The sequence below is a fragment of the Ambystoma mexicanum genome, chromosome 13 (genome assembly GCF_040938575.1).
Source record: "Ambystoma mexicanum isolate Mex_15411 chromosome 13, UKY_AmexF1_1, whole genome shotgun sequence".
Taxonomy (NCBI): domain Eukaryota; kingdom Metazoa; phylum Chordata; class Amphibia; order Caudata; family Ambystomatidae; genus Ambystoma; species Ambystoma mexicanum.
This window is the reverse complement of record NC_090938.1, coordinates 299,587,958-299,660,046: the sequence shown is the minus strand read 5'-3', so window position 1 is coordinate 299,660,046 and position 72,089 is coordinate 299,587,958.

Genomic DNA, 72,089 nt, shown 5'->3' with positions numbered 1-72,089 from the left:
TGACCATAAGCCGTTAAAGTGGCTAATGAACATGAAGGGGGAGAATCCAAAGTTGCTTAGGTGGTCCAAAAGTCTTCAAGGCTTCGACTTCACTATTGAGCATAGACCAGGTGTCCAACATAGCAATGCTGATGGGTTGTCCAGAATGTTTAACTGACCTGAACAAGAAACTCATCCAGGGGTGGATTAGTTCCCCCTGTCCATAGTCTGGGAGGGGCGAGTGTTAGGAAAGATTTTGTAATTGTAGGGAATTTTCCTTCCATGTGGCAACCCCTAAACTTTTTGCTATTGTTTTTAACCTTGTTCTTGACTTTGCCAGTGAAGTACAGCCTTCTGCCGCACTTCTCTGGGCTTTCGCTCCTTTCTTACGGGGAAACTGACATGCCCTTAAGACAGTCAGTACCGGGGAACGTGGTTTCCCGTAGTTTCTTTTATCGTGTCGCAGCTTTAGTGCAACACGACACAAGAGGGCACTGTAAGCTAAGTTACAGCTCTCTTGGGTCTCTAGCCTTCTACAGGCCCTAGATACTCTTTTAGGATGGTATTTGATCGGTGCAAGTCATTCAGGGACTGGAATGGTGGCAGCGATCGTTTTGTTTATTTTGAGCTCCTTTTGGCGTTCTGAGCACTTTTTTGCACTGAACCCAAAATGGTGGCCTGGCTCCCAAAATGGCCAGGCCGCGAGGCTCCTTTGTCCTGTCCACTGTCCGTCTTGCTCCCTTCACCTTCCCCAGGTCCGGCGACCCGGGGCCTTCCTTATTTGGGCATGTACTTTCCCGCGAAACGTGGTTGCTTTCGCGGGCTTCTACATGTCGTTTGCGTGCCTCCAGGGTGTGGGCTGGGATGTCTGGTCCCAATACACATCCTGGGTGCCAGAGAGTCTAGGGTGGTGTGAATGCCTGGGACCACCGTGGTCCGTGATTGGTCCACGTATGGTATGTGTTTTGATGAGCGGATCTCCCATTGGCTCCCCTCCGTTTTGGCGCGAAGGGAACCGTGGATAAGAGGGGGCTGGAAACACCACTACCATGTCGATCTCCTGAGTTCTCACGAACGAAGGAATACAGGAGCCAAGTATCCTGCAACTACGAGGCTGGACCGAGGAATCGCTGGTGACCCGCTGAAGGAATCCTCCTTTGCACTGCTGTCGTCCGGAGAGCCCCTGTCCTCCTTTGATCGAACCAGAAGGCCTGTACTGGTGCTTCGACCTTTGGAATAGCAGGAACAGCTATTCCCGGCATCTTCAACCATCTCCTGCCAAGTAAGCCTTCGGAAGCGTCTCTGGGCCATCCAGTTGACTGACCAGCTTACAAAGGAGTTTGGCTCTGCAACCGCCGCCAGGTTGTGTTGTATTGCGAGTCCTTGTCCCTCTCCCACGCTTCGTACGCTTGGCGTCCCCAGGTCTGAAGGGAGGAGGGTTCATTTGGCTCGAATACACACGGCCGCTCCGTTGTCCTGTGCGGCAACAAAACTGTGCCGGTTTCGTCGATTGGGACGTCTTTTTGCTCTACACGACTACAAAGCGTTCCCTGCTCTTCTGAACCTGCCAGCTGCTGAAACTATCGTGGAGAAGCCTGGGTCTGCTTGCTTCGGGGACCGGTGAGTAGTATATCTAGGATCTGGTCGCCCTCCTGCAGTATCCCATTGCTTTTCCCTGCTGTGTAAAAACAGCACCCTTTTGCCGCGCTCGCGCTCTGCTTCTGCCCGCTGTGGAGGCTGCGCTTGAGTTGCGGAACCTGTTCTTCTTCTGCTGTGCACTAACGTGAACCGCCTGACTTCCTCCGAAGAGCTTCCCCTTGTGTCCGTCGGCACCGGCGTGGCAGGTACTTTGAGCACAAGGCTCCACTCTTCGCAGGGCTCGGACTTCCATCTAGTTAGGTGCCTATGAAGGCGAACTGAGTCGAAAGCATTATCGCACTGCCTGTTTTCCTTCCCTGGCAGGTGGACTACATATTTCGTGCTTTAAACGCTTGCGACTGTGTATTTGTATATATATTGTGTTGATATGGTATGTGTTGGTTTAATATTGTGATATTGTGATTTTCTCGCTACGGTCATTATTTTAAAGGCCTTAAAATAAATGTGTATCTATTTTTGATATAACAACTGTTTGGAGTAGTTTGTCAGCGCTCTTGCTTTGTGTGCTCACTGCGGGCTTTCAGTCACCCTCACCCCTCTTGAGACCTAGTCTTGACCGCCGCGATCGCTACCTTGATTGGTCTGGCTTGTCCAGAGGTTACCCTGTTCCAAGTAATTAGGTTGGCCTTCTGAACTTCTGCGCCACCAGGACAGAGTTCAGAAATCCGTCTTAACAATGTGATATCCAACACCTTCCCATTCCAATCCTGAGACCCTTCCTATAGGATGAGATTTATTATCTCACTCCTTCAAATACCAAACTTGAGTCCCTTCCTAACGGATGAGATCTGATATCTCAGTGCTTCTAATACAAAACCTGAGTCCCTTCCTATAACATGAGATGTGATATCAAACTCCTTCCCATTCCAATCCTGAAACCCTTCCTATAGCATGAGATGTGATATCCAACTCCTTCCCATTCCAATCCTGAGACCCATCCTAAACCATGAGATTTGATATCTCAATGCTTCTCATACCAAACCTGAGACTGTCCTATAACATGAGATGTGATATCTCAATCCTTCTAATAACAAACCTGAGACCCTTCCTATAACATGGGATGTGATGTCCAAGTCCTTCCCATTCCAATCCTGAGACCCTCCCTATAGCATGAGATGTGATATCCAACTCCTTCCCATTCCAATCCTGAGTCCCTTCCGATAGCCTGAGATGTGATATCCAACTCCGTCCCATTCCAATCATGAGGCCCTTCCTATAGCATGAGATGTGATATCTCAATGCTTCTACCAAACCTGAGACCCTTCCTATAGCATGAGATGTGATATCCAACTCCCTACCGTTCCAATCCTGAGACCCTTCCTATAGCATGTGATGTGATATCTCAATGCTTCTACCAAACCTGAGATCCTTCCTATAGCATGAGATGTGATATCCAACTCCTTCCCGTTCCAATCCTGAGACCCTTCCTATAGCATGAGATGTGATATCTCAATGCTTCTACCAAACCTGAGATCCTTCCTATAGCATGTGATGTGATATTCAACTCCTTCCCATTCCAATCCTGAGACCCTTCCGATAGGATGAGATTTATTATCTCACTCCTTCAAATACCAAACTTGAGTCCCTTCCTAAAGGATGAGATCTGATATCTCAGTGCTTCTAATACCAAACCTGAGTCCCTCCCTATAACATGAGATGTGATATCCAACTCCTTCCCATTCCAATCATGAGGCCCTTCCTATAGCATATGTGATATCTCAATGCTTCTAGCAAACCTGAGACCCTTCCTATAGCATGAGATGTGATATCCAACTCCTTCCCAATCCAATCGTGAGACCCTTCCTATAACATGAGATGTGATATCTCAATGCTCTTAATACTAAACCTGCGATCATTCCTATAACATGAGATGTGATATCCAACTCCTTCCCATTCCAATCCTGAGCCCCTTCCATGAGATGTGCTATCTCAATGCTTCTAATACCAAAGTTGGGCCGTTCCTATAGCATGAGATGTGATGTCCAACTCCTTCCCATTCCAATCCTGCGTCACTTCATTTAGCATGAGATTTGATACCAAACCTGAGACACTTCCTATAACATGAGATGTTATATCCAACTCCTTCCGATTCCAATCCAGAGACCCTTCCGATAGCCTGAGATGTGATATCTAACTCCTTCCCATTCCAATCATGAGGCCCTTCCTATAGCATGAGATGTGATATCTCAATGCTTCTATCAAACCTGAGACCCTTCCTATAGCATGAGATGTGATATCCAACTCCTTCCCGTTCCAATCCTGAGACCCTTCCTATAGCATGAGATGTGATATCTCAATGCTTCTACCAAACCTGAGATCCTTCCTATAGCATGAGATGTGATATTCAACTCCTTCCCATTCCAATCCTGAGACCCTTCCGATAGCATGAGATGTGATATCCGACTTCTTCCCATTCCAATCCTGCGTCTCTTCATATAGCATGAGATTTGATATCTCAGTGCTTCTAATACAAAACCTGAGACCCTTCCTATAACATGAGATGTGATATCCAACTCCTTCCCGTTCCAATCCTGAGACCCTTCCTATAGCATGAGATGTGATATCTCAATGCTTCTACCAAACCTGAGATCCTTCCTATAGCATGAGATGTGATATTCAACTCCTTCCCATTCCAATCCTGAGACCCTTCCGATAGGATCAGATTTATTATCTCACTCCTTCAAATACCAAACTTGAGTCCCTTCCTAAAGGATGAGATATGATATCTCAGTGCTTCTAATACCAAACCTGAGTCCCTTCCTATAACATGAGATGTGATATCCAACTCCTTCCCATTCCAATCATGAGGCCCTTCCTATAGCATATGTGATATCTCAATGCTTCTAGCAAACCTGAGACCCTTCCTATAGCATGAGATGTGATATCCAACTCCTTCCCGATCCAATCGTGAGACCCTTCCTATAGCATGAGATGTGATATCTCAATGCTCTTAATACCAAACCTGCGATCATTCCTATAACATGAGATGTGATATCCAACTCCTTCCCATTCCAATCCTGAGCCCCTTCCATGAGATGTGCTATCTCAATGCTTCTAATACCAAAGTTGGACCGTTCCTATAGCATGAGATGTGATATCCAACTCTTTCCCATTCCAATGCTGGGTCCCTTCATTTAGAATGAAATTTGATATCTCAGTGCTTCTAATACCAAACCTGAGACCCTTCCTATAACATGAGATTTTATATCCAACTCCTTCCGATTCCAATCCTGAGACCCTTCCTATAACATGAGATGAGATATCTCAATGTTTCTAATGCCAAACCTGAGTCCCTTCCTATAGCATGAGATGTGATATCCAAATTCTTCCCATTCCAATCCTGCATCTCTTCATAGAGAATGGTATTTGATATCTCAGTGCTTCTAATACAAAACCTAGGACCCTTCCTATAACATGAGATGTGATATCCAACTCCTTCCGATTCCAATCATGAGACCTTTCCTATACCATGAGATGTGATATCTCAATGTTTCTAATACCAGACCTGAGACCCTTCCTATTGCAAGAGATGTGATATCCAAACCCTTCCCAATCCAATCCTGAGACCCTTCCGATAGCATTAGATGTGATATCTCAATGCTTCTAATATCAAACCTGAGACCCTCCCTATAGCATGAGATGTGATATCCAACTCCTTCCCATTCCAATCCTGAGACCCTTCCGATAGCATGAGATGTGATATCCAACTCCTTCGAATTCCAACCTGTGACCCTTCCTATAGCATGAGATGGGATATCCAACTCCTTCCCAATCCAATCCTGAGACCCTTCCGATAGCATGAGATGTGATATCTAATGCTTCTACCAAACCTGAAACCTTCCTATGGCATGAGATGGGATATCAAACTCCTTCCCATTCCAATCCTGAGACCCGTCCTATACCATGAGAATTGATATCTCAATGCTTCCAATACCAAACCTGAGACTGTCCTATAACATGATATGTGATATCTCAATCCTTCTAATAACAAACCTGAGACCCTTCCTATAACATGAGATGTGATGTCTAAGTCCTTCCCATTCCAATCCTGAGACCCTCCCTATAGCATGAGATGTGATATCCAACTCCTTCCCATTCCAATCCTGAATCCCTTCCGATAGCTTGAGATGTGATATCCAACTCCTTCCCATTCCAATCATGAGGCCCTTCCTATAGCATGAGATGTGATATCTCAATGCTTCTACCAAACCTGAGACCCTTCCTATAGCATGAGATGTGATATCCAACTCCTTCCCGTTCCAATCCTGAGACCCTTCCTATAGCATGAGATGTGATATCTCAATGCTCTTAATACCAAACCTTGGATCATTCATATTGCAAGAGATGTGATATCCAAATGCTTCCCATTCCAAACCTGAGACCCTTCCTATAGGATGAGATGTGATATCCAACACCTTCCCATTCCAATCCTGAGACCCTTCCTATAGCATGAGATGATATCCAACTCATTCCCATTCCAATCCTGAGACCCTTCCGATAGGATGAGATTTGTTATCTCACTCCTTCAAATACCAAACTTGAATCCCTTCCTAACGGATGAGATCTGATATCTCAGTGCTTCTAATACAAAACCTGAGTCCCTTCCTATAACATGAGATGTGATATCAAACTCCTTCCCATTCCAATCCTGAAACCCTTCCTATAGCATGAGATGTGATATCCAACTCCTTCCCATTCCAATCCTGAGACCCATCCTATACCATGAGATTTGATATCTCAATCCTTCTAATAACAAACCTGAGACCCTTCCTATAACATGAGATGTGATGTCCAAGTCCTTCCCATTCAAATCCTGAGACCCTCCCTATAGCATGAGATGTGATATCCAACTCCTTCCCATTCCAATCCTGAGTCCCTTCCGATAGCCTGAGATGTGATATCCAACTCCTTCCCATTCCAATCATGAGGCCCTTCCTATAGCATGAGATGTGATATCTCAATGCTTCTACCAAACCTGAGACCCTTCCTATTGCAAGAGATGTGATATCCAAATCCTTCCCATTCCAAACCTGAGTCTCTTCCTATAGCATGAGATGTGATATCCAACTTCTTCCCATTCCAATCCTGCGTCTCTTCATATAGCATGAGATTTGATATCTCAGTGCTTCTAATACAAAACCCGAGACCCTTCCTATAACATGAGATGTGATATTCAACTCCTTCCGATTCCAATCCTGAGACCCTTCCTATACCATGAGATGTGATATCTCAATGTTTCTAATACAAGACCTGAGACCCTTCCTATTGCAAGAGATGTGATATCCAACTCCTTCCCATTCCAACCTGTGACCCTTCCTATAGCATGAGATGGGATATCCAACTCCTTCCCAATCCAATCCTGAGACCCTTCCGATAGCATTAGATGTGATATCTCAATGCTTCTAATATCAAACCTCAGACACTCCCTATAGCATGAGATGTGATATCCAACTCCTTCCCATTCCAATCCTGAGACCCTTCCTATAGCATGAGATGTGATATCCAACTCCTTCGTATTCCAACCTGTGACCCTTCCTATAGCATGAGATGTGATATCCAACTCCTTCCCATTCCAATCCTGAGACCCTTCCTATAGCATGAGATGTGATATCTCAATGCTTCTACCAAACCTGAGATCCTTCCTATAACATGAGATGTGATATCCAACTCCTTCCCATTAAAATCATGAGGCCTTCCTTTAGCATGAGATGTGATATCTCAATGCTCTTAATACCAAACCTGCGATCATTCCTATAACATGACATGTGATATCCAACTCCTTCCCATTCCAATCCTGAGCCCCTTCCATGAGATGTGCTATCTCAATGCTTCTAATACCAAAGTTGGACCGTTCCTATAGCATGAGATGTGATATCCAACTCCTTCCCATTCCAATGCTGGGTCCCTTCATTTAGCATGAAATTTGATATCTCAGTGCTTCTAATACCAAACTTGAGACCCTTCCTATAACATGAGATTTTATATCCAACTCCTTCCGATTCCAATCCTGAGACCCTTCCTATAACACGAGATGAGATATCTCAATGTTTCTAATGCCAAACCTGAGTCCCTTCCTATAGCATGAGATGTGATATCCAAATTCTTCCCATTCCAATCCTGCATCTCTTCATAGAGAATGGTATTTGATATCTCAGTGCTTCTAATACAAAACCTGGGACCCTTCCTATAACATGAGATGTGATATCCAACTCCTTCCGATTCCAATCATGAGACCCTTCCTATACCATGAGATGTGATATCTCAATGCTTCTAATATCAAACCTGAGACCCTCCCTATAGCATGAGATGTGATATCCAACTCCTTCCCATTCCAATCCTGAGACCCTTCCGATAGCATGAGATGTGATATCCAACTCCTTCGAATTCCAACCTGTGACCCTTCCTATAGCATGAGATGGGATATCCAACTCCTTCCCAATCCAATCCTGAGACCCTTCCGATAGCATGAGATGTGATATCTAATGCTTCTACCAAACCTGAAACCTTCCTATGGCATGAGATGGGATATCAAACTCCTTCCCATTCCAATCCTGAGACCCGTCCTATACCATGAGAATTGATATCTCAATGCTTCAATACCAAACCTGAGACTGTCCTATAACATGATATGTGATATCTCAATGCTTCCAATACCAAACCTGAGACCCTTCCTATAACATGAGATGTGATGTCCAAGTCCTTCCCATTCCAATCCTGAGACCCTCCCTATAGCATGAGATGTGATATCCAACTCCTTCCCATTCCAATCCTGAATCCCTTCCGATAGCCTGAGATGTGATATCCAACTCCTTCCCATTCCAATCATGAGGCCCTTCCTATAGCATGAGATGTGATATCTCAATGCTTCTACCAAACCTGAGACCCTTCCTATAGCATGAGATGTGATATCCAACTCCTTCCCGTTCCAATCCTGAGACCCTTCCTATAGCATGAGATGTGATATCTCAATGCTCTTAATACCAAACCTTGGATCATTCCTATTGCAAGAGATGTGATATCCAAATGCTTCCCATTCCAAACCTGAGACCCTTCCTATAGGATGAGATGTGATATCCAACACCTTCCCATTCCAATCCTGAGACCCTTCCTATAGCATGAGATGATATCCAACTCATTCCCATTCCAATCCTGAGACCCTTCCGATAGGATGAGATTTATTATCTCACTCCTTCAAATACCAAACTTGAGTCCCTTCCTAACGGATGAGATCTGATATCTCAGTGCTTCTAATACAAAACCTGAGTCCCTTCCTATAACATGAGATGTGATATCAAACTCCTTCCCATTCCAATCCTGAAACCCTTCCTATAGCATGAGATGTGATATCCAACTCCTTCCCATTCCAATCCTGAGACCCATCCTATACCATGAGATTTGATATCTCAATGCTTCTCATACCAAACCTGAGACTGTCCTATAACATGAGATGTGATATCTCAATCCTTCTAATAACAAACCTGAGACCCTTCCTATAACATGAGATGTGATGTCCAAGTCCTTCCCATTCAAATCCTGAGACCCTCCCTATAGCATGAGATGTGATATTCAACTCCTTCCCATTCCAATCCTGAGTCCCTTCCGATAGCCTGAGATGTGATATCCAACTCCTTCCCATTCCAATCATGAGGCCCTTCCTATAGCATGAGATGTGATATCTCAATGCTTCTACTAAACCTGAGACCCTTCCTATTGCAAGAGATGTGATATCCAAATCCTTCCCATTCCAAACCTGAGTCTCTTCCTATAGCATGAGATGTGATATCCAACTTCTTCCCATTCCAATCCTGCGTCTCTTCATATAGCATGAGATTTGATATCTCAGTGCTTCTAATACAAAACCTGAGACCCTTCCTATAACATGAGATGTGATATCCAACTCCTTCCGATTCCAATCATGAGACCCTTCCTATACCATGAGATGTGATATCTCAATGTTTCTAATACCAGACCTGAGACCCTTCCTATTGCAAGAGATGTGATATCCAAACCCTTCCCATTCCAAACCTGAGACCTTTCCTATTGCATGAGATGTGATATCCAACTCCTTCCCAATCCAATCCTGAGTCCCTTCCGATAGCATTAGATGTGATATCTCAATGCTTCTAATATCAAACCCGAGACCCTCCCTATAGCATGAGATGTGATATCCAACTCCTTGCCATTCCAATCCTGAGACCCTTCCGATAGCATGAGATGTGATATCCAACTCCTTTGAATTCCAACCTGTGACCCTTCCTATAGCATGAGATGGGATATCCAACTCCTTCCGAATCCAATCCTGAGACCCTTCCGATAGCATGAGATGTGATATCTTAATGCTTCTACCAAACCTGAGACCTTCCTATGGCATGAGATGGGATATCAAACTCCTTCCCATTCCAATCCTGAGACCCGTCCTATACCATGAGAATTGATATCTCAATGCTTCCAATACCAAACCTGAGACTGTCCTATAACATGATATGTGATATCTCAATCCTTCTAATAACAAACCTGAGACCCTTCCTATAACATGAGATGTGATGTCCAAGTCCTTCCCATTCCAATCCTGAGACCCTCCCTATAGCATGAGATGTGATATCCAACTCCTTCCCATTCCAATCCTGAATCCCTTCCGATAGCCTGAGATGTGATATCCAACTCCTTCCCATTCCAATCATGAGGCCCTTCCTATAGCATGAGATGTGATATCTCAATGCTTCTACCAAACCTGAGACCCTTCCTATAGCATGAGATGTGATATCCAACTCCTTCCCGTTCCAATCCTGAGACCCTTCCTATAGCATGAGATGTGATATCTCAATGCTCTTAATACCAAACCTTGGATCATTCCTATTGCAAGAGATGTGATATCCAAATGCTTCCCATTCCAAACCTGAGACCCTTCCTATAGGATGAGATGTGATATCCAACACGTTCCCATTCCAATCCTGAGACCCTTCCTATAGCATGAGATGATATCCAACTCATTCCCATTCCAATCCTGAGACCCTTCCGATAGGATGAGATTTATTATCTCACTCCTTCAAATACCAAACTTGAGTCCCTTCCTAACGGATGAGATCTGATATCTCAGTGCTTCTAATACAAAACCTGAGTCCCTTCCTATAACATGAGATGTGATATCAAACTCCTTCCCATTCCAATCCTGAAACCCTTCCTATAGCATGAGATGTGATATCCAACTCCTTCCCATTCCAATCCTGAGACCCATCCTATACCATGAGATTTGATATCTCAATGCTTCTCATACCAAACCTGAGACTGTCCTATAACATGAGATGTGATATCTCAATCCTTCTAATAACAAACCTGAGACCCTTCCTATAACATGAGATGTGATGTCCAAGTCCTTCCCATTCCAATCCTGAGACCCTCCCTATAGCATGAGATGTGATATCCAACTCCTTCCCATTCCAATTATGAGGCCCTTCCTATAGCATGAGATGTGATATCTCAATGCTTCTACCAAACCTGAGACCCTTCCTATAGCATGAGATGTGATATCCAACTCCTTCCCGTTCCAATCCTGAGACCCTTCCTATAGCATGTGATGTGATATCTCAATGCTTCTACCAAACCTGAGATCCTTCCTATAGCATGAGATGTGATATCTCAATGCTTCTACCAAACCTGAGATCCTTCCTATAGCATGTGATGTGATATTCAACTCCTTCCCATTCCAATCCTGAGACCCTTCCGATAGGATGAGATTTATTATCTCACTCCTTCAAATACCAAACTTGAGTCCCTTCCTAAAGGATGAGATCTGATATCTCAGTGCTTCTAATACCAAACCTGAGTCCCTCCCTATAACATGAGATGTGATATCCAACTCCTTCCCATTCCAATCATGAGGCCCTTCCTATAGCATATGTGATATCTCAATGTTTCTAGCAAACCTGAGACCCTTCCTATAGCATGAGATGTGATATCCAACTCCTTCCCAATCCAATCGTGAGACCCTTCCTATAACATGAGATGTGATATCTCAATGCTCTTAATACTAAACCTGCGATCATTCCTATAACATGAGATGTGATATCCAACTCCTTCCCATTCCAATCCTGAGCCCCTTCCATGAGATGTGCTATCTCAATGCTTCTAATACCAAAGTTGGGCCGTTCCTATAGCATGAGATGTGATGTCCAACTCCTTCCCATTCCAATCCTGCGTCACTTCATTTAGCATGAGATTTGATACCAAACCTGAGACACTTCCTATAACATGAGATGTTATATCCAACTCCTTCCGATTCCAATCCAGAGACCCTTCCGATAGCCTGAGATGTGATATCCAACTCCTTCCCATTCCAATCCTGAGACCATTCCTATAGCATGAGATGTGATATCTCAATGCTTCTACCAAACCTGAGATCCTTCCTATAGCATGAGATGTGATATTCAACTCCTTCCCATTCCAATCCTGAGACCCTTCCGATAGCATGAGATGTGATATCCAACTTCTTCCCATTCCAATCCTGCGTCTCTTCATATAGCATGAGATTTGATATCTCAGTGCTTCTAATACAAAACCTGAGACCCTTCCTATAACATGAGATGTGATATCCAACTCCTTCCCGTTCCAATCCTGAGACCCTTCCTATAGCATGAGATGTGATATCTCAATGCTTCTACCAAACCTGAGATCCTTCCTATAGCATGAGATGTGATATTCAACTCCTTCCCATTCCAATCCTGAGACCCTTCAGATAGGATGAGATTTATTATCTCACTCCTTCAAATACCAAACTTGAGTCCCTTCCTAAAGGATGAGATCTGATATCTCAGTGCTTCTAATACCAAACCTGGGTCCCTTCCTATAACATGAGATGTGATATCCAACTCCTTCCCATTCCAATCATGAGGCCCTTCCTATAGCATATGTGATATCTCAATGCTTCTAGCAAACCTGAGACCCTTCCTATAGCATGAGATGTGATATCCAACTCCTTCCCGATCCAATCGTGAGACCCTTCCTATAGCATGAGATGTGATATCTCAATGCTCTTAATACCAAACCTGCGATCATTCCTATAACATGAGATGTGATATCCAACTCCTTCCCATTCCAATCCTGAGCCCCTTCCATGAGATGTGCTATCTCAATGCTTCTAATACCAAAGTTGGACCGTTCCTATAGCATGAGATGTGATATCCAACTCCTTCCCATTCCAATCCTGCGTCCCTTCATTTAGCATGAGATTTGATACCAAACCTGAGACCCTTCCTATAACATGAGATATATCCAACTCCTTCCGATTCCAATCCTGAGACCCTTCCTATACCATGAGATGAGATATCTCAATGTTTCTAATACCAAACCTGAGACCCTTCCTATTGCAAGAGATGTGATATCCAAATCCTTCCCATTCCAAACCTGAGTCCTTTCCTATAGCATGAGATGTGATATCCAACTTCTTCCCATTCCAATCCTGCGTCTCTTCATATAGCATGAGATTTGATATCTCAGTGCTTCTAATACAAAACCTGAGACCCTTCCTATAACATGAGATGTGATATCCAACTCCTTCCGATTCCAATCCTGAGACCCTTCCTATACCATGAGATGTGATATCTCAATGTTTCTAATTCCAGACCTGAGACCCTTCCTATTGCAAGAGATGTGATATCCAAACCCTTCCCATTCCAAACCTAAGACCTTTCCCATTGCATGAGATGTGATATCCAACTCCTTCCCAATCCAATCCTGAGACCCTTCCAATAGCATTAGATGTGATATCTCAATGCTTCTAATATCAAACCTGAGACCCTCCCTATAGCATGAGATGTGATATCCAACTCCTTGCCATTCCAATCCTGAGACCCTTCCGATAGCATGAGATGTGATATCCAACTCCTTCGAATTCCAACCTGTGACCCTTCCTATAGCATGAGATGGGATATCCAACTCCTTCCGAATCCAATCCTGAGACCCTTCCGATAGCATGAGATGTGATATCTTAATGCTTCTACCAAACCTGAGACCTTCCTATGGCATGAGATGTGATATCCAACTCCTTCCCATTCCAATCCTGAGACCTGTCCTATACCATGAGATGTGATATCTCAATACTTCTAATACCAAACCTGAGACTGTCCTATAACATGAGATGTGATATCTCAATGCTTCTAATAACCAACCTGAGACCCTTCCTATAACGAGATGTGATATCCAAATCCTTCCCAATCTAATCCTGAGACCCTTCCGATAGCATGAGATATGATATCTCAATGCTTCTAATACCAAACCACAGACCCGTCCTACAACTTGAGATGTGATATCCAAATCCTTCCCCTTCCAAACCAGAAACCCTTCCTTTAGCATCAGATGTGATATCCAACTCCTTTCCATTCCAATCCTGAGACCCGTCCTATATCATGAGATGTTATATCTCAATGCTTCTAATACCAAACCTGAGACTGTCCTATAACATGAGATGTGATATCTCAATGCTTCTAATAACAAACCTGAGACCCTTCCTATAACTTGAGATGTGATGTCCAAATCCTTCCCATTCCAATCCTGAGACGCTTCCTATAACATGAGATGTGATATCCAACTCCTTCCCAATCCAATCCTGAGACCCTTCCGATAGCATGAGATATGATATCTCAATGCTTCTAATACCAAACCACAGACCCGTCCTATAACTTGAGTTGAGATATCCAAATCCTTCCCCTTCCAAACCTGAGATCTTTCCTTTAGCATGAGATGTGATATCCAACTCCTTCCCATTCCAATCATGAGACCCTTCCTATAGCATGAGATGTGATATCCCAATGCTTCTACCAAACCTGAGACCTTTCCGATAGCATGAAATGTGATATCTAACTCCTTCCCATTCCAATCATTAGGCCCTTCCTATAGCATGAGATGTGATATCTCAATGCTTCTACCAAATCTGAGACCCTTCCTATAGCATGAAATGTTATTTCCAACTCCTTCCCATCCAATCCTGAGACCCTTCCTATAGCATGAGATGTGATATCTTAATGCTATTAATACCAAACCTGAGACCCTCCCTATAGCATGAGATGTGATATCCAACTCCTTCGCATTCCAATCCTGAGACCCTTCCTATAGGATGAGATGTGATATCCAACTCCTTGCCATTCCAATCCTGAGACCCTTCCTATAGCATGAGATGATATCCAACTCCTTCCCATTCCAATCCTGAGACCCTTCCTATAGCATGAGATGTGATATCTCAATGCTTCTTCCAAACCTGAGATCCTTCCTATAGCATGAGATGTGATATTCAACTCCTTCCCATTCCAATCCTGACACCCTTCCGATAGGATGAGATTTATTATCTCACTCCTTCAAATACCAAACTTGAGTCCCTTCCTAAAGGATGAGATCTGATATCTCAGTGCTTCTAATACCAAACCTGAGTCCCTTCCTATAACATGAGATGTGATATCCAACTCCTTCCCATTCCAATCATGAGGCCTTCCTTTAGCATGAGATGTGATATCTCAATGCTCTTAATACCAAACCTGCGATCATTCCTATAACATGAGATTTGATATCCAACTCCTTCCCATTCCAATCCTGAGCCCCTTGCATGAGATGTGCTATCTCAATGCTTCTAATACCAAAGTTGGACCGTTCCTATAGCATGAGATGTGATATCCAACTCCTTCCCATTCCAATCCTGGGTCCCTTTATTTAGCATGAAATTTGATATCTCAGTGCTTCTAATACCAAACCTGAGACCCTTCCTATAACATGAGATGTTATATCCAACTCCTTCCGATTCCAATCCTGAGACCCTTCCTATAACATGAGATGAGATATCTCAATGTTTCTAATACCAAACCTGAGTCCCATCCTATAGCATGAGATGTGATATCCAAATTCTTCCCATTCCAATCCTGCATCTCTTCATAGAGCATGAGATTTGATATCTCAGTGCTTCTAATACAAAACCTGACACCCTTCCTATAACATGAGATGTGATATCCAACTCCTTCCGATTCCAATCATGAGACCCTTCATATACCATGAGATGTGATATCTCAATGTTTCTAATACCAGACCTGAGACCCTTCCTATTGCAAGAGATGTGATATCCAAACCCTTCCCATTCCAAACCTGAGAACTTTCCTATTGCATGGGATGTGATATTCAACTCCTTCCCAATCCAATCCTGAGACCCTTCCGTTAGCATTAGATGTGATATCTCAATGCTTCTAATATCAAACCTGAGACCCTCCCTATAGCATGAGATGTGATATCCAACTCCTTCCCATTCCAATCCTGAGACCCTTCCGATAGCATGAGATGTGATATCCAACTCCTTCGAATTCCAACCTGTGACCCTTCCTATAGCATGAGATGGGATATCCAACTCCTTCCCAATCCAAACCTGAGACCTTCCTATGGCATGAGATGGGATATCAAACTCCTTCCCATTCCAATCCTGAGACCCGTCCTATACCATGAGAATTGATATCTCAATGCTTCCAATACCAAACCTGAGACTGTCCTATAACATGATATGTGATATCTCAATCCTTCTAATAACAAACCTGAGACCCTTCCTATAACATGAGATGTGATGTCCAAGTCCTTCCCATTCCAATCCTGAGACCCTCCCTATAGCATGAGATGTGATATCCAACTCCTTCCCATTCCAATCCTGAATCCCTTCCGATAGCCTGAGATGTTATATCCAACTCCTTCCCATTCCAATCATGAGGCCCTTCCTATAGCATGAGATGTGATATCTGGTTCATAGACATAATTTCGAATACAAAATATTCGAAAGTCAAAAAGTCGAAAAAAAAACGTCGAAAAAAAAACGTCGAATTTTTTTTTAATGACGTTTTTTTTTCGAAATGGTGGGTTCCCCCCCCAACCCCCTTTTTTTTATTTTTACCTTTTTTTTCACAGAAACTAGAGCCCAAAAAAAAATATTGAAAAAAAAAACAATTCGACATTTTTTTTTCGACATTTTTGATTCGACTTTTTTGACTTTCGAAATTATGTTTTCGAAATTATGACTGGACACCGTGATATCTCAATGCTTCTACCAAACCTGTGACCCTTCCTATAGCATGAAATGTGATATCTCAATGCTCTTAATACCAAACCTTGGATCATTCCTATTGCAAGAGATGTGATATCCAAATGCTTCCCATTCCAAACCTGAGACCCTTCATATAGCATGAGATGATATCCAACTCATTCCCATTCCAATCCTGAGACCCTTCCGATAGGATGAGATTTATTATCTCACTCCTTCAAATACCAAACTTGAGTCCCTTCCTAACGGATGAGATCTGATATCTCAGTGCTTCTAATACAAAACCTGAGTCCCTTCCTATAACATGAGATGTGATATCCAACTGCTTCCCATTCCAATCATGAGGCCCTTCCTGTAGCATGAGATGTGATATCTCAATGCTTCTACCAAACCTGAGACCCTTCCTATAGCATGAGATGTGATATCTCAATGCTCTTAATACCAAACCTGGGATCATTCCTATAACATGAGATGTGATATCCAACTCCTTCCCATTCCAAACCTGAGCCCCTTCCATGAGATGTGATATCTCAATGCTTCTAATACCAAAGTTGGACCGTTCCAATACCATGAGATGTAATATCCAACTCCTTCCCACTCCAATCCTGTGTCCCTTCATTTAGCATGAGATTTCATATCTCAGTGTTTCTAATACCAAACCTGAGACCCTTCCTATAACATGAGTTGTTATATCCAACTCCTTCCGATTCCAATCCTGAGACCCTTCCTATACCATGAGATGAGATATCCAACTTCTTCCCATTCCAATCCTGCGTCTCTTCATATAGCATGAAATTTGATATCTCAGTGCTTCTAATACAAAACCTGAGACCCTTCCTATAACATGAGTTGTGATATCCAACTCCTTCCGATTCCAATCCTGAGACCCTTCCTATAGCATGAGATGTGATATCCAACTCCTTCCCGTTCCAATCCTGAGACCCTTCCTATAGCATGAGATGTGATATCTCAATGCTCTTAATACCAAACCTTGGATCATTCCTATTGCAAGAGATGTGATATCCAAATGCTTCCCATTCCAAACCTGAGACCCTTCCTATAGGATGAGATGTGATATCCAACACCTTCCCATTCCAATCCTGAGACCCTTCCTATAGCATGAGAGGTGATATCTCAATGCTTCTACCAAACCTGAGATCCTTCCTATAGCTTGAGATGTGATATTCAACTCATTCCCATTCCAATCCTGAGACCCTTCCGATAGGATGAGATTTGATATCTCAATGCTTCTACCAAACCTGAGACCCTTCCTATAGCATGAGATGTGATATCTCAATGCTCTTAATACCAAACCTGGGATCATTCCTATAACATGAGATGTGATATCCAACTCCTTCCCATCCCAATCCTGAGCACCTTCCATGAGATGTGATATCTCAATGCTACTAATACCAAAGTTGGACCGTTCCTATACCATGAGATGTGATAACCAACTCCTTCCCACTCCAGTCCTGTGTCCCTTCATTTAGCATGAGATTTGAAATCTCAATGCTTCTAATACCAAACCTGAGACCCTTCCTATAACATGAGTTGTTATATCCAACTCCTTCCGATTCAAATCCTGAGACCCTCCCTATAGGATGAGATGTGATATCCAACTCCTTGCCATTCCAATCCTGAGACCCTTCCTATAGCATGAGATGATATCCAACTCCTTCCCATTCCAATCCTGAGCCCCTTCCTGTAGCATGAGATGTGATATTTCAATGTTTCTACCAAACCTGAGACCCTTCCTATAGCATGAGATGTGATATCCAACTCCTTCCCGAACCAATCCTGAGACCCTTCCTATAGCATGAGATGTGATATCTCAATGCTTCTAATACCAAAGTTGGACCGTTCCTATAGCATGAGATGTGATATCCAACTCCTTCCCATTCCAATCCTGCATCCCTTCATTTAGCATGAGATTTGATATCTCAGTGCTTCTAATACCAAACCTGAGACCCTTCCTATATCATGAGATGTTATATCCAACTCCTTCCGATTCCAATCCTGAGACCCTTCCTATACCATGAGATGAGATATCTCAATGTTTCTAATACCAAACTTGAGACCCTTCCTATTGCAAGAGATGTGATATCCAAATCCTTCCCATTCCAAACCCGAGACCGTTCCTATAGCATGAGATGTGATATCCAACTTCTTCCCATTCCAATCCTGCGTCTCTTCATATAGCATGAGATTTGATATCTCAGTGCTTCTAATACAAAACCTGAGACCCTTCCTATAACATGAGATGTGATATACAACTCCTTCCGATTCCAATCCTGAGACCCTTCCTATACCATGAGATGTGATATCTCAATGTTTCTAATTCCAGACCTGAGACCCTTCCTATTGCAAGAGATGTGATATCCAAACCCTTCCCATTCCAAACCTGAGACCTTTCCCATTGCATGAGATGTGATATCCAACTCCTTCCCAATCCAATCCTGGGACCCTTCCGATAGCATTAGATGTGATATCTCAATGCTTCTAATATAAAACCTGAGACCCTCCCTATAGCATGAGAAGTGATATCCAACTCCTTCCCATTCCAATCCTGAGACCCTTCCGATAGCATGAGATGTGATATCCAACTCGTTCGAATTCCAACCTGTGACCCTTCCGATAGCATGAGATGGGATATCCAACTCCTTACCAATCCAATCCTGAGACCCTTCCGATAGCATGAGATATGATATCTCAATGCTTCTAATACCAAACCACAGACCCGTCCTATAACTTGAGATGTGATATCCAAATCCTTCCCCTTCCAAACCTGAGACCCTTCCTTTAGCATCAGATGTGATATCCAACTCCTTTCCATTCCAATCCTGAGACCCGTCCTATATCATGAGATGTTATATCTCGCGCCTTGAAACACTTGTGTATAGGCGCGTTACAAATACCATATCATATCATATCATAATGCTTCTAATACCAAACCTGACACTGTCCTATAACATGAGATGTGATATCTCAATGCTTCTAATAACAAACCTGAGACCCTTCCTATAACTTGAGATGTGATGTCCAAATCCTTCCCATTCCAATCCTGAGACGCTTCCTATAACATGAGATGTGATATCCAACTCCTTCCCAATCCAATCCTGAGACCCTTCCGATAGCATGAGATATGATATCTCAATGCTTCTAATACCAAACCACAGACCCGTCCTATAATTTGAGTTGAGATATCCAAATCCTTCCCCTTCCAAACCTGAGATCTTTCCTTTAGCATGAGATGTGATATCCAACTCCTTCCCATTCCAATCATGAGACCCTTCCTATAGCATGAGATGTGATATCCCAATGCTTCTACCAAACCTGAGACCTTTCCGATAGCATGAGATATGATATCTAACTCCTTCCCATTCCAATCATTAGGCCCTTCCTATAGCATGAGATGTGATATCTCAATGCTTCTACCAAATCTGAGACCCTTCCTATAGCATGAAATGTGATATCCAACTCCTTCCCATCCAATCCTGAGACCGTTCCTATAGCATGAGATGCGATATCTTAATGCTATTAATACCAAACCTGAGACCCTCCCTATAGCATGAGATGTGATATCCAACTCCTTCCCATTCCAATCCTGAGAACCTTCCTATAGGATGAGATGTGATATCCAACTCTTTGCCATTCAAATCCTGAGACCCTTCCTATAGCATGAGATGATATCCAACTCCTTCCCATTCCAATCCTGAGACCCTTCCTATAGCATGAGATGTGATATCTCAATGCTTCTTCCACACCTGAGATCCTTCCTATAGCATGAGATGTGATATTCAACTCCTTCCCATTCCAATCCTGACACCCTTCCGACAGGATGAGATTTATTATCTCACTCCTTCAAATACCAAACTTGAGTCCCTTCCTAAAGGATGAGATCTGATATCTCAGTGCTTCTAATACCAAACCTGAGTCCCTTCCTATAACATGAGATGTGATATCCAACTCCTTCCCATTCCAATCATGAGGCCTTCCTTTAGCATGAGATGTGATATCTCAATGCTCTTAATACCAAACCTACGATCATTCCTATAACATGACATGTGATATCCAACTCCTTCCCATTCCAATCCTGAGCCCCTTCCATGAGATGTGCTATCTCAATGCTTCTAATACCAAAGTTGGACCGTTCCTATAGCATGAGATGTGATATCCAACTCCTTCCCATTCCAATCCTGGGTCCCTTCATTTAGCATGAAATTTGATATCTCAGTGCTTCTAATACCAAACCTGAGACCCTTCCTATAACATGAGATGTTATATCCAACTCCTTCCGATTCCAATCCTGAGACCCTTCCTATAACATGAGATGAGATATCTCAATGTTTCCAATACCAAACCTGAGTCCCTTCCTATAGCATGAGATGTGATATCCAAATTCTTCCCATTCCAATCCTGCATCTCTTCATAGAGCATGAGATTTGATATCTCAGTGCTTCTAATACAAAACCTGAGACCCTTCCTATAACATGAGATGTGATATCCAACTCCTTCCGATTCCAATCATGAGACCCATCCTATACCATGAGATGTGATATCTCAATGTTTCTAATACCAGACCTGAGACCCTTCCTATTGCAAGAGATGTGATATCCAAACCCTTCCCATTCCAAACCTGAGACCTTTCCTATTGCATGAGATGTGATATCCAACTCCTTCCCAATCCAATCCTGAGACCCTTCCGATAGCATTAAATGTGATATCTCAATGCTTCTAATATCAAACCTGAGACCCTCCCTATAGCATGAGATGTGATATCCAACTCCTTCCCATTCCAATCCTGAGACCCTTCTAATAGCATGAGATGTGATATCCAACTCCTTCGAATTCCAACCTGTGACCCTTCCTATAGCATGAGATGGGATATCCAACTCCTTCCCAATCCAATCCTGAGACTCTTCCGATAGCATGAGATGTGATATCTCAATGCTTCCAATACCAAACCTGAGACTGTCCTATAACATGATATGTGATATCTCAATCCTTCTAATAACAAACCTGAGACCCTTCCTATAACATGAGATGTGATGTCCAAGTCCTTCCCATTCCAATCCTGAGACCCTCCCTATAGCATGAGATGTGATATCCAACTCCTTCCCATTCTGTTAGGAAAGATTTCGTAATTGTAAGCAATTTTCCTTCCATGTGGCAACCCCTAAACTTTTTGCTGTTGTTTTTCACCTTGTTCTTGACTTTGCCAGAGAAGTGCAGCCTTCTGCCGCACTCCTCTGGGCTTTCGCTCCTTTTCTTACGGGGAAACTGGCATGCCCTTAAGACAGTCAGTACCGGGCAACGCTGTTTCCCGTAGTTTCTTTTATCATGTCGTGGCTTTAGTGCAACATGACACAAGAGGGCACTGTAAGCTAAGTTACAGCTCTCTTGGGTCTCTAGCCTTCTACAGGCCCTAGATACTCTTTTAGGATGGTATTTGATCGGTGCAAGTCATTCAGGGACTGGAATGGTGGCAGCGATCGTTTTGTTTATTTTGAGCTCCTTTTGGCGTTCTGAGCACGTTTTTCGCACTGAACCCAAAATGGTGGCCTGGCTCCCAAAATGGCCAGACCACGAGGCTCCTTTGTCTTGTCCACTGACGGTCTTGCTCCCTTCACCTTCCCCAGGTCGGGCGACCCGGGGCCTTCCTTATTTGGGCATGTACTTTCCCGCGAAACGTGGTTGCTTTCGTGGGCTTCTACATGTCGTTTGTGTGCCTCCAGGGTGTGGGCTGGGATGTCTGGTCCCAATACACATCCTGGGTGCCAGAGAGTCTAGGGTGGTGTGAATGCCTGGGACCACCGTGGTCCGTGATTGGTCCACGTATGGTATGTGTGTTGATGAGCGGATCTCCCATTGGCTCCCCTCCGTTTTGGCGCGAAGGGAACCGTGGATAAGAGGGAGCTGGAAACACCACTACGATGTCGATCTCCTGAGTTCTCACGAACGAAGGAATACAGGAGCCAAGTATCCTGCAACCACGAGGCTGGACCGAGGAATCGCTGGTGACCCGCTGAAGGAATCCTCCTTTGCACTGCTGTCGTCATGTGAAACCCTTTCCTCCTTTGATCGAACCAGAAGGCCTGTACTGGTGCTTCGACCTTTGGAATAGCAGGAACAGCTATTCCCGGCGACTTCATCATCTCCTGCCAAGTAAGCCTTCGGAAGTGTCTCTGGGCCATCCAATTGACTGACCAGCTTACAAGGGAGTCCTGCTCTGTAACCGCCGCCAGGCTGTGTTGTATTCCAAGTCCTTGTCACTCTCCCACGCTTCGTACACTTGGCGTTCCCAAGTCTGAAGGGAGGAGTGTACATTTGGCTCGAATACACACGGCCGCTCCGTTGTCCTGCTGCGGCAACAAACTGTGCTGGTTTCGTCGATTGGGACGTCTTTTTGCTCTACACGACTACGAGGCGTTCCCTGCTCTTCTGAACCTGCCAGCTGCTGAAACTAACGTGGAGAAGCCTGGGTCTGCTTGCTTCGGGGACCGGTGAGTAGTTTAGCTAGGATCTGGTCGCCCTCCTGCAGTATCCCATTGCTTTTCCCTGCTGTGTAAAAACAGCACCCTTTTGGCCGTACTCGCGCTCTGCTTCTGCCCGCTGTGGAGGCTGCGCTTGAGTTGCGGAACCTGTTCCCCTTCTGCTGTGCACTAACCCGAACTGCCTGACTTCCTCCGAAGAGCTTCTCCTTTTGCCCGTTGGCACCGGCGTGGCAGGTACTTTGAGCACAAGGCTCCACTCTTCGCAGGGCTCGGACTTCCATCTAGTTAGGTGCCTCTGAAGGCGAACTGAGTCTAAAGCGTTATCGCACTGCCTGTTTTCCTTCCCTTTCAGGTGGACTACACATTTCGTGCTTATAACGCTAGCGACTGTTGTATTTGTATATATATTGTGTTGATATGGTATGTGTTGGTTTAATATTGTGATATTGTGATTTTCTCGCTACGGTCATTGTTTTAAAGGCCTTAAAATAAATGTGTATCTATTTTTGATATAACAACTGTTTGGAGTAGTTTGTAAGCGCTCTTGCTTTGTGTGCTCATTGCAGGCTTTCAGTCACCCTCACCCCTCTTGAGACCTAGTCTTGACCGCCGCGATCGCTACCTTGATTGGTCTGGCTTGTCCAGAGGTTACCCTGTTCTAAGTAATTAGGTTGGCCTTCTGAACTTCTGCGCCACCAGGACAGAGTTCAGAAATCCGTCTTAACAAATTGGTGTACAGCGGTGGGATACGACTGAAGGTATCCAGTGTTGCGCTCGAACTAAGGCATTTCATGTTATTCCAACCAGTACACGTAGTGAATTGTTGTAGTATAACTTTAAAAAGGCTATAGTCCTATCAAACAGTATGGAAACAAATACCTTGTTAACTTTAAATGCTTCCAAATCAGAAACGCTGAAAAAGATGTGTGCGGAGAGAGGTGTTTCCTCTCAAGGCACAAAATTGGAAATGATCCAGAAAATCGTGGCGTGGCAAGGAGCGCAGCTTGACGCTATAACTTCTGAGGACAGTGCAGAAGGTGGTGGGGCTGCTCTCACTGGTAGAACCGACGGTTCTGCCGCTGCACTGATCCATCGCGACCACGAGGACAGGGAGGATGTGATGTCTAATGTTTCCTCTGCTAGTGTTGATGGGGAGGCTATGCTTGAATTCAAGAAGCAAGAGCTGCGGTTTAGGCAGCAGGAGCTTGAATTCAGCATAGCCAAACTAAAAATCGAACAGGCAGAAAAACAGAAAGACAGGGATCACCAGTTGGAACTGGCCAAGCTTCAGGTTGCAAATGTGTCCAAGGGTCCTGGACATGGGTCTGGGGCTTCCTCTCATCCACGGTTTCCGAAAGATCTGCTCAGTGTGTATGAAGAAAGGAATGACATTATGGACTGGCTGAATGCGTTTGAGTATGCATGCGAAGTTCAAGAAGTTGACAATGCTGATAAGATTGCGAGGTTGCTCAGTAGACTGCCCCATTCTGGCTGTAGTGCCATCATGGGAATGTTGAAGGCTGAGCGAGCTGATTTCGCAATGTTAAAGCAAACTCTCATTTTAAAGTTTGGGAAGACTCCGGCCCAATATTTAAAGCGTTTTTGAGAGTATAAGAAAAAGGAAGGTGGTACTTGGGTATCTTATGTCGCTGATTCTTTGAAAAACTTAACTGGCTGGGTCGAAGGTTATAAGGTTTCTACCTTCGAAGGCATGATAAATCTTGTCATGCTGGAACATATTTTTGCTTCTTCTTCCCCGGAGCTTAAGCAGCATTTGGCGGATTCGAAGGAGATAGATCCTAAGAAGCTGGCCATTGCAGCAGACTTATGAGTGTCCCATAAGGACAAAACTCATCCTGGTAAGCAGGAGGAAGGGAAAAAGTCCAAAGATATGGAGGGTGGGGAATATGCTAAATCTTCTTCCCATAAGGGCCACAAAAAGAAAAACAAGGGTAAGACACAAGAGAACTCACAGGGCAGTGGAGGTCCGACTCCGAAACAGAACTCTGGTTACAATAAGCCTCACTACGTAAACAGACCCACTGGGGCTTGTTTTTCTTGTGGAGCAACTGACCACGTGAAGGGGGATCCACATTGTAAGGTTAGACCTTTGGGGGTCCACTCCGCTAATCTGGCCTTCTCCTCCTACGAGGAAGAAGAGATTACAGGAGCATCCTTCTCCTCAGACTCATTTCCCAGCGGAATAGAGGCTGAGGTAGTTTTAGTGTCCCTGGGTTCCTGGGAGCCTAAAGTCGCAGAGGCTTATGCTAGGATTCCGGATAATACCAAGCACTACTTTAAAGACAGTGTGCTGATCAATGGAGTGGATACTCCAGCTCTTAGGGATAGTGGGTGCAGTCGCACTGTAGTGGATTCTACCTTGGTAGACTCAGAGGAAGTTGCCTGAGCTACTCTGATGCCCACTAAGTTGGCTGACGGCCCCCTCCGTATGTTTCCAGTAATACCTGTAAATCTTACTTTAAATGGTACAGCAGTCAGGATTCCAGTGAGCATTCAGAGAAACGTCCCGGGAAAGGTCTTGTTGGGTAATGATCTCAGAGCTTTAGGGCTCGTAGGAGACACTGCCGAAAGACCCTACACACGGTCTCAAGCACGGGCAGCATTGGCCAAGTCCAATACGCCGCCCAAGCCGAAGGGGAAACCCAAGGCGAAAGGAGTCTACAAGTCAAAACGAGGGAAAGAGAATATTCCCCCGAGCTCGCCTACCACTGCGGTGGAGGAAGTTGGTCAATCGCCCGGGCCTGACGAGGAGGTGGCGATGCCTGAAGTATTCGACCCCAACGATCATCCTGAACTAAAAGACTTGTTAGTTGAAGGAGGTCCTGATAGGGACGAATTCAGTAAAGGCCAACGTGAGTGCCCCTCTCTGGAAGGCCTAAGGAGACAGGCCTGCTCCCAGCTTGAGGGTGAACCTCCTGGGAAGCATAGGATTTATTGGGAAGGTGGACTCCTGTATAGTGAGCCCACAGAGTCTACAGAAGGAGACCATAGGAGGTTGGTGGTTCCCCTTGCTGTTAGGCCCTTCCTCCTGCAGTTGGCGCATGAAGTTCCCCTTGCTGGTCACCTTGGTATGAAGAGGACCAAGCAAAGGTTATCCATGCACTTCTACTGGCCCAAGATGGGGGTGCAAGTAGAAAGTCACTGCAGGAGTTGTGCCTCCTGCCAGTTGTCTGGTAAGGTTGGCACGACAATCCAAGCTCCGTTGGTACCGCTCCCAGTTGTGGGGGTACCATTTGAAAGGGTAGGGATCGACATCGTTGGTCCCCTTGACCCGCAAACATCCTCGGGCAATAGGTTTATCCTGGTGCTGGTCGACCATGCAACCAGGTATCCTGAGGCCATCCCATTGAAAACTGTAACTGCCAAGTCAGTTGCAAAAGATTTACTCGGCATATTTACTAGGGTTGGCTTCCCTAAAGAAGTTGTGTCGGATCGTGGCAGCAACTTTATGTCAAAGTATATGCAGGCTATGTGGAAAGAATGTGGGGTCACCTACAAGTTCTCTTCTGCATACCACCCCCAGACCAATGGTCTGGTGGAACGTTTCAACAGAACGTTAAAGAGCATGATTGGGGCTCTGGAGGAGCCTCAGAGAAGAAAATGGGATCTTCTGTTACCATGCTTACTGTTTGCCTACCGAGAGGTACCACAGGAGGGTGTTGGCTTCAGCCCCTTCGAACTTCTGTTCGGTCATCCCGTACGGGGACCCTTAGCCATCGTCAAAGAGGGATGGGAGATGCCCACTCCCCCTGTTACTACCAATGTAGTTGATTATGTGCTAGGGCTCAGAAAACGGATGGTACTTCTGATGGGCTTGGCTAGTGATAAATTGAAGGCAGGGCAAGCGCTGGTGAAACATTGGTACGACCAGAAAGCTTCCCTCATCAACTTTACACCTGGTCAGCAAGTCCTGATCATGAATCCCATAAGGCCTCGAGCTTTACAGGACAAATGGTCAGGCCCTTACACAGTGGTGGAGCCCCTGGGTGAGGTTAACCATTTAGTGGACCTTGGAAGGCCTGGACAGGCTCCAAAAGTGTTTCACGTGAATAGGCTGAAGGCTTTCGTCCCAAGAGTCGAAATCGCAGCACTGCTACTGGCTTCACATGTTGAGGAAGAGGAGTCTGAACCTCTCCCCGACCTGTTCCAAAGCGGTCCTTCAGATAGCTCCTTTGAGGGTGTCCGAGTGGCCCCTCACCTGACTTCTGATCAGCAGGCTGAGGTGAAAAGTTTGCTTAGGCACTTTTCCCCCCTGTTTTCACAGTCCCCTGGTTTGACACCTTGGTGCAAACATAACATTGACACAGGAGACAGTGTACCTACCAAAAGTAGGGGATACAGGATGTCAGACAAAGTACGGTCTTATATTAAGACCGAGGTCAACAAGATGTTAGATCTTGGGGTGATTGAACCCTCTAGTAGTCCTTGGTCCAGCCCAGTGGTGTTGGTTCCAAAAGCAGGCACTTCTGAATTGAGGTTCTGCGTGGATTACAGGGCTCTGAATGCTGTCACCAAGACAGATGCACACCCCTTGCCTCGAACAGATGAGCTGGTGGATACTTTGGGTGCCTCAAGTACCTCAGCACGTTTGACCTCACTGCTGGCTATTGGCAAATAGCTTTAGCAGAACATGCCAAGGAGAAGACAGCATTTTCTACTCCAGACGGCCTTTACCAATTCCGGGTAATGCCGTTCGGGTTGAAGAATGCACCTGCCACTTTCCAGAGGCTTGTGAATCATGTGTTGAATGGGTTGGACGAATTCTGCCTTGCATATCTGGACGATATAGCAGTTTTCAGTGCCACCTGGGAAGACCATGTGAAACACCTCGGGATTGTGCTCCAGGCTCTTCAGAAAGCCCACTTGACCATAAAGGCTAGTAAATGCCAGATTGGACAAGGCTCAGTGGTTTACCTTGGACATGAAGTAGGTGGAGGGAGGATACAGCCTCTACCCAGTAAAGTACAAGCAGTACAAGACTGGCCTACCCCCACTACGCAAACCCAAGTGAGAGCCTTCTTAGGACTCACGGGGTATTACCGCAATTTTGTGGCAGACTATGGCACCATAGCTGCTCCTCTGACTGCCCTCACAACTCCGAAGAAACCCAAGAAGGTAACTTGGACCGACGAGTGTGAGAAGGCCTTCAATGGCTTAAAAGACTCCTTGTGCCAGGCCCCTGTCCTTAGGGCCCCGGATTATCAAAGACCTTTTATCGTGCAGACGGATGCCTCTGACACTGGGATAGGAGCTGTACTATCACAAGTAGATGAGAAGGGTAAGGAACACCCTATCGGTTTTATTAGTCGCCAGTTTAAGGACAGAGAGCTCAGATGGTCCACGGTAGAGAAAGAATGTTTCTCTGTTGTGTGGGCCCTAAGGAAGCTGAGGCCCTACCTCTATGGGACCCACTTCACTGTGCAAACTGACCATAAGCCGTTAAAGTGGCTAATGAACATGAAGGGGGAGAATCCAAAGTTGCTTAGGTGGTCCATAAGTCTACAAGGCTTCGACTTCACTATTGAGCATAGGCCAGGTGTCCAACATAGCAATGCTGATGGGTGGTCCAGAATGTTTAACCGACCTGAACAAGAGACTCATCCAGGGGTGGATTAGAAGCATTGAGATATCACATCTAATGCCATCGGAAGGGTCTCAGGATTGGATTGGGAAGGAGTTGGATATCACATCTCATGCAATGGGAAAGGTCTTAGGTTTGGAATGGGAAGGGTTTGGATATCACATCTCTTGCAATAGGAAGGGTCTCAGGTCTGGAATTAGAAACATTGAGATATCACATCTCATGGTATAGGAAGGGTCTCAGGATTGGAATCGGAAGGATTGGAATCTCATGCTAAAGGAAGGGTCTCAGGTTTGGAAGGGGAAGGATTTGGATATCATATCTCATGTTATAGGACGGGTCCCAGGTTTGGCATTAGAAGCAATGAGATATCACATCTCATGCTATAGGAAGGGTTTCAGAATTGGAATGGGAAGGAGTTGGATATCCCATCTCATGTTATAGGACGGGGCTCAGGTTTGGTATTAGAATCATTGAGATATCACATTGCATGCTGTAGGAAGGGTCTAAGGATTGGAATGGGAAGGACTTGGATATCACATCTCATGCTATAGGTAGGCTCTCAGGTTTGGAAAGGGAAGGAGTTGGATATCACATTTCATGTTAGAGGAAGGATCTCAGGTTTGGTATTAGAGGCATTGAGATATCACATCTCATGCTATAGGAAGGGTCTCAGGATTGGAATGGGAAGGAGTTGGATATCACATCTCATGCTATAGGAAGGGTCTCAGGTTTGGTATAAGCATTGAGATATCATATTGCATGCTGTAGGAAGGGTCTAAGGATTGGAATGGGTAGGACTTGGATATCACATCTCATACTATAGGTAGGCTCTCAGGTTTTGAAAGGGAAGGAGTTGGATATCACATCTCATGTTATAGGAAGGATATCAGGTTTGGTATTAGAAGCATTGAGATATCACATCTCATGCTATAGGAAGGGTCTCAGGATTGGAATGGGACGGAGAAGTATATGACATCTCATGCCATAGGAAGGGTCTCAGGTTTGGTATAAGCATTGAGATATCACATCTCTGCTATCGGAAGGATCTCGGGATTGGAATGGGAAGGAGTTGGATATCCCATTTCATGCTATAGGAAGGGTCTCAGGTTTGGTATTAGAAGCATTGAGATATCAGATCTCATGCTATCAGAAGGGTCTCAGGCTTGGAATGGGAAGGAGTTGGATATCACATCTCATGCTAAAGGAAGGGACTCAGGTGTGGTATTACAAGCATTGTGATATTACATTTCATGCTATAGGAAGGGTCTCAGGATTGGATTTGGAAGGAGTCGGATATCACATCTCATGCTATAGGAAGGGTCTCAGGTTTGGAATGGGAAGGATTTGTATATCACATCTCTTGCTATAGGAAGGGCATCAGGTTTGGTATGAGAAACATTGAGATATCACATCTCATGGTATAGGAGGGATCTCAGGATTGGAATGGGAAGGAGTTGGATATCCCATCTCATGTTATAGGAAGGATATCAGGTTTGGTATTAGAAGCATTGAGATATCACATCTCATGCTATATGAAGGGTCTCAGGATTGGAATGGGAAGGAGTTGGATATCACATCTCATGCTATAGGAATGGTCTCAGGTTTGGTAGAAGCATCGAGATATCACATTTCATGCTATAGGAAGGGTCTCAGGATTGGAATGGGAAGGAGTAGTATATGACATCTCATGTCATAGGAAGGGTCTCAGGTTTGGTATAAGCATTGATATGTCACATCTCTGCTATCGGAAGGGTCTCGAGATTGGAATGGGAAGGAGTTGGATATCCTATCTCATGTTATAGGAAGGGTCTCAGGTTTGGTATTAGAAGCATTGAGATATCACATCTCATGTTATAGGAAGGGTCTCAGGATTGGAATGGGAAGGACTTGGATATCACATCTCATGCTATAGGGAGGGTCTCGGGTTTCATATTAGAAGCATTGAGATATCGCATCTCATGCTATCGGAAGGGTCTCTGGATTGGAATGGGAAGGAGTTGGATATCACATCTCATGCTAAAGGAAGGGTCTCAGGCTTGGAAGGGGAAGGATTATGATATTACATCTCATGTTATAGTATGGGTCTCAGGTTTAGTATTAGAAGCATTGAGATATCACATCTTATGGTATAGGAAGGGTCTCAGGATTGGATTGGGAAGGAGTTGGATATCCCATCTCATGCTATAGGAAGGGTCTCAGGTTTGGTATTAGAAGCATTGAGATATCACATCTCATGCTATAGGAAGGGTCTCATGTTTGGTATTAGAAGCATTGAGATATCAAGTCTCATGGTATAGGAAGTGTCTCAGAATTGGAATGGAAGGAGTTGGATATCACATCTCAAGCTATAGGAAGGGTCTCAGGATTGGAATGGGAAGGAGTTTGATATCACATCTCATGCCATAGTATGGGTCTCAGGTTTGGTAAAAGCATTGAGATATCACATCTCATGCTAACGGAAGGGTCTCAGGATTGGATTGGGAAGGAGTTGGATATCCCATCTCATGCTATAGGAAGGGTCTCAGGTTTGGTATTAGAAGCATTGAGATATCACATCTCATGCTATAGGAAGGGTCTCAGGTTTGGTATTAGAAGCATTGAGATATCAAGTCTCATGGTATAGGAAGGGTCTCAGCATTGGAATGGGAAGGACTTGGATATCACATCTCATGCTATAGGAAGGCTCTCAGGTTTGGAAAGGGAAGGAGTTGGATATCACATTTCATGTTAGAGGAAGGATCTCAGGTTTGGTATTAGAGGCATTGAGATATCACATCTCATGCTATCGGAAGGATCTCAGGATTGGAATTGGAAGGAGTTGGATATCACATCTCATGCTATAGGGAGGGTCTCAGGTTTGGAAGGGGATTTGGATATCACATCTCATGTTATAGGAAGGATCTCAGGTTTGGTATTAGAAGAATTGAGATATCACATCTCATGCTATCGGATGGGTCTCAGGATTGGAATGGGAAGGAGTTGGATATCACATCTCATGCTATAGGAAGGGTCTCAGGTTTGGAACTGGAAGGAGTTGGATATCACATCTCATGTTATAGGAAGCGTCTCAGGTTTGGTATAAGCATTGAGATATCACATCTCTGCTATCGGAAGTGTCTCAGGATTGGAATGGGAAGGAGTTGGATATCCCATCTCATGTTATAGGACGCGTCTCAGATTTGGTATTAGAATCATTGAGATATCACATTGCATGCTGTAGGAAGGGTCTAAGGATTGGAATGGGAAGGACTTGGATATCACATCTCATGTTATAGGAAGGGTCTCAGGATTGGAATGGGAAGGACTTGGATATCACATCTCATGCTATAGGAAGGCTCTCAGGTTTGGAAAGGGAAGGAGTTGGATATCACATTTCATGTTAGAGGAAGGCTCTCAGGTTTGGTATTAGAGGCATTGAGATATCACATCTCATGCTATGAAAGGGTCTCAGGATTGGAATGGGAAGGAGTTGGATATCACATCTCAAGCTATAGGAAGGGTCTCAGGATTGGAATGGGAAGGAGTTTGTTATCACATCTCATGCCATAGTATGGGTCGCAGGTTTGGTAGAAGCATTGGGATATCACATCTCATGCTATCGGAAGGGTATCAGGATTGGATTTGGAAGGAATTGGATATCCCATCTCATGCTATAGGAAGGGTCTCAGGTTGGAATGGGAAGGAGTTGGATATTACATCTCATGTTATAGGAAGGGTCTCAGGATTGGAATGGGAAGGACTTGGATATCACATCTCATGCTATAGGAGGGCTCTCAGGTTTGAAAAGGGAAGGAGTTGGATATCACATTTCATGTTAGAGGTAGGATCTCAGGTTTGGTATTAGAGGCATTGAGATATCAGATCTCATGCTATCAGAAGGGTCTCAGGCTTGGAATGGGAAGGAGTTGGATATCACATCTCATGCTAAAGGGAGGGTCTCAGGTTTGGAAGGGGAAGGATTTGGATATCTCATCTCATGTTATAGGAAGGGTCTCAGGATTGTAATGGGAAGGATTTGGATATCACATCTCTTGCTATAGGAAGGGTCTCAGGTTTTTTATTAGAAACATTGAGATATCACATCTCATGCTATGGGAAGGGTTTCAGGATTGGAATGGGAAGGATTTGGATATCACATCTCATGCTAAAGGAAGGGTCTCAGGATTGGAATGGGAAGGATTTGGATATCACATCTCTTGCTATAGGATGGGTCTCAGGTTTTTTTATTAGAAACATTGAGATATCACATCTCATGCTATAGGAAGGGTTTCAGGAATGGAATGGGAAGGATTCGGATATCACATCTCATGCTAAAGGAAGGGTCTCAGGTTTGGAAGTGGAAGAATTTGGATATCATATCTCATGTTATAGGACGGGTCCGAGGTTTGGTATTAGAAGCATTGAGATATCACATCTCATGGTATAGGAAGGGTCTTAGGATTGGAATGGGAAGGAGTTGGATATCACATCTCATCCAATAGGAAGGGTCTCAGGTTTGGAATGGGAAGGATTTGGATAACACATCTCTTGCTATAGGAAGGGTCTCAGGTTTTTCATTAGAAACATTGAGATATCACATCTCATGCTATAGGAAGGGTTTCAGAATTTGAATGGGAAGGAGTTGGATATCACATCTCATGTTATAGAAAGGGTCTCAGGATTGGAATGGGAAGGATTTGGAAATCGCATCTCTTACTATAGGTCGGGTCTCAGGTTTTTTATTAGAAACATTGAGATATCACATCTCATGCTATAGGAAGGGTTTCAGGATTGGAATGGGAAGGATTTGGATATCACATCTCATGCTAAAGGAAGGGTCTCAGTTTTGGAAGGGGAAGGATTTGGATATCATATCTCATGTTATAGGACGGGTCCCAGGTTTGGTATTAGAAGCAATGAGATATCACATCTCATGCTATAGGAAGGGTTTCAGAATTGGAATGGGAAGGAGTTGGATATCACATCTCATGTTATAGAATGGGTCTCAGGATTGGAATGGGAAGGATTTGGATATCACATCTCTTGCTATAGGAAGGGTCTCATGTTTTTTTATTAGAAACATTGAGATATCACATCTCATGCTATAGGACGGGTTTCAGGATTGGAATGGGAAGGATTTGGATATCACATCTCATGCTAAAGGAAGGGTCTCAGGTTTGGAAGGGGATTTGGATATCACATCTCATGTTATAGGAAGCGTCTCAGGTTTGGTATAAGCATTGATATATCACATCTCAAGCTATCAGAAGGGTCTCAGGATTGGAATGGGAAGGAGTTGGATATCACATCTCATGCTATAGGAAGGGTCTCAGGTTTGGAACTGGAAGGAGTTGGATATCACATCTCATGCTATAGGGAGGGTCTCAGGTTTGGAAGGGGATTTGGATATCACATCTCATGTTATAGGAAGCGTCTCAGGTTTGGTATAAGCATTGATATATCACATCTCTGCTATCGGAAGTGTCTCAGGATTGGAATGGGAAGGAGTTGGATATCCCATCTCATGTTATAGGACGGGTCTCAGGTTTGGTATTAGAATCATTGAGATATCACATTGCATGCTGTAGGAAGGGTCTAAGGATTGGAATGGGAAGGACTTGGATATAACATCTCATGCTAAAGGAAGGGTCTCAGGATTGGAATGGGAAGGATTTGGATATCACATCTCTTGCTATAGGATGGGTCTCAGGTTTTTTTGTTAGAAACATTGAATATCACATCTCATGCTATAGGAAGGGTTTCAGGAATGGAATGGGAAGGATTCGGATATCACATCTCATGCTAAAGGAAGGGTCTCAGGTTTGGAAGGGGAAGAATTTGGATATAATATCTCATGTTATAGGACGGGTCCGAGGTTTGGTATTAGAAGCATTGAGATATCACATCTCATGGTATAGGAAGGGTCTTAGGATTGGAATGGGAAGGAGTTGGATATCACATCTCATCCAATAGGAAGGGTCTCAGGTTTGGAATGGGAAGGATTTGGATAACACATCTCTTGCTATAGGAAGGGTCTCAGGTTTTTCATTAGAAACATTGAGATATCACATCTCATGCTATAGGAAGGGTTTCAGAATTGGAATGGGAAGGAGTTGGATATCACATCTCATGTTATAGAAAGGGTCTCAGGATTGGAATGGGAAGGATTTGGAAATCGCATCTCTTGCTATAGGACGGGTCTCAGGTTTTTTATTACAAACATTGAGATATCACATCTCATGCTATAGGAAGGGTTTCAGGATTGGAATGGGAAGGATTTGGATATCACATCTCATGCTAAAGGAAGGGTTTCAGAATTGGAATGGGAAGGAGTTGGATATCACATCTCATGTTTTAGAATGGGTCTCAGGATTGGAATGGGAAGGATTTGGATATCACATCTCTTGCTATAGGTAGGGTCTCAGGTTTTTTATTAGAAACATTGAGATATCACATCTCATGCTATAGGAAGGGTTTCAGGATTGGAATGGGAAGGATTTGGATATCACATCTCATGCTATAGGAAGGATCTCAGGATTGGAATGGGAAGGATTTGGATATCACATCTCTTGCTATAGGAAGGGTCTCAGGTTTTTTATTAGAAACATTGAGATATCACATCTCATGCTGTAGGAAGGGTTTCAGAATTGGAATGGGAAGGAGTTGGATATCACATCTCATGTTATAGAAAGGGTCTCAGGATTGGAATGGGAGGGATTTGGATATCACATCTCTTGCTATAGGAAGGGTCTCATGTTTTTTTATTAGAAACATTGAGATATCACATCTCATGCTATAGGACGGGTTTCAGGATTGGAATGGGAAGGATTTGGATATCACATCTCATGCTAAAGGAAGGGTCTCAGGTTTGGAAGGGGATTTGGATATCACATCTCATGTTATAGGAAGCGTCTCAGGTTTGGTATAAGCATTGATATATCACATCTCATGCTATCGGAAGGGTCTCAGGATTGGAATGGGAAGGAGTTGGATATCACATCTCATGCTATAGGAAGGGTCTCAGGTTTGGAAGTGGAAGGAGTTGGATATCACATCTCATGCTATAGGGAGGGTCTCAGGTTTGGAAGGGGATTTGGATATCACATCTCATGTTATAGGAAGCGTCTCAGGTTTGGTATAAGCATTGATATATCACATCTCTGCTATCGGAAGTGTCTCAGGATTGGAATGGGAAGGAGTTGGATATCCCATCTCATGTTATAGGACGGGTCTCAGGTTTGGTATTAGAATCATTGAGATATCACATTGCATGCTGTAGGAAGGGTCTAAGGATTGGAATGGGAAGGACTTGGATATCACATCTCATGCTATAGGTAGGCTCTCAGGTTTGGAAAGGGAAGGAGTTGGATATCACATTTCATGTTAGAGGAAGGATCTCAGGTTTGGTATTAGAGGCACTGAGATATCACATCTCATGCTATAGGAAGGGTCTCAGGATTGGAATGGGAAGGAGTTGGATATCACATCTCAAGCTATAGGAAGGGTCTCAGGATTGGAATGGGAAGGAGTTTGATATCACATCTCATGCCAAAGTATGGGTCTCAGGTTTGGTAGAAGCATTGGGATTTCACATCTCATGCTATCGGAAGGGTATCAGGATTGGATTTGGAAGGAGTTGGATATCCCATCTCATGCTATAGGAAGGGTCTCAGGTTGGAATGAGAAGGAGTTGGATATCACATCTCATGTTATAGGAAGGGTCTCAGGATTGGAATGGGAAGGATTTGGATATCACAGCTCATGCTATAGGAAGGCTCTCAGGTTTGGAAAGGGAAGGAGTTGGATATCACATTTCATGTTAGAGGTAGGATCTCAGGTTTGGTATTAAAGGCATTAAGATATCACATCTCATGCTATCAGAAGGGTCTCAGGCTTGGAATGGGAAGGAGTTGGATATCACATCTCATGCTAAAGGGAGGGTCTCAGGTTTGGAAGGGGAAGGAATTGGATATCACATTTCATGTTATAGGAAGGGTCTCAGGATTGGAATGGGAAGGATTTGGATATCACATCTCATGCTAAAGGAAGGGTCTCAGGTTTGGAAGGGGAAGGATTTGGATATCATATCTCATGTTATAGGACGGGTCCCAGGTTTGGTATTAGAAGCATTGAGATATCACATCTCATGGTATAGGAAGGGTCTCAGGATTGGAATGGGAAGGAGTTGGATACCACATCTCATGCTAAAGGGAGGGTCTCAGGTTTGGAAGGGGAAGGATTTGGATATCACATCTCATGTTATAGGAAGGGTCTCAGGATTGGAATGGGAAGGATTTGGATATCACATCTCTTGCTATAGGAAGGGTCTCAGGTTTTTTATTAAAAACATTGAGATATCACATCTCATGCTATAGGAAGGGTTTCAGGATTGGAATGGGAAGGATTTGGATATCACATCTCATGCTAAAGGAAGGGTCTCAGGTTTGGAAGGGGAAGGATTTGGATATCATATCTCATGTTATAGGACGGGTCCGAGGTTTGGTATTAGAAGCATTGAGATATCACATCTCATGATATAGGAAGGGTCTCAGGATTGGAATGGGAAGGAGTTGGATATCACATCTCATCCAATAGGAAGGGTCTCAGGTTTGGAATGGGAAAGAATTGGATATCACATCTCATGTTATAGGAAGGATCTCAGGATTGGAATGGGAAGGATTTGGATATCACATCTCTTGCTATAGGAAGGGTCTCAGGTTTTTTATTAGAAACATTGAGATATCACATCTCATGCTATAGGAAGGGTTACAGGATTGGAATGGGAAGGAGTTGGATATCACATCTCATGTTATAGAAAGGGTCTCAGGATTGGAATGGGAAGGATTTGGATATCACATCTCTTGCTATAGGATGGGTCTCAGGTCTTTTATTAGAAACATTGAGATATCACATCTCATGCTATAGGAAGGGTTTCAGGATTGGAATGGGAAGGATTTGGATATCACATCTCATGCTAAAGGAAGGGTCTCAGGTTTGGAAGGGGAAGGATTTGGATATCATATCTCATGTTATAGGACGGGTCCCAGGTTTGGTATTAGAAGCATTGAGATATCACATCTCATGGTATAGGAAGGGTCTCAGGATTGGAATGGGAAGGAGTTTGATATCACATCTCATGCCATAGTATGGGTCTCAGGTTTGGTAGAAGCATTGGGATATCACATCTCATGCTATCGGAAGGGTATCAGGATTGGATTTGGAAGGAGTTGGATATCCCATCTCATGCTATAGGAAGGGTCTCAGGTTGGAATGGGAAGGAGTTGGATATCACATCTCATGTTATAGGAAGGGTCTCAGGATTGGAATGGGAAGGACTTGGATATCACATCTCATGCTATAGGAAGGCTCTCAGGTTTGGAAAGGGAAGGAGATGGATATCACATTTCATGTTAGAGGTAGGGTCTCAGGTTTGGTATTAAAGGCATTGAGATATCACATCTCGTGCTATCAGAAGGGTCTCAGGCTTGGAATGGGAAGGAGTTGGATATCACATCTCATGCTAAAGGGAGGGTCTCAGGTTTGGAAGGGGAAGGATTTGGATATCACATCTCATGTTATAGGAAGGGTCTCAGGATTGGAATGGGAAGGATTTGGATATCACATCTCTTGCTATAGGAAGGGTCTCAGGTTTTTTATTAGAAACATTGAGATATCACATCTCATGCTATAGGAAGGGTTTCAGGATTGGAATGGGAAGGATTTGGATATCACATCTCATGCTAAAGGAAGGGTCTCAGGATTGGAATGGGAAGGATTTGGATATCACATCTCTTGCTATAGGATGGGTCTTAGGTTTTTTATTAGAAACATTGAGATATCACATCTCATGCTATAGGAAGGGTTTCAGGATTGGAATGCGAAGGATTTGGATATCACATCTCATGCTAAAGGAAGGGTCTCAGGTTTGGAAGGGGAAGGATTTTGATATCATATCTCATGTTATAGGACGGGTCCGAGGTTTGGTATTAGAAGCATTGAGATAACACATCTCATGGTATAGGAAGGGTCTCAGGATTGGAATGGGAAGGAGTTGGATATCACATCTCATCCAATAGGAAGGGTCTCAGGTTTGGAATGGGAAGGAATTGGATATCACATCTCATGTTATAGGAAGATCTCAGGATTGGCAGGATTGGAATGGGAGGGATTTGGATATCACATCTCTTGCTATAGGAAGGGTCTCAGGTTTTTTATTAGAAACATTGAGATATCACATCTCATGCTATAGGAAGGGTTTCAGAATTGGAATGGGAAGGAGTTGGATATCACATCTCATGTTATAGAAAGGGTCTCAGGATTGGAATGGGAAGGATTTGGATATCACATCTCTTGCTATAGGAAGGGTCTCAGGTTTTTTTTATGAGATATCACATCTCATGCTATAGGAAGGGTTTCAGGATTGGAATGGGAAGGATTTGGATATCACATCTCATGCTAAAGGAAGGGTCTCAGGTTTGGAAGGGGAAGGATTTGGATATCATATCTCATGTTATAGGACGGGTCCCAGGTTTGGTATTAGAAGCATTGAGATATCACATCTCATGGTATAGGAAGGGTCTCAGGATTGGAATGGGAAGGAGTTGGATATCACATCTCATGCTAAAGGGAGGGTCTCAGGTTTGGAAGGGGAAGGATTTGGATATCACATCTCATGTTATAGGAAGGGTCTCAGGATTGGAATGGGAAGGATTTGGATATCACATCTCTTGCTATATTAAGGGTCTCAGGTTTTTTATTAAAAACATTGAGATATCACATCTCATGCTATAGGAAGGGTTTCAGGATTGGAATGGGAAGGATTTGGATATCACATCTCTTGCTATAGGATGGGTCTCAGGTTTTTTATTAGAAACATTGAGATATCACATCTCATGCTATAGGAAGGGTTTCAGGATTGGAATGGGAAGGATTTGGATATCACATCTCATGCTAAAGGAAGGGTCTCAGGTTTGGAAGGGGAAGGATTTGGATATCATATCTCATGATATAGGACGGGTCCGAGGTTTGGTATTAGAAGCATTGAGAAATCACATCTCATGATATAGGAAGGGTCTCAGGATTGGAATGGGAAGGAGTTGGATATCACATCTCATCCAATAGGAAGGGTCTCAGGTTTGGAATGGGAAGGAATTGGATATCACATCTCATGTTATAGGAAGGATCTCAGGATTGGAATGGGAAGGATTTGGATATCACATCTCTTGCTATAGGAAGGGTCTCAGGTTTTTTATTAGAAACATTGAGATATCACATCTCATGCTATAGGAAGGGTTTCAGGATTGGAATGGGAAGGAGTTGGATATCACATCTCATGTTATAGAAAGGGTCTCAGGATTGGAATGGGAAGGATTTGGATATCACATCTCTTGCTATAGGATGGGTCTCAGGTCTTTTATTAGAAACATTGAGATATCACATCTCATGCTATAGGAAGGGTTTCAGGATTGGAATGGGAAGGAAATGGATATCACATCTCATGCTAAAGGAAGGGTCTCAGGTTTGGAAGGGGAAGGATTTGGATATCATATCTCATGTTATAGGACGGGTCCCAGGTTTGGTATTAGAAGCATTGAGATATCACATCTCATGGTATAGGAAGGGTCTCAGGATTGGAATGGGAAGGAGTTGGATATCACATCTCATCCAATAGGAAGGGTCTCAGGTTTGGAATGGGAAGGAATTGGATATCACATCTCATGTTATAGGAAGGATCTCAGGATTGGAATGGGAAGGATTTGGATATCACATCTCTTGCTATAGGAAGGGTCTCAGGTTTTTTATTAGAAACATTGAGATATAACATCTCATGCTATAGGAAGGGTTTCAGAATTGGAATGGGAAGGAGTTGGATATCACATCTCATGTTATAGAAAGGGTCTCAGGATTGGAATGGGAAGGATTTGGATATCACATCTCTTGCTATAGGAAGGGTCTCAGGTTGTTTTATTAGAAACATTGAGATATCACATCTCATGCTATAGGAAGGGTTTCAGGATTGGAATGGGAAGGATTTGGATATCACATCTCATGCTAAAGGAAGGGTCTCAGGTTTGGAAGGGGAAGGATTTGGATATCATATCTCATGTTATAGGACGGGTCCCAGGTTTGGTATTAGAAGCATTGAGATATCACATCTCATGGTATAGGAAGGGTCTCAGGATTGGAATGGGAAGGAGTTGGATATCCCTTCTCATGCTATAGGAAGGGTCTCAGGTTGGAATGGGAAGGAGTTGGATATCACATCTCATGTTATATGAAGGGTCTCAGGATTCAAATGGGAAGGATTTGGATATCACATCTCTTGCTATAGGAAGGGTCTCAGGTTTTTTATTAGAAACATTGATATATCACATCTCATGCTATAGGAAGGGTTTCAGGATTGGAATGGGAAGGATTTGGATATCACATCCCATGCTAAAGGAAGGGTCTCAGGTTTGGAAGGGGAAGGATTTGGATATCATATCTCATGTTATAGGACGGGTCCCAGGTTTGGTATTAGAAGCATTGAGATATCACATCTCATGGTATAGGAAGGGTCTCAGGATTGGAATGGGAAGGATTTGGATATCACATCCCATGCTAAAGGAAGGGTCTCAGGTTTGGAAGGGGAAGGATTTGGATATCATATCTCATGTTATAGGACGGGTCTCAGGTTTTTTATTAGAAACATTGAGATATCACATCTCATGCTATAGGAAGGGTCTCAGGATTGGAATGGGAAGGAGTTGGATATCACATTTCATGCTATAGTAAGGGTCTCAGGTTTGGTATAAGCATTGAGATATCACATCTCATGCTATAGGAAGGGTCTCAGGATTGGAATGGGAAGGAGTTGGATATCACATCTCAAGCTATAGGATGGGTCTCAGGATTGGAATGGGAAGGAGTTTGATATCACATCTCATGCCATAGTATGGGTCTCAGGTTTGGTAGAAGCATTGGGATATCACATCTCATGCTATCGGAAGGGTATCAGGATTGGATTTGGAAGGAGTTGGATATCCCATCTCATGTTATAGGAAGGGTCTCAGGTTGGAATGGGAAGGAGTTGGATATCACATCTCAAGATATAGGAAGGGTCTCAGGTTTGGTATTAGAAGCATTGAGATATCAAGTCTCATGGTATAGGAAGGGTCTCAGAATTGGAATGGGAAGGAGTTGGGTATCACATCTCAAGCTATAGGAAGGGTCTCAGGATTGGAATGGGAAGGAGTTGTATATATCATCTCATGCCATAGGAAAGGTCTCAGGTTTGGTATAAGCATTGAGATATCACATCTCTGCTATCGTAAGGGTCTCAGGATTGGAATGGGAAGGAGTTGGATATCCCATCTCATGTTATAGGAAGGGTCTCAGGTTTGTAATGGGAAGGACCTGGATATCCCATCTCATGTTATTGGACGGGTCTCAGGTGTGGTATTAGAAGCATTGAGAAATAACATCGCATGCTGTAGGAAGGGTCTCAGGTTTGGAATGGGAAGGAATTGGATATCACATCTCATGTCATAGGAAGGATCTCAGGTTTGCTATTAGAAGCATTGAGATATCACATCTCATGCTATAGGAATGGTCTCAGGATTGGAATGAGAAGGAGTTGGATATTACATTCTTGCTATAGGATGGGTCTCAGGTTTGGAATGGGAAGGAGTTGGATATCACATATGCTATAGGAAGGGCCTCAGGTTTGGAAAGGGAAGGAGTTGGATATCACATCTCATGCTTTAAGAAGGGTCTCAGTTTTGGTATTATAAGCATTGAGATATCACATCTCATGCTATAGGAAGGGTCTCAGGTTTGGTATTACAAGCATTGTGATATTACATCTGATGCTATAGGAATGGTCTCAGGATTGGATTGGGAAGGAGTCGGATATCACAGCTCATGCTATAGGAAGGGTCTCAGGTTTGGAATGGGAAGGATTTGTATATCACATCTCTTGCTATAGGAAGGGCCTCAGGTTTGGTATGAGAAACATTGAGATATCACATCTCATGGTATAGGAAGGATCTCAGGATTGGAATAGGAAGGAGTTGGATATCACATCTCATGTTATAGGAAGGATATCAGGTTTGGTATTAGAAACATTGAGATATCACATCTCATGCTATAGGAAGGGTCTCAGGATTGGAATGGGAAGGAGAAGTATATGACATCTCATGCCATAGGAAGGGTCTCAGGTTTATTATAAGCATTGAGATATCACATCTCTGCTATCGGAAGGGTCTCGGGATTGGAATGGGAAGGAGTTGGATATCCCATCTCATGCTATAGGAAGGGTCTCAGGTTTGGTATTAGAAGCATTGAGATGTCACGTCTCATGCTATAGGAAGGGTCTCAGGATTGGAATAGGAAGGAGTTGGATATCACATCTCATGCTATAGGAAGGGTCTCAGGTTTGGAATGGGAAGGATTTGTATATCACATCTCTTGCTATAGGAAGGGTCTCAGGTTTGGTAGAAGCATTGAGATATCACATCTCATGCTATAGGAAGGGTCTCAGGATTGGAATGGGAAGGAGTAGTATATGACATCTCATGTCATAGGAAGGGTCTCAGGTTTGGTATAAGCATTGATATATCACATCTCCGCTATCGGAAGGGTCTTGGGATTGGAATGGGAAGGAGTTGGATATCCTATCTCATGTTATAGGAAGGGTCTCAGGTTTGGTATTAGAAGCATTGAGATATCACATCTCATGTTATAGGAAGGGTCTCAGGATTGGAATGGGAAGGACTTGGATATCGCATCTCATGCTATAGGGAGGGTCTCAAGGTTCATTTAGAAGCTTTGAGATATCACATCTCATGCTATCGGAAGGGTCTCAGGATTGAAATGGGAAGAAGTTGGATATCACATCTCATGCTAAAGGAAGGGTCTCAGGCTTGGAATGGGAAGGATTAGGATATTACATCTCATGTTATAGGACAGGTCTTAGGTTTAGTATTAGAAGCATTGAGATATCACATCTCATGGTATAGGAAGGGTCTCAGGATTGGATTGGGAAGGAGTTGGATATCCCATCTCATTCTATAGGAAGGGTCTCAGGTTTGGTATTAGAAGCATTGAGATATCACATCTCATGCTATAGGAAGGGTCTCAGGTTTCGTATTAGAAGCATTGAGATATCAAGTCTCATGGTATAGGAAGGGTCTCAGAATTGGAATGGGAAGGAGTTGGATATCACATCTCATGCCATAATATGGGTCTCAGGTTTGGTAGAAGCATTGAGATATCACATCTCATGCTATCGGAAGGGTCTCAGGATTGGATTTGGATGGAGTTGGATATCCCATCTCATGCTATAGGAAGGGTCTCAGGTTGGAATGGAAAGGAGTTGGATATCACATCTCATGTTATAGGAAGGGTCTCAGGATTGGAATGGGAAGGACTTGGATATCACATCTCATGCTATAGGAAGGCTCTCAGGTTCGGAAAGGGAAGGAGTTGGATATCACATTTCATGTTAGAGGAAGGATCTCAGGTTTGGTATTAGAGGCATTGAGATATCACATCTCATGCTATCGGAAGGGTCTCAGGATTGGAATGGGAAGGAGTTGGATATCACATCTCATGCTATAGGAAGGGTCTCAGGTTTGGAACTGGAAGGAGTTGGATATCACATCTCATGCTATAGGGAGGGTCTCAGGATTGGAATGGGAAGGACTTGGATATCACATCTCATGCTATAGGGAGGGTCTCAGGTTTCATATTAGAAGCATTGAGATATCACATCTCATGCTATCGGAAGGGTCTCAGGATTGGAATGGGAAGGAGTTGGATATCACATCTCATGCTAAAGGAAGGGTCTCAGGCTTGGAAGGGGAAGGATTAGGATATTACATCTCATGTTATAGGACGGGTCTCAGGTTTAGTATTAGAAGCATTGAGATATCACATCTCATGGTATAGGAAGGGTCTCAGGATTGGATTGGGAAGGTGTTGGATATCCCATCTCATTCTATAGGAAGGGTCTCAGGTTTGGTATTAGAAGCATTGAGATATCACATCTCATGCTATATGAAGGGTCTCAGGTTTCGTGTTAGAAGCATTGAGATATCAAGTCTCATGGTATAGGAAGGGTCTCAGAATTAGAATGGGAAGGAGTTGGATATCACATCTCAAGCTATAGGAAGGGTCTCAGGATTGGAATGGGAAGGAGTTTGATATCACATCACATGCCATAGTATGGGTCTCAGGTTTGGTAGAAGCATTGAGATATCACATCTCATGCTATCGGAAGGGTCTCAGGATTGGATTTGGATGGAGTTGGATATCCCATCTCATGCTATAGGAAGGGTCTCAGGTTGGAATGGGAAGGAGTTGGATATCACATTATATGTTATATGAAGGGTCTCCGGATTGGAATGGGAAGGACTTGGATATCACATCTCATGCTATAGGAAGGCTCTCAGGTTTGGAAAGGGAAGGAGTTGGATATCACATTTCATGTTAGAGGAAGTATCTCAGGTTTGGTATTAGAGGCATTGAGATATCGCATCTCATGCTATCGGAAGGGTCTCAGGATTGGAATGGGAAGGAGTTGGATATCACATCTCATGCTATAGGAAGGGTCTCAGGTTTGGAACTGGAAGGAGTTGGATATCACATCTCATGCTATAGGGAGGGTCTCAGGTTTGGAAGGGGATTTGGATATCACATCTCATGTTATAGGAAGGATCTCAGGTTTGGTATTAGAAGCATTGAGATATCACATCTCATGCTATCGGATGGGTCTCAGGATTGGAATGGGAAGGAGTTGGATATCACATCTCATGCTATAGGAAGGGTCTCAGGTTTGGAACTGGAAGGAGTTGGATATCACATCTCATGTTATAGGAAGCGTCTCAGGTTTGGTATAAGCATTGATATATCACATCTCTGCTATCGGAAGTTTCTCAGGATTGGAATGGGAAGGAGTTGGATATCCCATCTCATGTTATAGGACGGGTCTCAGGTTTGGTATTAGAATCATTGAGATATCACATTGCATGCTGTAGGAAGGGCCTAGGGATTGGAATGGGATGGACTTGGATATCACATCTCATGCTATAGGTAGGCTCTCAGGTTTGGAAAGGGAAGGAGTTGGATATCACATTTCATGTTAGAGGAAGGATCTCAGGTTTGGTATTAGAGGCACTGAGATATCACATCTCATGCTATAGGAAGGGTCTCAGGATTGGAATGGGAAGGAGTTGGATATCACATCTCAAGCTATAGGGAGGGTCTCAGGATTGGAATGGGAAGGAGTTTGATATCACATCTCATGCCATAGTATGGGTCTCAGGTTTGGTAGAAGCATTGGGATATCACATCTCATGCTATCGGAAGGGTATCAGGATTGGATTTGGAAGTAGTTGGATATCCCATCTCATGCTATAGGAAGGGTCTCAGGTTGGAATGGGAAGGAGTTGGATATCACATCTCATGTTATAGGAAGGGTCTCCGGATTGGAATGGGAAGGACTTGGATATCACATCTCATGCTATAGGAAGGCTCTCAGGTTTGGAAAGGGAAGGAGTTGGATATCACATTTCATGTTAGAGGTAGGATCTCAGGTTTGGTATTAGAGGCATTGAGATACCACATCTCATGCTATCAGAAGGGTCTCAGGCTTGGAATGGGAAGGAGTTGGATATCACATCTCATGCTAAAGGGAGGGTCTCAGGTTTGGAAGGGGAAGGATTTGGATATCACATCTCATGTTATAGGAAGGGTCTCAGGATTGGAATGGGAAGGATTTGGATATCACATCTCTTGCTATAGGAAGGGTCTCAGGTTTTTTATTAGAAACATTGAGATATCACATCTCATGCTATAGGAAGGGTTTCAGGATTGGAATGGGAAGGATTTGGATATCACATCTCATGTTATAGAAAGGGTCTCAGGATTGGAATGGGAAGGATTTGGATATCACATCTCTTGCTATAGGATGGGTCTCAGGTTTTTTATTAGAAGCATTGAGATATCACATCTCATGGTATAGGAAGGGTCTCAGGATTGGAATGGGAAGGATTTGGATATCACATCTCATGCTAAAGGTAGGGTCTCAGGTTTGGAAGGGGAAGGATTTGGATATCATATCTCATGTTATAGGACGGGTCCGAGGTTTGGTATTAGAAGCATTGAGATATCACATCTCATGGTATAGGAAGGGTCTCAGGATTGGAATGGGAAGGAGTTGGATATCACATATCCAATAGGAAGGGTCTCAGGTTTGGAATGGGAAGGAATTGGATATCACATCTCATGTTATAGGAAGGATCTCAGGATTGGCAGGATTGGAATGGGAAGGATTTGGATATCACATCTCTTGCTATAGGGAGGGTTTCAGAATTGGAATGGGAAGGAGTTGGATATCTCATCTAATGTTATAGAAAGGGTCTCAGGATTGGAATGGGAAGGATTTGGATATCACATCTCTTACTATAGGAAGGGTCTCAGGTTTTTTATTAGAAACATTGAGATATCACATCTCATGCTATAGGAAGGGTTTCAGAATTGGAATGGGAAGGAGTTGGATATCTCATCTAATGTTATAGAAAGGGTCTCAGGATTGGAATGGGAAGGATTTGGATATCACATCTCTTACCATAGGAAGGGTCTCAGGTTTTTTTCTTAGAAACATTGAGATATCACATCTCATGCTATAGGAAGGGTTTCAGGATTGGAATGGGAAGGATTTGGATATCACATCTCATGCTAAAGGAAGGGTCTCAGGTTTGGAAGGGCAAGGATTTGGATATCATATCTCATGTTATAGGACGGGTCCCAGGTTTGGTATTAGAAGCATTGAGATATCACAGCTCATGGTATAGGAAGGGTCTCAGGATTGGAATGGGAAGGAGTTGGATATCACATCTCATGCTAAAGGGAGGGTCTCAGGTTTGGAAGGGGAAGGATTTGGATATCACATCTCATGCTATAGGAAGGGTTTCAGGATTGGAATGGGAAGGAATTGGATATCACATCTCATGTTACAGAAAGGGTCTCAGGTTTTTTATTAGAAACATTGAGATATCACATCTCATGCTATAGGAAGGGTTTCAGGATTGGAATGGGAAGGATTTGGATATCACATCTCATGCTAAAGGAAGGGTCTCAGGTTTGGAAGGGGAAGGATTTGGATATCATATCTCATGTTATAGGACGGGTCCGAGGTTTTGTATTAGAAGCATTGAGATATCACATCTCATGATATAGGAAGGGTCTCAGGATTGGAATGAGAAGGAGTTGGATATCACATCTCATCCAATAGGAAGGGTCTCAGGTTTGGAATGGGAAGGAATTGGATATCACATCTCATGTTATAGGAAGGATCTCAGGATTCGAATGGGAAGGATTTGGATATCACATCTCTTGCTATAGGAAGGGTCTCAGGTTTTTTATTAGAAACATTGAGATATCACATCTCATGCTATAGGAAGGGTTTCAGGATTGGAATGGGAAGGAGTTGGATATCACATCTCATGTTATAGAAAGGGTCTCAGGATTGGAATGGGAAGGATTTGGATATCACATCTCTTGCTATAGCATGGGTCTCATGTCTTTTATTAGAAACATTGAGATATCACATCTCATGCTATAGGAAGGGTTTCAGGATTGGAATGGGAAGGATTTGGATATCACATCTCATGCTAAAGGAAGGGTCTCAGGTTTGGAAGGGGATTGATTTGGATATCATATCTCATGTTATAGGATGGGTCCCAGGTTTGGTATTAGAAGCATTGAGATATCACATCTCATGGTATAGGAAGGGTCTCAGGATTGGAATGGGAAGGAGTTGGATATCACATCTCATCCAATAGGAAGGGTCTCAGGTTTGGAATGGGAAGGAATTGGATATCACATCTCATGTTATAGGAAGAATCTCAGGATTGGAATGGGAAGGATTTGGATATCACATCTCTTGCTATAGGAAGGGTCTCAGGTTTTTTATTAGAAACATTGAGATATCACATCTCATGCTATAGGAAGGGTTTCAGAATTGGAATGGGAAGGAGTTGGATATCACATCTCATGTTATAGAAAGGGTTTCAGGATTGGAATGGGAAGGATTTGGATATCACATCTCTTGCTATAGGAAGGGTCTCAGGTTGTTTTATTAGAAACATTGAGATATCACATCTCATGCTATAGGAAGGGTTTCAGGATTGGAATGGGAAGGATTTGGATATCACATCTCATGCTAAAGGAAGGGTCTCAGGTTTGGAAGGGGAAGGATTTGGATATCATATCTCATGTTATAAGACGGGTCCCAGGTTTGGTATTAGAAGCATTGAGATATCACATCTCATGGTATAGGAAGGGTCTCAGGATTGGAATGGGAAGGAGTTGGATATCCCTTCTCATGCTATAGGAAGGTTCTCAGGTTGGAATGGGAAGGAGTTGGATATCACATCTCATGTTATAGGAAGGGTCTCAGGATTCAAATGGGAAGGATTTGGATATCACATCTCTTGCTATAGGAAGGGTCTCAGGTTTTTTATTAGAAACATTGAGATATCACATCTCATGCTATAGGAAGGGTTTCAGGATTGGAATGGGAAGGATTTAGATATCACATCTCATGCTAAAGGAAGGGTCTCAGGTTTGGAAGGGGAAGGATTTGGATATCTTATCTCATGTTATAGGACGCGTCCCAGGTTTGGTATTAGAAGCATTGAGATATCACATCTCATGGTATAGGAAGGGTCTCAGGATTGGAATGGGAAGGAGTTGGATATCACATCTCATCCAATAGGAAGGGTCTCAGGTTTGGAATTGGAAGGAATTGGATATCACATCTCATGTTATAGGAAGGAACTCAGGATTGGAATGGGAAGGATTTGGATATCACATCTCTTGCTATAGGAAGGGTCTCAGGTTTTTTATTAGAAACATTGAGATATCACATCTCATGCTATAGGAAGGGTCTCAGGATTGGAATGGGAAGGAGTTGGATATCACATCTCATGCTATAGGAAGGGTCTCAGGTTTGGTATAAGCATTGAGATATCACATCTCATGCTATAGGAAGGGTCTCAGGATTGGAATGGGAAGGAGTTGGATATCACATCTCAAGCTATAGGAAGGGTATCAGGATTGGAATGGGAAGGAGTTTGATATCACATCTCATGCCATAGTATGGGTCTCAGGTTTGGTAGAAGCGTTGGGATATCACATCTCATGCTATCGGAAGGGTATCAGGATTGGATTTGGAAGGAGTTGGATATCCCATCTCATGCTATAGGAAGGGTCTCAGGTTGGAATGGGAAGGAGTTGGATATCACATCTCAAGCTATAGGAAGGGTCTCAGGTTTGGTATTAGAAGCATTGAGATATCAAGTCTCATGGTATAGGAAGGGTCTCAGAATTGGAATGGGAAGGAGTTGGGTATCACATCTCAAGCTATAGGAAGGGTCTCAGGATTGGAATGGGAAGGAGTTGTATATGTCATCTCATGCCATAGGAAAGGTCTCAGGTTTGGTATAAGAATTGAGATATCACATTTCTGCTATCGTAAGGGTCTCAGGATTGGAATGGGAAGGAGTTGGATATCCCATCTCATGTTATATGAAGGGTCTCAGGTTTGTAATGGGAAGGACCTGGATATCCCATCTCATGTTATTGGACGGGTCTCAGGTGTGGTATTAGAAGCATTGAGAAATCACATCGCATGCTGTAGGAAGGGTCTCAGGTTTGGAATGGGAAGGAATTGGATATCACATCTCATGTCATAGGAAGGATCTCAGGTTTGCTATTAGAAGCATTGAGATATCACATCTCATGCTATAGGAATGTTCTCAGGATTGGAATGAGAAGGAGTTGGATATTACATTCTTGCTATAGGATGGGTCTCAGGTTTGGAATGGGAAGGAGTTGGATATCACATATGCTATAGGAAGGGCCTCAGGTTTGGAAAGGGAAGGAGTTGGATATCGCATCTCATGCTTTAAGAAGGGTCTCAGTTTTGGTATTATAAGCATTGAGATATCACATCTCATGCTATAGGAAGGGTCTCAGGTTTGGTATTACAAGCATTGTGATATTACATCTCATCCTATAGGAATGGTCTCAGGATTCGATTGGGAAGGAGTCGGATATCACAGCTCATGCTATAGGAAGGGTCTCAGGTTTGGAATGGGAAGGATTTGTATATCAAATCTCTTGCTATAGGAAGGGCCTCAGGGTTGGTATGAGAAACATTGAGATATCACATCTCATGGTATAGGAAGGATCTCAGGATTGGAATAGGAAGGAGTTGGATATCACATCTCATGTTATAGGAAGGATATCAGGTTTGATATTAGAAGCATTGAGATATCACGTCTCATGCTATAGGAAGGGTCTCAGGATTGGAATGGGAAGGAGAAGTATATGACATCTCATGCCATAGGAAGGGTCTCAGGTTTGGTATAAGCATTGAGATATCACATCTCTGCTATCGGAAGGGTTTCAGGATTGGAATGGGAAGGATTTGGATATCACATCTCATGCTAAAGGAAGGGTCTCAGGTTTGGAAGGGGATTGATTTGGATATCATATCTCATGTTATAGGATGGGTCCCAGGTTTGGTATTAGAAGCATTGAGATATCACATCTCATGGTATAGGAAGGGTCTCAGGATTGGAATGGGAAGGAGTTGGATATCACATCTCATCCAATAGGAAGGGTCTCAGGTTTGGAATGGGAAGGAATTGGATATCACATCTCATGTTATAGGAAGGATCTCAGGATTGGAATGGGAAGGATTTGGATATCACATCTCTTGCTATAGGAAGGGTCTCAGGTTTTTTATTAGAAACATTGAGATATCACATCTCATGCTATAGGAAGGGTTTCAGAATTGGAATGGGAAGGAGTTGGATATCACATCTCATGTTATAGAAAGGGTTTCAGGATTGGAATGGGAAGGATTTGGATATCACATCTCTTGCTATAGGAAGGGTCTCAGGTTGTTTTGTTAGAAACATTGAGATATCACATCTCATGCTATAGGAAGGGTTTCAGGATTGGAATGGGAAGGATTTGGATATCACATCTCATGCTAAAGGAAGGGTCTCAGGTTTGGAAGGGGAAGGATTTGGATATCATATCTCATGTTATAAGACGGGTCCCAGGTTTGGTATTAGAAGCATTGAGATATCACATCTCATGGTATAGGAAGGGTCTCAGGATTGGAATGGGAAGGAGTTGGATATCCCTTCTCATGCTATAGGAAGGTTCTCAGGTTGGAATGGGAAGGAGTTGGATATCACATCTCATGTTATAGGAAGGGTCTCAGGATTCAAATGGGAAGGATTTGGATATCACATCTCTTGCTATAGGAAGGGTCTCAGGTTTTTTATTAGAAACATTGAGATATCACATCTCATGCTATAGGAAGGGTTTCAGGATTGGAATGGGAAGGATTTGGATATCACATCTCATGCTAAAGGAAGGGTCTCAGGTTTGGAAGGGGAAGGATTTGGATATCTTATCTCATGTTATAGGACGCGTCCCAGGTTTGGTATTAGAAGCATTGAGATATCACATCTCATGGTATAGGAAGGGTCTCAGGATTGGAATGGGAAGGAGTTGGATATCACATCTCATCCAATAGGAAGGGTCTCAGGTTTGGAATTGGAAGGAATTGGATATCACATCTCATGTTATAGGAAGGAACTCAGGATTGGAATGGGAAGGATTTGGATATCACATCTCTTGCTATAGGAAGGGTCTCAGGTTTTTTATTAGAAACATTGAGATATCACATCTCATGCTATAGGAAGGGTCTCAGGATTGGAATGGGAAGGAGTTGGATATCACATCTAATGCTATAGGAAGGGTCTCAGGTTTGGTATAAGCATTGAGATATCACATCTCATGCTATAGGAAGGGTCTCAGGATTGGAATGGGAAGGAGTTGGATATCACATCTCAAGCTATAGGAAGGGTATCAGGATTGGAATGGGAAGGAGTTTGATATCACATCTCATGCCATAGTATGGGTCTCAGGTTTGGTAGAAGCATTGGGATATCACATCTCATGCTATCGGAAGGGTATCAGGATTGGATTTGGAAGGAGTTGGATATACCATCTCATGCTATAGGAAGGGTCTCAGGTTGGAATGGGAAGGAGTTGGATATCACATCTCAAGCTATAGGAAGGGTCTCAGGTTTGGTATTAGAAGCATTGAGATATCAAGTCTCATGGTATAGGAAGGGTCTCAGAATTGGAATGGGAAGGAGTTGGGTATCACATCTCAAGCTATAGGAAGGGTCTCAGGATTGGAATGGGAAGGAGTTGTATATGTCATCTCATGCCATAGGAAAGGTCTCAGGTTTGGTATAAGCATTGAGATATCACATTTCTGCTATCGTAAGGGTCTCAGGATTGGAATGGGAAGGAGTTGGATATCCCATCTCATGTTATAGGAAGGGTCTCAGGTTTGTAATGGGAAGGACCTGGATATCCCATCTCATGTTATTGGACGGGTCTCAGGTGTGCTATTAGAAGCATTGAGAAATCACATCGCATGCTGTAGGAAGGGTCTCAGGTTTGGAATGGGAAGGAATTGGATATCACATCTCATGTCATAGGAAGGATCTCAGGTTTGCTATTAGAAGCATTGAGATATCACATCTCATGCTATAGGAATGGTCTCAGGATTGGAATGAGAAGGAGTTGGATATTACATTCTTGCTATAGGATGGGTCTCAGGTTTGGAATGGGAAGGAGTTGGATATCACATATGCTATAGGAAGGGCCTCAGGTTTGGAAAGGGAAGGAGTTGGATATCGCATCTCATGCTTTAAGAAGGGTCTCAGTTTTGGTATTATAAGCATTGAGATATCACATCTCATGCTATAGGAAGGGTCTCAGGTTTGGTATTACAAGCATTGTGATATTACATCTCATGCTATAGGAATGGTCTCAGGATTCGATTGGGAAGGAGTCGGATATCACAGCTCATGCTATAGGAAGGGTCTCAGGTTTGGAATGGGAAGGATTTGTATATCAAATCTCTTGCTATAGGAAGGGCCTCAGGGTTGGTATGAGAAACATTGAGATATCACATCTCATGGTATAGGAAGGATCTCAGGATTGGAATAGGAAGGAGTTGGATATCACATCTCATGTTATAGGAAGGATATCAGGTTTGATATTAGAAGCATTGAGATATCACGTCTCATGCTATAGGAAGGGTCTCAGGATTGGAATGGGAAGGAGAAGTATATGACATCTCATGCCATAGGAAGGGTCTCAGGTTTGGTATAAGCATTGAGATATCACATCTCTGCTATCGGAAGGGTCTCGGGATTGGAATGGGAAGGAGTTGCATATCCCATCTCATGCTATAGGGAGGGTCTCAGGTTTCATATTAGAAGCATTGAGATATCACATCTCATGCTATCGGAAGGGTCTCAGGATTGGAATGGGAAGAGGTTGGATATCACATCTCATGCTAAAGGAAGGGTTTCAGGCTTGGAAGGGGAAGGATTAGGACATTACATCTCATGTTATAGGACGGGTCTCAGGTTTACTATTAGAAGCATTGAGATATCACATCTCATGGTATAGGAAGGGTCTCAGGATTGGATTGGGAAGGAGTTGGATATCCCATCTCATGCTATAGGAAGGGTCTCAGGTTTGGTATTAGAAGCATTGAGGTATGACATCTCATGCTATAGGAAGGGTCTCAGGTTTCGTATTAGAAGCATTGAGATATCAAGTCTCATGGTATAGGAAGGGTCTCAGGATTGGAATGGGAAGAAGTTGGATATCACAACTCATGCTTAAGGAAGGGTCTCAGGCTTGGAAGGGGAAGGATTAGGACATTACATCTCATGTTATAGGACGGGTCTCAGGTTTAGTATTAGAAGCATTGAGATATCACATCTCATGGTATAGGAAGGGTCTCAGGATTGGATTGGGAAGGAGTTGGATATCCCATCTCATGCTATAGGAAGGGTCTCAGGTTTGGTATTAGAAGCATTGAGATATGACATCTCATGCTATAGGAAGGGTCTCAGGTTTCGTATTAGAAGCATTGAGATATCAAGTGTCATGGTATAGGAAGGGTCTCAGAATTGGAATGGGAAGGAGTTGGATATCACATCTCAAGCTATAGGAAGGGTCTCAGGATTGGAATGGGAAGGAGTTTGATATCACATCTCATGTTATAGGACGGGTCTCAGGTTTGGTATTAGAATCATTGAGATATCACATTGCATGCTGTAGGAAGGGTCTAAGGATTGGAATGGGAAGGACTTGGATATCACATCTCATTCTACAGGTAGGCTCTCAGGTTTGGAAAGGGAAGGAGTTGGATATCACATTTCATGTTAGAGGAAGGATCTCAGGTTTGGTATTAGAGGCATTGAGATATCACATCTCATGCTATAGGAAGGGTCTCAGGATTGGAATGGGAAGGAGTTGGATATCACATCTCATGCTATAGGAAGGGTCTCAGGTTTGGTATAAGCATTGAGATATCATATTGCATGCTGTAGGAAGGGTCTAAGGATTGGAATGGGAAGGACTTGGATATCACATCTCATGCTATAGGTAGGCTCTCAGGTTTAGAAAGGGAAGGAGTTGGATATCATATTTCATGTTAGAGGAAGGATCTCAGGTTTGGTATTAGAGGCATTGAGATATCACATCTCATGCTATAGGAAGGGTCTCAGGATTGGAATGGGAAGGAGTTGGATATCACATCTCATGCTATAGGAAGGGTCTCAGGTTTGGTATAAGCATTGAGATATCACATCTCATGCTATAGGAAGGGTCTCAGGATTGGAATGGGAAGGATTTGGATATCACATCTCATGCTAAAGGATGGGTCTCAGGTTTTTTATTAGAAACATTGAGATATCACATCTCATGCCATAGGAAGGGTTTCAGGATTGGAATGGGAAGGATTTGGATATCACATCTCTTGCTATAGGAAGGGTCTCAGGTTTGGAATGGGAAGGATTTGTATATCACATCTCTTGCTATAGGAAGGGTCTCAGGTTTGGTAGAAGCATTGAGATATCACATCTCATGCTATAGGAAGGGTCTCAGGATTGGAATGGGAAGGAGTAGTATATGACATCTCATGTCATAGGAAGGGTCTCAGGTTTGGTATAAGCATTGATATATCACATCTCTGCTATCGGAAGGGTCTCGGGATTGGAATGGGAAGGAGTTGGATATCCTATCTCATGTTATAGGAAGGGTCTCAGGTTTGGTATTAGAAACATTGAGATATCACATCTCATGTTATAGGAAGGGTCTCAGGATTGGAATGGGAAGGACTTGGATATCACATCTGATGCTATAGGGAGGGTCTCAGGTTTCATATTAGAAGCATTGAGATATCACATCTCATGCTATCGGAAGGGTCTCAGGATTGGAATGGGAAGAAGTTGGATATCACATCTCATGCTAAAGGAAGGGTCTCAGGCTTGGAAGGGGAAGGATTAGGACATTACATCTCATGTTATAGGACGGGTCTCAGGTTTAGTATTAGAAGCATTGAGATATCACATCTCATGGTATAGGAAGGGTCTCAGGATTGGATTGGGAAGGAGTTGGATATCCCATCTCATGCTATAGGAAGGGTCTCAGGTTTGGTATTAGAAGCATTGAGATATCACATCTCATGCTATAGGAAGGGTCTCAGGTTTCGTATTAGAAGCATTGAGATATCAAGTCTCATGGTATAGGAAGGGTCTCAGAATTGGAATGGGAAGGAGTTGGATATCACATCTCAAGCTATAGGAAGGGTCTCAGGATTGGAATGGGAAGGAGTTTGATATCACATCTCATGCCATAATATGGGTCTCAGGTTTAGTAGAAGCATTGAGATATCACATCTCATGCTATCTGAAGGGTCTCAGGATTGGATTTGGATGGAGTTGGATATCCCATCTCATGCTATAGGAAGGGTCTCAGGTTGGAATGGGAAGGAGTTGGATATCACATCTCATGTTATAGGAAGGGTCTCAGGATTGGAATGGGAAGGACTTGGATATCACATCTCATGCTATAGGAAGGCTCTGAGGTTTGGAAAGGGAAGGAGTTGGATATCACATTTCATGTTAGAGGAAGGATCTCAGGTTTGGTATTAGAGGCATTGAGATATCACATCTCATGCTATCGGAAGGGTCTCAAGATTGGAATGGGAAGGAGTTGGATATCACATCTCATGCTATAGGAAGGCTCTCAGGTTTGGAAAGGGAAGGAGTTGGATATCACATTTCATGTTAGATGAAGGATCTCAGGTTTGGTATTAGAGGCATTGAGATATCACATCTCATGCTATCGGAAGGGTCTCAGGTTTGGAACTGGAAGGAGTTGGATATCACATCTCATGCTATAGGGAGGGTCTCAGGTTTGGAAGGGGATTTGGATATCACATCTCATGTTATAGGAAGGATCTCAGGTTTGGTATTAGAAGCATTGAGATATCACATCTCATGCTATAGGAAGAGTCTCAGGATTGGAATGGGAAGGAGTTGGATATCACGTCTCATGTTATAGGAAAGGTCTCAGGTTTGGTAGTAGAAACATTGAGATATCAAATCTCATGCTATAGGAAGGGACGCAGGATTGGAATGGGACGGAGTTTTATATCACATTTCATGCTATAGGAAGGATCCAGGTTTGGTATTAGAAGCATTGAGATATCACATCTCATGCTATACGAAGGGTCTCAGATTTTGAATGGGAAGGAGTTGGATATCCCATCTCATGTTATAGGACGGGTCTCAGGTTTGGTATTAGAAGCATTGAGATATGACATTGCATGCTGTAGGAAGGGTCTCAGGTTTGGAATGGGAAGGAATTGGATATCACATCTCATGCTATAGGAAGGGTCTCAGGTTTCGTATTAGAAGCATTGAGATATCAAGTCTCATGGTATAGGAAGGGTCTCAGAATTGGAATGGGAAGGAGTTGGATATCACATCTCAAGCTATAGGAAGGGTCTCAGGATTGGAATGGGAAGGAGTTTGATATCACATCTCATGTCATAGTATGGGTCTCAGGTTTGGTAGAAGCATTGAGATATCACATCTCATGCTATCGGAACGGTCTCAGGATAGGATGAGTTGGATATCCCATCTCATGCTATAGGAAGGGTCTCAGGTTGGAATGGGAAGGAGTTGGATATCACATCTCATGTTATAGGAAGTGTCTCAGGATTGGAATGGGAATGAATTGGATATCACATCTCATGCTATAGGAAGGCTCTCAGGTTTGGAATGTTAAGGAGTTGGATATCACATTTCATGTTAGAGGAAGGATCTCAGGTTTGGTATTAGAGGCATTGAGGTATCACATCTCATGCTATTGGAAGGGTCTCAGGATCGGAATGGAAAGGAGTTGGATATCACATCTCATGCTATAGGAAGGGTCTCAGGTTTGGAACTGGAAGGAGTTGGATATCACATCTCATGCTATAGGGAGGGTCTCAGGTTTGGAAGGTGATTTGGATATCACATCTCATGTTATAGGAAGGATCTCAGGTTTGGTATTAGAAGCATTGAGATATCACATCTCATGCTATCGGATGGGTCTCAGGATTGGAATGGGAAGAAGTTGGATATCACATCTCATGCTATAGGAAGGTTCTCAGGTTTGGAACTGGAAAGAGTTGGATATCACATCTCATGTTATAGGAAGCGTCTCAGGTTTGGTATAAGCATTGATATTTCATATGTCTGCTATTGGAAGTGACTCAGGATTGGAATGGGAAGGAGTTGGATATCACATCTCTTGCTATAGGTAGGCTCTCAGGTTTGGAAAGGGAAGGAGTTGGATATCACATTTCATGTTAGAGGAAGGATCTCAGGTTTGGTATTAGAGGCATTGAGATATCACATCTCATGCTATAGGAAGGGTCTCAGGATTGGAAAGGGAAGGAGTTGGATATCACATCTCATGCTATAGGAAGGGTCTCAGGTTTGGTATAAGCATTGAGATATCACATCGCATGCTGTAGGAAGGGTCTAAGGATTGGAATGGGAAGGACTTGGATATCACATCTCATGCTATAGGTAGGCTCTCAGGTTTGGAAAGGGAAGGAGTTGGATATCACATTTCATGTTAGAGGAAGGATCTCAGGTTTGGTATTAGAGGCATTGAGATATCACATCTCATGCTATAGGATGGTCTCAGGATTGGAATGGGAAGGAGTTGGATATCACATCTCATGCTATAGGAAGGGTCTCAGGTTTGGTATGAAAAACATTGAGATATCACATCTCATGGTATAGGAAGGATCTCAGGATTGGAATAGGAAGGAGTTGGATATCACATCTCATGTTATAGGAAGGATATCAGGTTTGGTATTAGAAGCATTGAGATATCACATCTCATGCTATAGGAAGGGTCTCAGGATTGGAATGGGAACGAGTTGGATATCACATCTCATGCTATAGGAAGGCTCTCAGGTTTGGAATGTTAAGGAGTTGGATATCACATTTCATGTTAGAGGAAGGATCTCAGGTTTGGTATTAGAGGCATTGAGGTATCACATCTCATGCTATTGGAAGGGTCTCAGGATCGGAATGGAAAGGAGTTGGATATCACATCTCATGCTATAGGAAGGGTCTCAGGTTTGGAACTGGAAGGAGTTGGATATCACATCTCATGCTATAGGGAGGGTCTCAGGTTTGGAAGGTGATTTGGATATCACATCTCATGTTATAGGAAGGATCTCAGGTTTGGTATTAGAAGCATTGAGATATCACATCTCATGCTATCGGATGGGTCTCAGGATTGGAATGGGAAGAAGTTGGATATCACATCTCATGCTATAGGAAGGTTCTCAGGTTTGGAACTGGAAAGAGTTGGATATTACATCTCATGTTATAGGAAGCGTCTCAGGTTTGGTATAAGCATTGATATATCATATGTCTGCTATTGGAAGTGACTCAGGATTGGAATGGGAAGGAGTTGGATATCACATCTCTTGCTATAGGTAGGCTCTCAGGTTTGGAAAGGGAAGGAGTTGGATATCACATTTCATGTTAGAGGAAGGATCTCAGGTTTGGTATTAGAGGCATTGAGATATCACATCTCATGCTATAGGAAGGGTCTCAGGATTGGAAAGGGAAGGAGTTGGATATCACATCTCATGCTATAGGAAGGGTCTCAGGTTTGGTATAAGCATTGAGATATCACATTGCATGCTGTAGGAAGGGTCTAAGGATTGGAATGGGAAGGACTTGGATATCACATCTCATGCTATAGGTAGGCTCTCAGATTTGGAAAGGGAAGGAGTTGGATATCACATTTCATGTTAGAGGAAGGATCTCAGGTTTGGTATTAGAGGCATTGAGATATCACATCTCATGCTATAGGATGGTCTCAGGATTGGAATGGGAAGGAGTTGGATATCACATCTCATGCTATAGGAAGGGTCTCAGGTTTGGTATGAAAAACATTGAGATATCACATCTCATGGTATAGGAAGGATCTCAGGATTGGAATAGGAAGGAGTTGGATATCACATCTCATGTTATAGGAAGGATATCAGGTTTGGTATTAGAAGCATTGAGATATCACATCTCATGCTATAGGAAGGGTCTCAGGATTGGAATGGGAAGGAGTTGGATATCACATCTCATGCTATAGGAAGGGTCTCAGGTTTGGTAGAAGCATTGAGATATCACATCTCATGCTATAGGAAGGGTCTCGGGATTGTAATGGGAAGGAGAAGTATATGACATCTCATGCCATAGGAAGGGTCTCAGGTTTGGTATAAGCATTGAGATATCACATCTCTGCTATCGGAAGGGTCTCGGGATTGGAATGGGAAGGAGTTGGATATCCCATCTCATGCTATAGGGAGGGTCTCAGGTTTCATATTAGAAGCATTGAGATATCACATCTCATGCTATAGGAAGGGTCTCAGGATTGGATTGGGAAGGAGTTGGATATCCCATCTCATGCTATAGGAAGGGTCTCAGGTTTGGTATTAGAAGCATTGAGATATCACATCTCATGCTATAGGAAGGGTCTCAGGTTTCGTATTAGAAGCATTGAGATATCACATCTCATGGTATAGGAAGGGTCTCAGAATTGGAATGGGAAGGAGTTGGATATCACATCTCAAGCTATAGGAAGGGTCTCAGGATTGGAATGGGAAGGAGTTTGATATCACATCTCATGCCATAATATGGGTCTCAGGTTTGGTAGAAGCATTGAGATATCACATCTCATGCTATCGGAAGGGTCTCAGGATTGGATTTGGATGGAGTTGGATATCCCATCTCATGCTATAGGAAGGGTCTCAGGTTGGAATGGGAAGGAGTTGGATATAACATCTCATGTTATAGGAAGGGTCTCAGGATTGGAATGGGAAGGACTTGGATATCACATATCATGCTATAGGAAGGCTCTCAGGTTTGGAAAGGGAAGGAGTTGGATATCACATTTCATGTTAGAGGAAGGATCTCAGGTTTGGTATTAGAGGCATTGAGATATCACATCTCATGCTATCGGAAGGGTCTCAGGATTGGAATGGGAAGGAGTTGGATATCACATCTCATGCTATAGGAAGGGTCTCAGGTTTGGAACTGGAAGGAGTTGGATATCACATCTCATGCTATAGGGAGGGTCTCAGGTTTGGAAGGGGATTTGGATATCACATCTCATGTTATAGGAAGAATCTCAGGTTTGGTATTAGAAGCATTGAGATATCACATCTCATGCTATCGGATGGGTCTCAGGATTGGAACGGGAAGGAGTTGGATATCACATCTCATGCTATAGGAAGGGTCTTAGGTTTGGAACTGAAAGGAGTTGGATATCACATCTCATGTTATAGGAAGCGTCTCAGGTTTGGTATAAGCATTGAGATATCACATCTCTGCTATCGGAAGTGTCTCAGGATTGGAATGGGAAGGAGTTGGATATCCCATCTCATGTTATAGGACGGGTCTCAGGTTTGGTATTAGAATCATTGAGATATCATATTGCATGCTGTAGGAAGGGTCTAAGGATTGGAATGGGACGGACTTGGATATCACATCTCATGCTATAGGTAGGCTCTCAGGTTTGGAAAGGGAAGGAGTTGGATATCACATTTCATGTTAGAGGAAGGATCTCAGGTTTGGTATTAGAGGCATTGAGATATCACATCTAATGCTATAGGAAGGGTCTCAGGATTGGAATGGGAAGGAGTTGGATATCACATCTCATGCTATAGGAAGGGTCTCAGGTTTGGTATAAGCATTGAGATATAATATTGCATGCTGTAGGAAGGGTCTAAGGATTGGAATGGGAAGGACTTGGATATCACATCTCATACTATAGGTAGGCTCTCTCAGGTTTGGAAAGGGAAGGAGTTGGATATCACATTTCATCTTAGAGGAAGGATCTCAGGTTTGGCATTAGAGGCATTGAGATATCACATCTCATGCTATAGGAAGGGTCTCAGGATTGGAATGGGAAGGAGTTGGATATCACATCTCATGCTATAGGAAGGGCCTCAGGTTTGGTATAAGCATTGAGATATCACATCTCATGCTATAGGAAGGATCTCAGGATTGGAATGGGAAGGATTTGGATATCACATCTCTTGCTATAGGAAGGGTCTCAGGTTTTTTATTAGAAACATTGAGATATCACATCTCATGCTACAGGAAGGGTTTCAGGATTGGAATGGGAAGGATTTGGATATCACATCTCATGCTAAAGGAAGGGTCTCAGGTTTGGAAGGGGAAGGATTTGGATATCATATCTCATGTTATAGGACGGGTCCCAGGTTTGGTATTAGAAGCATTGAGATATCACATCTCATGGTATAGGAAGGGTCTCAGGATTGGAATGGGAAGGAGTTGGATATCCCTTCTCATGCTATAGGAAGGGTCTCAGGTTGGAATGGGAAGGAGTTGGATATCACATCTCATGTTATAGGAAGGGTCTCAGGATTCAAATGGGAAGGATTTAGATATCACATCTCTTGCTATAGGAAGGGTCTCAGGTTTTTTATTAGAAACATTGAGATATCACATCTCATGCTATAGGAAGGGTTTCAGGATTGGAATGGGAAGGATTTGGATATCACATCTCATGCTAAAGGAATGGTCTCAGGTTTGGAAGGGGAAGGATTTGGATATCTTATCTCATGTTATAGGACGGGTCCCAGGTTTGGTATTAGAAGCATTGAGATATCACATCTCATGGTATAGGAAGGGTCTCAGGATTGGAATGGGAAGGAGTTGGATATCACATCTCATCCAATAGGAAGGGTCTCAGGTTTGGAATTGGAAGGAATTGGATATCACATCTCTTGTTATAGGAAGGGTCTCAGGTTTTTTATTAGAAACATTGAGATATCACATCTCATGCTATAGGAAGGGTCTCATGATTGGAATGGGAAGGAGTTGGATATCACATCTCAAGCTATAGGAAGGGTCTCAGGATTGGAATGGGAAGGAGTTTGATATCACATCTCATGCCATAGTATGGTTCTCAGGTTTGGTAGAAGCATTGGGATATCACATCTCATGCTATCGGAAGGGTATCAGGATTGGATTTGGAAGGAGTTGGATATCCCATCTCATGCTATAGGAAGGGTCTCAGGTTGGAATGGGAAGGAGTTGGATATCACATCTCAAGCTATAGGAAGGGTCTCAGGTTTGGTATTAGAATCATTGAGATATCAAGTCTCATGGTATAGGAAGGGTCTCAGAATTGGAATGGGAAGGAGTTGGGTATCACATCTCAAGCTATAGGAAGGGTCTCAGGTTTGGTATTAGAAGCATTGAGATATCAAGTCTCATGGTATAGGAAGGGTCTCAGGATTGGAATGGGAAGGAGTTGTATATGTCATCTCATGTTATAGGAAGGGTCTCAGGTTTGTAATGGGAAGGAATTGGATATCACATCTCATGTCATAGGAAGGATCTCAGGTTTGCTATTAGAAGCATTGAGATATCACATCTCATGCTATAGGAATGGTCTCAGGATTGGAATGAGAAGGAGTTGATATTACATGCTTGCTATAGGATGGGTCTCAGGTTTGGAATGGGAAGGTGTTGGATATCACATATGCTATAGGAAGGGCCTCAGGTTTGGAAAGGGAAGGAGTTGGATATCACATCTCATGCTTTAAGAAGGGTCTCAGTTTTGGTATTACAAGCATTGTGATATTACATCTCATGCTATAGGAATGGTCTCAGGATTCGATTGGGAAGGAGTCAGATATCACAGCTCATGCTATAGGAAGGGTCTCAGGTTTGGAATGGGAAGGATTTGTATATCACATCTTTTGCTATAGGAAGGGCCTCAGGTTTGGTATGAGAAACATTGATATATCACATCTCATGGTATAGGAAGGATCTCAGGATTGGAATAGGAAGGAGTTGGATATCACATCTCATGTTATAGGAAGGGCCTCAGGTTTGGTATGAGAAACATTGAGATATCACATCTCATGGTATAGGAAGGATCTCAGGATTGGAATAGGAAGGAGTTGGATATCACATCTCATGTTATAGGAAGGATATCAGGTTTGGTATTAGAAGCATTGAGATATCACATCTCATGCTATAGGAAGGGTCTCAGGATTGGAATGGGAAGGAGAAGTATATGACATCTCATGCCATAGGAAGGGTCTCAGGTTTGGTATAAGCATTGAGATATCACATCTCTGCTATCGGATGGGTCTCGGGATTGGAATGGGAAGGAGTTGGATATCCCATCTCATGCTATAGGAAGGGTCTCAGGTTTGGTATTAGAAGCATTGAGATGTCACGTCTCATGCTATAGGAAGGGTCTCAGGATTGGAATAGGAAGCAATTGGATATCACATCTCATGCTATAGGAAGGGTCTCAGGTTTGGATTGGGAAGGAGTCGGATATCACATCTCATGCTATAGGAAGGGTCTCACGTTTGGTATAAGCATTGAGATATCACATCTCATGCTATAGGAATTGTCTCAGGATTGGAATGGGAAGGATTTGGATATCACATCTCATGCTAAAGGATGGGTCTCAGGTTTTTTATTAGAAACATTGAGATATCACATCTCATGCCATAGGAAGGGTTTCAGGATTGGAATGGGAAGGATTTGGATATCACATCTCTTGCTATAGGAAGGGTCTCAGGTTTGGAATGGGAAGGATTTGTATATCACATCTCTTGCTATAGGAAGGGTCTCAGGTTTGGTAGAAGCATTGAGATATCACATCTCATGCTATAGGAAGGGTCTCAGGATTGGAATGGGAAGGAGTAGTATATGACATCTCATGTTATAGGAAGGGTCTCAGGTTTGGTATAAGCATTGATATATCACATCTCTGCTATCGGAAGGGTCTCGGGATTGGAATGGGAAGGAGTTGGATATCCCATCTCATGATATCTCAATGCTTCTAATACCAAACCGGATATCCTTCCTATAACATGAGATGTGATATCCAACTCCTTCCTATTCCAATCCTGAGACCCTTCCTATACCATGAGATGTGATATGTCAATGTTTCTCATACCAAACCTGAGGCCCTTCCTATAGCAAGAGATGTGGTATACAAATCCTTCCCATTCCAAACCTGAAACCCTTCCTATAGCGTGAGCTGTGATATCCGACTCCTTCCCAATCCAATCCTGAGACCCTTCCTATAGCATGAGATGTAATATCTCAATGCTTCTAATACCAAAACTGAGACCCTTCTTAAAGCATGAGATGTGATATCCAACTCCTTCCCGTTCCAAACCTGAGTCCCTTCCTATAGCATATGTGATATCCAACTCCTTCCCATTCCAAACCTGAGACCCATCCTATAGCAAGAATGTAATATCCAACTCCTTCTCATTCCAATCCTGAGATCCTTCCTATGACATGAGATTTGATATCCAATTCCTTCCCATTCCAAACCTGAGACCCTTCCTACAGCATGCAATGTGATATCTCAATGTTTCTAATACCACACCTGAGACCCGTCCAATAACATGAGATGGGATATCCAAGTCCTTCCCATTCCAATCCTGAGACCCCTCCTATAGCTGAAATCTTCAATGCATTATCAGCTTTCCTTACTGTTCTGGAACGTGTATTTGCCATCTGTTAATCCAGTCACCATGTGTGCCTTCTAGTTTACAAGCTGCACTCCCCTGGTGATCTCGTTCTCTCCAAAGTAGGCTAATCCAGTTGGTCCTCCTCAGAGGTGTTCTTCCTTTCTATTCCTGTTCCCTGCAGTTTCGCGTTGCAAGTGCTTGCTTCCCAGCTCTGGTTTAGACGATATGATATCCAAATCCTTCCCCTTCCAAACCTGAGACCCTTCATTTAGCATGAGATGTGATATCCAAATGCTTCCCATTCCAATCCTAAAACCCTTCCTATAGCATGAGATGTAATATCTCAATGTTTCTAATAAAACAACCTGAGACCCTTCCTATAGCAAGAGATGTGATATCCAAATCCTTCCCATTCCAATCCTGAAACCCTTTCTATAACATGAGATGTGATATCCAACTCCTCCCCATTCCAATTCTGAAACCCTTCCTATAGCATGAGATGTGATATCTCAATGTTTCTAATAAAAAACCTGAGACCCTTCCTATAGCAAGAGATGTGATATCCAAATCCTTCCCATTCCAATCCTGAGATCCTTCCTATAGCATGAGATGTGATATCTCAATGCTTATACCAAACCTGAGACCCTTCCTATAGCATGAGATGTGATATCCAACTCCTTCCCATTCCAATCCTGAGACCCTTCCTATAGCATGAGATGTGATATCTCAATGCCTCTAATACCAAACCTGAGATCCTTCCTCTAACATGAAATGTGATATCCAACTCCTTCCCTTTCCAAACCTGAGAGCCTACCTATAGTATGAGATGTGATATCCAAGTCCTTCCCATTCCAATCCTTAGACCCTTCCTACAGCATGCAATATGATATCTCAATGCTTATACCAAACCTGAGACGCTTCCTATAGCATGAGATGTGATATCCAACTCCTTCCCATTCCAATCCTGAGACCCTTCCTATGGCAAAGGATGTGATATCTCAATGCCTCTAATACCAAACCTGAGATCCTTCCTCTAACATGAAATGTGATATCCAACTCCTTCCCTTTCCAAACCTGAGAGCCTACCTATAGCATGAGATGTGATATCCAAGTCCTTCCCATTCCAATCCTTAGACCCTTCCTACAGCATGCAATGTGATATCTCAATGATTCTAATACCAAACCTGAGACCCGTCCTATAACATGAGATGGGATATCCAACTCCTTCCCATTTCAATCCTGAGACACTTCCGATAGCAGAGATGTGATATCTCAATGCTTATACCAAACCTGAGACGCTTCCTATAACATGAGATGTGATATCCAGCTCCTTCCAGTTCCAAACCTAAGACCCTTCCTATAGCATGAGATGTGATATCCAACTCCTTCCCGTTCCAATCCTGAGACCCATCCGATAGCATGAGATGTGATATCTCAATGCTTCTAATACCAAACCTGAGATCCTTCCTATAACATGAGATGTGATATCCAAATCCCCTTCCAAACCAGAGACCCTCCCTATAGCATGAGATGTGATATCCAACTCCTTCCAGTTCCAAACCTGAGACCCTTCCTATAGCATGAGATGTGATATCCAACTCCTTCCCATTCCAATCCTGAGACCCTTCCGATAGCATGAGATGTGATATCTCAATGCCTCTAATACCAAACCTGAGATCCTTCCTCTAACATGAAATGTGATATCCAACTTCTTCCCTTTCCAAACCTGAGAGCCTTCCTATAGCATGAGATGTGATATCCAAGTCCTTCCCATTCCAATCCTGAGACCCTTCCTATAACATGAGATGTGATATCCAACTCCTTCCCATTCCAACCTGAGACCCTTCCTATAGCATGAGATGGGATATCCAACTCCATCCAAATCCAATCCTGAGACCCTTCCGATAGCATGAGATGTGATATCTCAATGCTTCTACCAAACCTGAGACCCATATTATGGCATGAGATGTGATATCAAACTCCTTCTCATTCCAATCCTGAGACCCTTCCTATAGCTTGAGATGTGATATCCAACTCCTTCCCATTCCAATTCTGAGACCCTTCCTATACCACGAGACTTGATATCTCAATGCTTCTAATACGAATCCTGAGACCCTTCCTGTAGCATGAGATGTGATATCTCAATGCTTCTAATACCAAACCTGAGACCCTTCCTATAGCATGAGATGGGATATCCAACTCCTTCCCAATCCAATCCTGAGACCCTTCCTATACCATGAGATGTGATATCTCAATGCTTCTAATACTAAACCTGAGACCTGTCCTATAACATGAGATGTAATGTCCTAATCCTTCCCCTTCCAAGCCTGAGACCCTTCCTTTAGCATGAGATGTGATATCCAACTTCTTCCCATTCCAATCCTGAGACCCTTCCGATAGCATGAGATGTGATATCTCAATGCTTCTAATATGAAACCTGAGACCCTCCCTATAGCATGAGATGGGATATCCAACTCCTTCCCATTCCAATCCCGAGACCCTTCCGATAGCAGAGATGTGAAATCTCAATGCTTATACCAAACCTGAGACCCTTCCTATGGCATGAGATGTCATATACTTCTCCTTCCCATTACAATCCCGAGACCCTTCCTATAGCATGAGATGTGATATCTCAATGCTTCTACCAAACCTGAGACCCTTCCTATAGCATGAGATGTGATATCCAAATCCTTCCCATTCCAATCCTGAGACCCTTCCTATAGCATGAGATGTGATATCTCAATGCTTCTAATACCAAACCTGATATCCTTCCTATAACATGAGATGTGATATCCAACTCCTTCCTATTCCAATCCTGAGATCCTTCCTATACCATGAGATGTGATATCTCAATGTTTTTCATACCAAACCTGAGGCCCTTCCTATAGCAAGAGATGTGATATACAAATCCTTCCCATTCCAAACCTGAGACCCTTCCTATAGCATGAGATGTGATATCTCAATGCTTCTAATAGCAAACCTGAGATCCTTCCTATGACATGAGATGTGATATCCAATTCCTTCCCATTCCAAACCTGAGACCCTTCCTACAGCATGCGATGTGATATCCCAATGCTTCTAATACCACACCTGAGACCCGTCCAATAACATGATATGGGATATCCAAGTCCTTCCGATTCCAATCCTGAGACCCTTCCTATAGCATGAGAGTTGGTATCTCAATGCTTCTAATACCAAACCTGAGACCCATCCTATAACATGAGATGGGATATCCAACTCTTTCCCATTCCAATCCTGAGACCCTTCCGATAGCAGAGATAGGATATCTCAATGCTTATACTAAACCTGAAACCTTTCATATGGCATGAGATGTCATATACAACTCCTTCCCATTCCAATCCTGAGACCCTTCCTATAGCTTGAGATGTGATACCCAACTCCTTCCCATTCCAATTCTGAGACCCTTTTTATACCATGAGACTTGATATCTCAATGCTTCTAATACCAAACCTGAGACCCTTCCTATAGCTTGAGATGTGATATCCAACTCCTTCCCATTCCAACCTGAGACCCTTCCTATAGCATGAGATGTGATATCTCAATGTTTCTAATAAAAAACCTGAGACCCTTCCTAAAGCAAGAGATGTGATATCCAAATCCTTCCCATTCCAATCCTGAGATCCTTCCTATAACATGAGATGGGATATCCAACTCCTTCCCACTCCAATACTGAGACCCTTCCTATAGCTTGAGATGTGATATCCAACTCCTTCCCATTCCAATCCTGAGACCGTTCCTATAGCATGAGATGTGATATGTTAATGCTTATACCAAACCTGAGACCCTTCCTATAGCATGAGATGTGATATCCAACTCCTTCCCATTCCAATCCTGAGACCCTTCCTATAGCATGAGATGTGATATTTCAATGCCTCTAATACCAAACCTGAGATCCTTCCTCTAACATGAAATGTGATATCCAACTCCTTCCCTTTCCAAACCTGAGAGCCTACCTATAGCATGAGATGTGATATCCAAGTCCTTCCCATTCCAATCCTTAGACCCTTCCTACAGCATGTGATGTGATATCTCAATGCTTATACCAATCCTGAGACCCTTCCTATAGCATGAGATGTGATATCCAACTCCTTCCCATTCCAATCCTGAGACCCTTCCTATAGAATGAGATGTGATATCTCAATGCCTCTAATACCAAACCTGAGATCCTTCCTCTAACATGAAATGTGATATCCAACTCCTTCCCTTTCCAAACCTGAGAGCCTACCTATAGCATGAGATGTGATATCCAACTCCTTCCCATTCCAATCCTGAGACACTTCCAATAGCAGACATATGATATCTCAATGCTTATACCAAACCTGAGACGCTTCCTATAACATGAGATGTGATATCCAACTTCTTCCCATTCCAACCCTGAGACCCATCGATAGCATGAGATGTGATATCTCAATGCTTCTAATACCAAACCTGAGATCCTTCCTATAACATGAGATGTGATATCCAAATCACCTTCCAAACCTGAGACCCTCCCTATAGCATGAGATGTTATATCCAACTCCTTCCAGTTCCAAACCTGAGACCCTTCCTATAGCATGAGATGTGATACCCAAGTCCTTCCCATTCCAATCCTGCGTCCCTTCCTATAGCATGAGATTTGATATCTCAATGTTTCTACTACCAAACCTGAGACCTTTCCTATAACATGAGACGTGATATCCAACTCCTTCCCATTCCAATCCTGAGACTCTTCCTATAGCATGAGATGTGATATCTCAATGCTTCTACCAAACCTGAGACCCTTCCTATAGCATGAGATGTGATATCCAACTCCTTCCCATTCCAATCCTCAGACACTTTCTATAGCATGAGATGTGATATCTCAATGCTTCTAATACCAAACCTGAGACCCTTCCTATGGCATGAGATTTGATATCACACTCCTTCCCATTCCAATCCTGAGACCCTTCCTATAGCATGAGATATGATATCCAACTCCTCCCCATTCCAATCCGGAAACCCTTCCTATACCATGAGGTGTGAAATCTCAATGCTTCTAATACCAAACCTGAGACCCGTCCTATAACATGAGATGTGATATCCAAATCCTTCCCCTTCCAAAACTGAGACCCTTCCTTTAGCATGAGATGTGATATCCAGCTCCTTCCCATTCCAATCCTGAGACCCTTCCGATAGCATGAGATGTGATATCTCAATGCTTCTAATATCAAAACTGAGACCCTCCTTATAGCATGAGATGTGATATCTAAGTCCTTCCCATTCCAATCCTGAGATCCTTCTGATAGCAGAGATGTGATATCTCAATGCTTATACGAAACCTGAGACCCTTCCTATGGCATGAGTTGTGATATACAAATCCTTCCCATTCCAAACCAGAGACCCTTCCTATAGCGTGAGCTGTGATATCACAATGCTTGTAATACCAAACCTGAGACCCTTCCTATAGCATGAGATGTGATATCTCAATGCTTCTAATACCAAAACTGAGACCCGTCTTAAAGCATGAGATGTGATATCCAACTCCTTCTCATTCCAAACCTGAGGCCCTTCCTATAGCATATGTGATATCCAACTCCTTCCCATTCCAAACCTGAGACCCATCCTATAGCAAGAATGTAATATCCAACTCCTTCTCATTCCAATCCTGAGACCATTCCTATAGCATGAGATGTGATATCTCAATGCTTCTAATAGCAAACCTGAGATCCTTCCTATGACATGAGATGTGATATCCAATTCCTTTCCATTCCAAACCTGAGACCCTTCCTACAGCATGCGATGTGAATATCTCAATGCTTCTAATACCACACCTGAGACCCATCCAATAACATGAGATGGGATATCCAGGTCCTTCCCATTCCAATCCTGAGACCCTTCCTATAGCATGGGATGTGATATCTCAATGCTTCTAATACCAAACCTGAGACCCTTCCTATAACATGAGATGGTATATCCAACTCCTTCCCATTCCAATCCTGAGACCCTTCCGATAGCAGAGATGTGATATCTCAATGCTTATACCAAACCTGAGACCTTTCCTATGGCATGAGATGTGATATCCAAATCCTTCCCATTCCAATCCTGAGATCCTTCCTATAACATGAGATGTGATATCCAATTCCTTTCCATTCCAAACATGAGACCCTTCCTATTGGATGAGATGTGATATCCAACTCCTTCCCATTCCAATCCTGAGACCCTTCCTATACCATGAGATGTGATATCTCAATGCTTCTAATACCAAACCTGGGACCCGTCCTATAACATGAGATGTGATATCCAACTCCTTCCCTTTCCAAACCTGAGAGCCTACCTATA